Here is a 72,089-nt window from a genome sequence, read left to right as displayed (position 1 = left end):
ATAATAAACATTGGTGGCGCAGTGCGCCCCCCTCAATATAATAAACATTGGTGGCGCAGTGTGCCCCCCAACATAATAAACATTGGTGGCGCAGTGTGCCCCCCAACATAATAAACATTGGTGGCGCAGTGTGCCCCCCAACATAATAAACATTGGTGGCGCAGTGTGCCCCCCAACATAATAAACATTGGTGGCGCAGTGTGCCCCCCAATATAATAAACATTGGTGGCGCAGTGTGCCCCCCAATATAATAAACATTGGTGGCGCAGTGCGCCCCCCTCAATATAATAAACATTGGTGGCGCAGTGTGCCCCCCCAACATAATAAACATTGGTGGCGCAGTGTGCCCCCCAACATAATAAACATTGGTGGCGCAGTGTGCCCCCCAATATAATAAACATTGGTGGCGCAGTGTGCCCCCCAATATAATAAACATTGGTGGCGCAGTGCGCCCCCCAACATAATAAACATTGGTGGCGCAGTGCGCCCCCCTCAATATAATAAACATTGGTGGCGCAGTGTGCCCCCCCAACATAATAAACATTGGTGGCGCAGTGTGCCCCCCAACATAATAAACATTGGTGGCGCAGTGTGCCCCCCAATATAATAAACATTGGTGGCGCAGTGTGCCCCCCAATATAATAAACATTGGTGGCGCAGTGCGCCCCCCAACATAATAAACATTGGTGGCGCAGTGTGCCCCCCAATATAATAAACATTGGTGGCGCAGTGCGCCCCCCCAATATAATAAACATTGGTGGCGCAGTGGGCAGTGCCAATGAGGGTTAAAAAATAATTTACTCACCTCCTCCAGTTGATCGATTAGCTGCCGGTCTCCAGTTCTTACTTCTTTCTTCAGGACCTGTGGTGACATCACTGAGCTCATCACATGATCCATCACCATGGTAATGGGCCATGTGATGAGCTCAGTGACGTCACCACAGGTCCTGAAGAAAGAAGTAAGAACAGGAGTCCGGCAGTTAAGCGATCAACTGGAGGAGGTGAGTTAATTTTCTTTTATTATTTTTAACCCTCATTGGCACTTCCCACTGAGCCACCAATGTTTATTATAATGGGGAAGGGGGGGGGGCACTGCGCACCAATGTTTCTTATACTAGGGGGGGGGGGGGCGCACTGCGCCACCAATGTTTCTTATACTGGGGTGTTAGGGCGGGGGGGGGCGCACTGTGCCACCAACGTTTCTTATACAAATACAGGAGGAGGGTGCCGGAATCAAATAGCCGGCACCCGACCTTTGTGACAGGGGGCTGCGATCAGCTACAATAAACCCCTCAGGTACCGCACCTGAAGGGTTAACTCAACTGCAGCTGATCGCAGCTCCCTGTCACAGAGGTCGGGTGCCGGCTATTTGATTCCGGCACCCGCCTCCTGTATTTGTAATACAGGTCAGTTTTCTTCATTGGTGGCGCAGTGGCCACAGCCCCTCCCCTCCTCCTCCTGCCTCTTCTTATTGGCAGCGGCGGGGGCAGCAGCACAGGGGGGAGGGAGAGACTCCTCCTGCGCTGCTGAGAACGATCATCTCCTGTGCCCCCCGCTGTATTGAGCAGAGCTGCCAGAGTGTGCAGGAGGAGGAGCGCTACATGTGGAGGAAGCCCTGTCTCACTGCGCTGTGGGACAGGTGGAAGTGCGCCGGTAAGCTCCTCCTCCTGCACGGCACAGTGTGCAGGAGAGGAGCAGCGCTCTGAACGATGGCCGGGGTCCGGACAACTGGCGGCCGTGGTCCGTATTTGGACCGCGGTCCGCCAGTTGAGTACCCCTGCTCTAGGGGGACTTTAAAAAAAAATATAAAACAAAACAAAATGGCTGATTCATAATTTTTTTTGTCGAAGCGACCTAGCCAAAAAAATTTAATAAAAAGTGATCAGTCATACACCCCCCAAATGGCATAAATATCAACTAATGAGGCCTCACACTGCTCCACAGATGTAACTAAAAAAAAGTTGGGGGTCAGAATATGATGATGCCAAGGAAAAAAAATTTACAAACTTTCTTGTGTTTTAATACTTAAAAAATACTTTAAAAAAAAAAAAAAACACACTACAGGTGAAACTCGAAAAATTAGAATATCAAAGTAAAAGTTCATTTATTTCCGTAATGCAACTTAAAATTAGAATATTGTGAAAAGGTTCAATATTCTAGGCTCAAAGTGTCACACTGTAGTCAGCTGATTAATCCATACCCCCTGAGCAAAGGGGACCTGAGATTGTGACTTTGGGTTTTCATAAGCTGTAAGCCATAATCATCCAAATTATAACAAATAAAGGCTTGAAATAGACTCATTACATGCAAAGCGAGATATCTCATATGTTACCGTTTCACCTTTTAAGTTGCATTACTGAAATAAATGAACTTTGCACAATATTCTAATGTTTCGAGTTTCACCTGTATATAAATGTGGTTTCATTGTACCGTATTTATACTCACCCGAAGAATGAAGTAACAGGTCAGTTCTACCGTACAGGGAACATCTTAAAAAGAAGCCCATAAAACTGGCAGAATTACGTTTTTTTTTTTCTAATTTCTCGCGATTGGAATTTTTTCCCTCCGGCTTCCCACTAAATCATATGCAATATTAAATGGTGCCATTAGAAAGTAAAACTGGTCATAAAAAAAACAGCCCTCATACGGGTATGTGTGCCGAAAAATAAAAAAAAGTTATGGCTCCCGAAAGGCAGGGAGTAAAAAACGAGAATGCAAACACTGAAAATCAATTAGTCAGGAAGGAGTTAATGACATTAAGATCAGGAGCCTGGAAAACCTCTTTAAATAAAACTGCAACACAGTGTACAAATAACATTGCCATATCGTGTGCAAGTAACGCTGCTATACAGTGTCTAAATACCACCATAATGTTCCCAAAGAACATGGCGGAGTCTGAAGACGGACACGGTTCCTGTTGCATGATATATACTTAGTTTGGGTTGGATCTGGAGGGGGTCTTGTCCCATTGGCTTCAGCACCTCTAAATTGTGATGTCATGTGTGGTGTCTCTAGGCCCAAAAATGAAATGATGGTAGATCCGGGCTGTTTGTCCCACTTATAACCCGGCCCTGGATTCACATTAATGCTAGTCTTATTTCAGGTGACAGCTCGCATACAGAAGGGACTTTTTCATACGATGCCGACTTCAGCTGCTGCAGCTCCTTGTGAGTAAATGAAGCTGGGGCCCTGGGACGATAGACAGGATGGAAATATTTTTTTTAAAGGGAAATTCCACCCAAACCTCATATTCCTCTCTGTTTCCAGCAATGGGTCCCATGATACATTTGAAGTGCATTACAGTGGAGAATCGTCTCCTTCGTTCGCAGTGTCTGAGCAGAGTCTGGCGTCTGGAGTCAGTGATTGCGATCAAAATGGCGTAGCTCTGGAGCAGCTGCAGGACTACATGATAACTGTGAGTACTTACGTGACCCTCCCGTTGCTGAGAATTACAAATATCAGCATGCCTTGATCGGTACGGTGTGACTTATGTACACTGCAGATGTAAACCCAGGAGTCACCCAAGGGTATGTTCACATATGCGTTTACAAATCCGCAGACTGCTACAGCCTCAGAATTGACCAGATCCGACCTAGCCGGATAATGCTGTGCATGGCCACATCCACATTGACTATGATGGGATCTGGATGCTTTCTGGCAAAATGCCAGCTTTCAGCCTGACAAAAAGTTGTGCGGCGGACAGAACCCCGGCCCGATTCACTATAATGGGGGCCAGCTGAGATCTGGCCGCAACCCACCAAAAATGCGCTATTTGCGGTATTTGTCCGGCCGCTCCTTGGCATATTTGCCGAGATGCGGTTGGATCTCCACTGGCCCCCATTATAGTGAATGGGGCCGGATGGAATTCCAGCAGTGCGCGGTTGAGCCTGGCCAGGGACAGATCCGACAGGCTGTTCGCAGCCGGGACAGCCTGCCAGATCTGTTTCATGCATATTTAAAACCAGCCTTACCGGAGCGTTTACCCCCCTTCCTTACCAGGCCTATCTAACTGCAAATAACGGATTCATTTCTCAGCCAGCCTACATGTATTTGATATTTTTCAAAAGACACTTTAGACCTTTCTTATGTGCCATTAGATGACATATATTGAAAAAAAAAATTTTAAGGCAAAAATGTGAAAATTATGATAAAAAAAAATTTATAATTTTTTTTTCCTGTTACAAAAGATTTCAAGACAAAACATTTCTAAAACCATTACTGAATGTTTGTACCGTGAAAATGGACGCTGTGTGTGTAATTTATCTACTGGCTGGACCCGCCGCAAGACCTCAAAGGACTAAAGCGTAGTTTGGAGGCTGTTTTTTTTCTATTGCTGGTTCTATGGCACCATGCTGCCAAAACACTAGAAGCTCCTGCAAAGTGACTTTTATGTTGACCCACTAAGGTATATAAGGGGAAATTTGGACTGTTTAAGCTTTTGGCTTTTTTTACATAAAATTTTTTAAATGAAAAAAATATGAAAAAGTTTGTATATTTTATACTAAATAGAACAAAATATTTTTATGAAAGCAAGAAAAAAAAAGTCTGTACGTTTATATACATGTACGTATATTTTAAAACACAAAGGGGGAGATTTATCAAACTGGTGTAAAGTAGAACTGGCTTAGTTGCCCATAGCAACCAATCAGATTCAACCTTTCATTTTCTAAAGGAGCTGTGAAAAAAACGATAGGTGGAATCTGATTGGTTGCTATGGGCAACTAAGCCAGTTCTACTTTACACCAGTTTGATAAATCTCCCCCAAAGTCCGCTATACTATTGCTAAAACTAAATTTTTCATGAATGAAAAAGAGGGAAAATTGTGTGTGTACATAGTCTGATACTATTGCTAAAACCAGTAACTATAGCTATCTTTATTATTTTCTTTATTCCACTTTTTAATTTTTACTTTTTATTTTATCTTTTTGTAGCGGAAAAAAGTGAATTAACCCCTTCATGACTGCCAGGGGTTAAAGGGTTTGTCTGACTTCAGCAAGTGGCATTTATAATGTAGAGAAAGTTAATACAAGGCACTTACTAATGTATTGTGATTCTCCAATTTGCTTCCTTTTCTGACATGATACATTTTTCCATCGCATTACACATGTCTCGTTTCCATGGTTACGACCCTGGATTGCAGGGCGGTCGTAACCATAGAAACAAGCAGTGTATAATGCGATGGAAACATGAATCCAGCCAGCAAAGGAGGCAATTTGGACAATCACAATACATTAGTAACTGCGTTGTATTCACTTTCTCTACATAATTAATGCCATTTGCGGACGTGAAACAACCCCTTCAATACACAAACTGCAGGCTCATAATTTTACTGCCAGCAGGGGGCGCTCTCACATCAAGATGGATAACTGTACACAGTGATGCCATGCAAGGAGGCCACTTTCAAGGATACTTACTGTGACCGCAGCTGTCTAATGCCAGCACAGTCACAGAGAACTGCAGCGCCATGGGAAGCCGGCAGGTCGCAGTGTAACTAGACTAGGGCTGCACGATTAATCAAAGTTATCGATAATATTCGATAACTGGATTCGTTGTCGACAAATCCCATTTTCGAATAATCGGCCGATTTGTTGTTATGCGGGCGGGAGCTGGCGGTTTACTTTAACTTTAAATCAGGTTCAGCGCATCTTTATTACCTTACAACGAAGCTCCAGTAACAGGCAGAGCGGGCGGCGGCATAACGTCACTCATATGACGCGCCTGCTCCGCCGGCTTCATTCATAAAGTGGGCGGAGCAGGTGCATCACGTGAGTGAATGACGTTACGCTCCCATAACAGCGCCACAGATTCCTCCCCCATAACAGCGCCATCCACAGATCCCTCCCATAACAGCGCCATCCACAGATCCCCCCCCCCCAAATAACAGCGCCATCCAGATTCCCCCCCAATAACAGCGCCATCCACAGATCCCTCCCATAACAGCGCCAGCCACAGATTCCCCCCCCCCATAACAGCGCCATCCACAGATCCCCCCCCCAATAACAGCGCCATCCACAGATCCCTCCCATAACAGCGCCAGCCACAGATTCCCCCCCATAACAGCGCCAGCCACAGATTCCCCCCCCATAACAGCGCCATCCAGATCCCCCCCCCCCAATAACAGCGCCAGCCACAGATTCCCCCCCCCTAACAGCGCCATCCAGATCCCCCCCCCCCAATAACAGCGCCAGCCACAGATTCCCCCCCCATAACAGCGCCATCCACAGATCCCCCAATAACAGCGCCATCCACAGATCCCCCAATAACAGCGCCATCCACAGATCCCTCCCATAACAGCGCCATCCACAGATTCCCCCCCCATAACAGCGCCATCCACAGATCCCTCCCATAACAGCGCCATCCACAGATCCCTCCCATAACAGCGCCATCCACAGATCCCTCCCATAACAGCGCCATCCACAGATCCCTCCCATAACAGCGCCATCCACAGATCCCTCCCATAACAGCGCCATCCACAGATTTCTCCCCCCAATAACAGCGCCATCCACAGATCCCTCCCATAACAGCGCCATCCACAGATCCCCCCCCCAATAACAGCGCCATCCAGATTCCCCCCCCCAATAACAGCGCCATCCACAGATCCCTCCCATAACAGCGCCAGCCACAGATTCCCCCCCCAATAACAGCGCCATCCACAGATTCCCCCATAACAGCGCCATCCACAGATCCCCCATAACAGTATCATCCACAGATCCCCATAACAGTATCATCCACAGATCCCCCATAATAGTGTGTCATCCACAGATCCCCCATAAGTGTCATCCACAATTTGTTTTAATATGGCCTTTGAACATAATTTTTAAAGTAAAAATCATATAAACCCCTTTTTTTGTCATTTTGGTGTTTTTTCCTAATTAATCTATGAAATTATCGACAACTGATCGATTATTCAAATAATAGCTGCAGCCATAAACTAGAATTTTTTTTACAGTATGTTACAAATAAGAGCTTAACACCAAAACGTATATAGCTGTGCATTGGTAAGCAAAAGGTTAAAGATCAGAGTGTAAGAAGTCTACATAATAGTTGTCTTTGTCTAGTTGAGGAACAAGCTGGCCCCTATGGAGATTTATCGGTTCGCCTGCCTCTTACGTGAATATCGTCTTGGGATGGATGTGAAGGACTACTGTCGAGAGCTACTCCAACTGTACGGAGAGAATAGAAAATTTCTCCTTCTGGGTGAGAACTGTCAGAAATTGCCATAAAACGTCAGAATCCTGTGTTGACATAGCCAAAATGTATCATCCAGTTATCTACAGTGGCCACTAGTGGGAGCTTACTGCATACTGTTTTATCAAGTTCAATGTATACATTGTATGCAGAGAGCTCCCTCTATTGGTGGTTATAGACGACCTGAATATTATCATGTAACTATAAATTGGAGCCCTGTATCATAAAAATGTAGTGCCTATATATTTTATGACATTCCTAGGTTTATTCTTGTTTTCCTTGGCAGGACTGAGGCCGTTCATCCCTGACATGGACATTGGCTACTTTGAAGGATTCCTAGAGAGTATAGGAATTCGTGATGGAGGAATTCTGACTGACAGTTTTGGAAGGATCAAGCGCAGCATGAGTAACACATCTGCCTCAGCCGTGCGCAGTTATGACAGCTGCTCGCCAGGGTCCAACCGCTTCAACCGCATGATCACAGACATCACTCATAACATAGAGGCTTTAGCTAGGGATGACGATGATTCTGAAGACGATGATTTCCTGTGACAAACCAGCATACTTGGGGCAGGGGTATGCTAAATTATATTGTAAAGAGCGATTTCTGGCACTGTTCTGGAGGGGTACTGCGCTGAGGTTTTCCAATGTCTCATGCTTTCAGATGAGATGTGAAGGGGTTGACAGGACTAGAAGACCATGGGCTGCCGTCTTCTAGTAACCACACCTCCATTGGTTTTGTCTGGTGTTCAGCTCTGCTCTACTAAAGTGAATAGGGCTACGCTGCAGTACCAAACCCAACCTGTGTCCAGGCCTGGCGCCGTTTCAAAAAACTATCCGTTATAGCTTTCCTTAAATGAGAAAACTGTATCTAGTGATACAAGCATCAAATATGCTTTATGATGACCTCATATAGAAGGTCAACTATAACAAGGCAGAAAGGTGTGCACATTAGTTATTTCCAAAAATAAATGAAAACTGAGCCTCTGCTGCAACCAGAATAGCTACCTTACATCTATGTGGCATCAGAGGGTCAGCTGTTTCTTTTTGGAAAGCGCTAATTTGCATATCTTTTCCCCAAAATCCAAAGGAGCATTGTATGGCCTATAAAAGAAGTCTTAGGCGCTCTCCATGAGGAGAAATAGTACTCCCCTCCAAATTATAACAAGGCAGGTGTTAATTGTGGTTGTCACATATTTGTTAGTAACAACCAATGTGGGGGTGACCACAGGCCCCTGTAAATGCAGCAATAATCAACAATGGTTATATTACTAAATGAGTAGCAATGTGCCATGCAGGGTTCTGGGAAAGTTGGGTGACAAACTTTGGTGGCACTGTAATGGACTCCAACAACATCTACTGCTGCGACGTGGCAGAATATTATCATTCCCAACTTGACAAGTGATGTATTTAGTAGATTTTTGCATTTAGGTTATGTTTCTCCTATTAAAGGCATCTGCGGGTGCAGTGCTGGGTTGTCTACGTACTGCTTTGATTAACAAAGGATGCATGGGATCATAGCAGTGCAGGGATTTGAAATGTTCGCCAGTCAACATGCTTTAGCAAGAAACCCAGTGAAAACCAGGCTTCACTACTGGTTTGGGCTCACAATAACTGATGGAAATAACTGACCAAATAACTGAAGTGTGAACTTGGCCTAACATGGTTTTGGTGGGGAAAGTGAAAGAACAGGAGGTAATTCATACATCTGAAGGATGGGGTTGAGCGATATACCAGTGTCCATGGTATTAAGAAACAGCGATATCACCATTTCCTAATAACCGCAGTGTTTAATGACATCATAGGAGCGGTCGCATGAGTGCCGACCACTCCTGAAAGGTTCACATCCTGCCGCCTGCTTACATGTCAGTCCCCGCAGCGGCCGCATCTTCCTAGTTCCCTTACGTCCTAACCTTAGACCTCAAGGATGCTTATCTCCATATTCCCATCCATCCTGGGTCCAGAAGATTCTTAAGGATCGCGGTAAACATCGGGGGGGGGGGGGGGGGGGTCCTAAGACATTTTCAGTTTGTAGCCCTCCCGTTTGGGATTTCTTCAGCCCCACACGCTTTCACCAAGGTGGTGGTCTCTGTGGTGGCCGCTCTAAGGCTTCAGGGCCTGAGTATAGTTCCATACCTGGAGGACTGGCTCCTCAGAGCTCCTTCCCAAGCGATCCTGTCCCAACACATCCAACAGGCTGTTAACATTCCTGCATCAGTTGGGATGGATAATCAATTGGGACAAATCCCAACTTCAGCCGGCCACCTTGGTAAGGTTCCTGGGATTCATGGTGGATTCAGTCAGGATGACTATTCATCTCACTCCCGAAAGAAGGCAATCCATGCAACGAACAGCCCGTTTTCTCTCTGTACCAAAACAGGTAACGATTCGAACATGGATGAAGATGTTGGGACTAATGTCTTCAACCGCAGAAGCGGTACCTTGGGCATTATGGCATCTACGTCCACTCCAGTCAGAAGTACTAGCCAAGTGGAATCACAGTCCAGTGGGACTCAATTCCGTGCTCTCCCTGCCTTACAAAGTCTGATCCTCTCTAAGGTGGTGGTCCCACCTCGAGGACGGCAAGTCCCTGATCCAGCCCTCTTGGATCATACTTACTTCAGACGCATCCCTAGTAGGCTGGGGTGCGCATCTTCAGGACAAGACAGTCCAGGGAACTTGGACACCTCAGGAGAGGTTATTGTCATCGAATCTCCTGGAGATCAGAGCGATCAGACTAGCTCTTTTTTATTTTGCTCCCTCCATTCGAGGGAAGGCCGTGAAGATACAATCAGACAGCATGACCGCTGTACTATATATCAACAAGCAGGGAGGCACGAGGTCACAAAGTCTCCTGAGAGAGATAGGGGTGATACTGGATTGGGCAGAAATGAACCTCACCCACTTGTCAGTCGTTCACATCCGCGGAGTTCACAATGTGATCGCGGACCGCCTGAGCCGAGGTCTTCCAACCGGAGAATGGTCACTTCATCCAGAGGTCTTCAAGGAGATAACGCTCAGGTGGGGCATGCCAGAGATCGATCTCATGGCAACGAGGTTCAACACCAAGGTGGAGAGGTATTGCTCCCTTTACAGGGAGGACAACCCGGTGGCTATAGATGCTCTGTCAATCCCATGGAGGTTCAGGCTGGCCTACATCTTCCCTCCAATTTCCTTGATACCAAGGGTCTTGATGAAAATCAGGCAGGACCAAGCGTCAGTCATCGCCATTATCCCATACTGGCCGAAAAGAGCTTGGTTTACCCAACTCTTACAGATGAGTCGGGGTCAATTTCTGAGGCTTCCCCCCAGAGAGAGTACTGGTGTCGGGGGACACCCAGATCTCCTCAAATCTTCAACCTGACGGCCTGGAGGTTAATCAGTCCCTTCCAAGGATAGAAGGGCTATCAGGGTCTGTCTTGAGAACCTTAGAGCACTCCAGATCAGAAGCTACCAATAAGGCCTACTCCAGAATCTGGAAGATTTTTTCATCCTGGTGTACTAGGCATCAGCAAACATCCGCTGAAGCTTCCATCCCGATAATTCTCCAATTTCTACAAGACGGTCTGGACAAGGGGCTATCACCCGCTACCCTTAAAGTGCAGATTTCAGCAATCTCTGCTTGTCTCAACAGAGCTGTTTCTCAAGACCCCCTTATCAAGAGATTCCTGAAGGGAGCCTCAAGATTAAAGCCTACAGTAATCAGACCTATCCCTGTTTGGGATTTATCGGTCGTGCTCAGGGGGTTATCATCTCCCCCCTTTGAGCCCCTAGAGGAGGCGGGATTCAAGTTCCTGACCTGGAAGATCGCCTTCTTGGTGGCTGTTACCTCTGCAAAGCGAGTTGGGGAACTCCAGGCTTTTTCTGCCTTTGAGCCTTATACAAAGTTCCTGCAGGATCGGGTACTTCTCCAATTTTTGCCCACATTCATTCCAAAGGTTCCTTCCTTTGACAATATCAACCAGGTGATCTCCCTGCCAACTTTGGCTCCACCCCCCTCCTCTGAGGAAAGAGGGCTCCAAGGTATTTAGGAAGGGTGAAAACCTCCTTATCATTTTTTCCGGTACCCATAAGGGGAGGAAAGCCTCTAAGCCCTCCATCAGTCGTTGAAATAAAGAGGCAATTCGGGAGACTTATATGTCTCAGGGCTCGGAGCCCCCTGAATTTGTAGGGGCCCACTCTACTCGAGCAGTGGCCACTTCTTTTGCAGAGAGAAGCTCGATCCCATTGGACGTGATCTGTAAGTCAGCTTCTTGGAGTTCTCACTCCACTTTTATCTCACACTATAGAGTGGATGCTAGAATACATAGTTATTCCTCATTTGGCCAGACAGTGTTATCTTCCGCCAGGCATGAGGACCCTCCCATGGGGGTTTCTACTTGCTAAATCCCCATCTGTGCCACTGGTTAGGACGTAAGGGAATCGTTAATTTCTAACAATAATTTGTTTTCCCTTAGTCCTAACAGTGGCACACAAATTTCCCCCCCTTTTTAGTTCTATCGTAATTGTGGTTATTTTTGTCTACTTGTAATTACACGATGTCCTGAGGGTCACACCCCTCTTTATTGGGGGGCAGGGAGGGCATGTATATGTTCAGTTCTTTTATTTCATTAAAACTTCCACCTGTCCTAACCAGTCCACAGGGGCAGAATACCCCATCTGTGCCACTGTTAGGACTAAGGGAAAACAGAATCGTTAATTTCTAACGATAATTTGAGACCTCCAGGTGCAGGTTGGCTATGTATAGGGCAGTCATGGTGGGTTTGTGGTGCTCAGGGTCCATTTTCTGCTGCGTAGAACGGCTGGTGCAGGCGCCTCCTGCATTACTACTAGTGCGTGGAGGGCTGGACGCGGCTGCAAGTGCACTGAAGGGGGCGAGCAGCCTTTTATATACTTCTATAAACTTTATATATACTTTTACAAACAAGCTGCATGCTAATGGAGGCTCCACAACCCACAGACACAGTTCTAACAAACTGCCACGCAAGTCACTTTGGTTTTATGTGAGGCATGCTATTTATTTTTTCCCTTTTTTTTTAGAGAGCGTTTTTCACACAAAGCCCATCAACAGCTATTGGTCATATCTAGGGATGAGCGAATTTCATATTTTGAAATTCGTTTTTGGTTCGGGTTGTGGTATAATGTAAATTGAGTTAGGCTCCATTCACACGTCCGCAAAATGGGTCTGCATCCATTCCTCAATTTTGCAGAACGGGTGCAGACCCATTCATTTTCTATGGGGACAGAATGGATGCAGACAGCACACAGTGTGCCGTCAGCATTTGCAGAGCGCGGCCCCGATCTTCATGTCCGCAGCACCGCAAAAGATAGAACATGTCCTATTCTTGTCCACAGCTTGCAGACAAGAATAGGCATTTCTATAGGGGTGCCGGCAGGTGTGTTGCGGATCCGCAATTTGCAGGTCCACAACACACCACGGACGTGTGAATGGAGCCTTATAGATTCCGTTACCACAGACCATAACACAATTCCATAACGGAATGCCTTTAGAGGCATTCCATCATAATAGAAGTCTATGGCCTGCATAACAGATCCGTCCGGTTTCCGTTATGCTGGAGTCCTCTCCTACAGTATGTCTCCTTATGGCCCCCAAATAGTATAATATCTCCCTGTAGCACACCACCCCATACAGTATGTCTCCTTGTTGCCCCCAATATAGTATAATGTCTTTGTGGCCCACCTCACCATAGAGTATAACATCTCCTTGTGGCCCCAAGTGTTTTTTCCTTCTAAATGGGTATTTATGGCGATAAATTTCTTAATATAGTTATCATCTGAATATTTTTGATATCGCCCAACCATAGATGGGGAGCAGATGGCATCAATCCATACTGCAAAGACATGGTTATTCCATGGTAAAGGACACATGCTCGCTATGAAAACAGTGCAGATTTTTTTTGGGCATACTGCACCAAACTAAGGGCTCCTGCACACGAACATGCCGTGTTTTGCAGTCCGCAAAACACAGATGCCACCCGTGTGCCTTCCGCAATTTGCGGAAAGGAAGGCCCATTCTAGAAATGCCTATCCTTGTCCGCAAAACGGACAAGAATAGGACATTATCTATAATTTTTGCGGGGCCACAGATGCATTAAACACACAGAGTGCTGTCCACATCTTTTGCAGCCCCATTGAAGTGAATGGGTTCGCATCCGAGCTGCAAAAAAAAAAAAACCTCCTCAAGGCGCCCCCCTAAAGGACACTACATATCCTGCCCAACGACAGGTAAAACTAATGTATTCTGCACAATGCAGGGTCTACTATTGCAATTTGCATTTTAGGTACTTAGTATGGAAATACGGCTGAGAAACTGAATTAGGCCTCTTGCACACACACTTTTTTTCCCCCGTTTACGTTCAGTATACGGAACCATTCATTTCAATGGATCCTCAAAACAAACGGAAGGTACTCCACATGCCTTCAATATTTCCGTTCAAAGAAAGAACATGTCCTATTATTGTCCGCATAACGGACAAGGATAGTACTGTTCTATCAGGGGCCAGCTGTTCCGTTCCACAAAATACAGAATGCACACGGACGTCATCCGTATTTTTTGCAGACCGCAAAATACTTAAAAGACCATACGGTCGTGTGCAAGAGGCCTTTACGCTTGGATTCTTACTACAGAACACAAGTGTCCTAAAACAACAGCTATGTGTGCGAGTTGCCATGACTATGTAAGATCTGTTCTGTGCTTCCTCTGGATTAGATACCAGCAGGGGGAACCTTCCTCAAAGGGCAGGTTTACCTACATCCATCCATTATAGGATGTGGACATATTTAATATAAGTGCCCCCATAGAAGACCACCAACTTATGGATTTTTCCAGCATGTGGAACCAAAATTTATAGGACCAAGCTCTAGAGACCACTTGGGATGCTGTTAGGCAAGTAGGTTTTAATACTTTAATTTTCTTAAAAAGCACCAGAACGGCATTAAATGAATTTTTTTTTTTAATTGCCGACCCTTTAACATGCAAAATTAATTGCAGCCAAGATCATCCACTGGATAAGTGATAAATTTTAGGTAAGGGGATTTACTGAGAGACCACACCAACTGTTGAGAACAAGCTTGAATTGTTCTCCTCGAGTCTGTGGGGTCTCCAGTTGATGGAAACGGGACTATCCCCAAAACCGCATATACACTGCTGCATTTCCAGCCAGGAGCTGGTGATTTTACATTTAGCACAGGGGGTACACAGAAGTTTTACATTGCACAAAAGCCACAAGTTCCTCAAATGAGATCCTTTACAATACAGAATCTCTGAACATGTGAGAAGATCTCAGCACTTAGCCTCATAAGCATACAACCATCTGCATCTTGTACCCCCCCTCCCACAAAGGGAGGTTACACAGCCAACCAGAGACTTAAATCACTCAGCAAATTCAAAACACAGCCGAGTGTGCATGTGTATCTGGTAGGGTGGGAGAGGGGAGGTTGGCTGAAGATCCTTCAGCTGACCGCCATCAGAAGTCTATAACCAGCATTACAGGTTATTACAAGATGTGTAATGCTGATCAAAATTATTGTGCGATTCCCAATATGCTCCGTCCTAGAAGGAGTGATCTTTTGCTTTGTCCAGTCTGAGGGTCCATTCACACGTCCACAATTTCGTTCCGCATTTTGCAGAACGGAATTGCAGACGCATTCATTTCTATGGGGTCGCACGATGTGCTGCCCGGATACGGAATTGCACACCCACACTTCCGGGTCCGCAATTCCGTTCCCGAAAAAACTAGAACATGTCCTATTCTTGTTCGCAATTGCAGACAAGAATAGGCATATTCTATTAGTGCCGGCGATGTGCGGTCCGCAAAATGCGGAACGCACATTGCCGTGTCCATGTTTTGCGGATCCGCAAAACACGTTACAGACGTGTGAAAGGACTCTTAGGTTGATGCCTTAGGCTTCGTTCACAGTTGTATTGGCAATCCGGTAGACTGATCCGAGGAGGATCAGGCTACTGAAAGCTCACTGTATCCAGCGTTGCTGGATATGACTCTGTACTTCTGGATCCCCATTGACGATAATAGGAATCGGGTGGTGTCCCGGGCACTTTTCCGGCATAGCTGGCAGGTTTTGGCTGGACAAATACAGCTGCATGCTTCGTTGTTTTTTTGTCCAGCCGACAGCGGGCATTTATGCCGAAACAGGCTAAATGAATAGCCTGCTGAAATTCCAATGCAACTGTGAACGTAGCCTTATATGTTTTATCCACAAAGAGCACAAAATGTGAACATACCAGGGCTCACTACCGGCAAAAGTCTGGGTCAGGCAGCCATGATACAGACACTGAAATTCAACCAAATAAGGGCACATTCACATTGGTGGCTCCACTGGGGGTTCCATCACAGATTCTGCATGCAATTCTTTCCGCTAAAAGACTTGAACTTTCCGTTGGCATCAGTCAATTGCCGAATCACAAGGACCAAATATAAGTACATGCCAAAAATAGATGCACACCAACAAAATAAAAGCATATATAGTTTTATTGGATTAAGTTTAAAAAACGAAAAAGGACTGGAGGCCTCCAATCTGCGGGAGTGCCTCCCCCCCCCCCCCACAGCACGGTCCATATGACCCAGAAAGAGGTACTTAACCGCCTCACGTCCGCCCATAGGATATAAACGTCCTATGGGTGGACGTCTATTTCTGACAGCACGTTTTAAAACGTCCTGTCAGAAATAGCAGCTGCACGCTAATCGTGCAGCTGCTGATCGGGTTGCCCGCTGTCAGTGACAGCAGGGCAACCCTAAGACAAGGCAGGGACAGTTCCCAGGTGTCCCTGCCTTCACGATCGCTGCAGACACAGCGCTCACCGAGCGCTGTGTCTGCAGAGAAGGAAGCGCTGTGCGCTTCCTGTTCCGGCCCGGCGGTCATGTGACCGCCGTGACCGGAGAGTGCAGGGGCTGTGTGAGGTCTCTCAGAGACCTCGATCAGCCCTGCTGTGAGGCTGTACAGCGCAGGATTGCTGCTGTACAGCCTCTATAGGGGTGCATTTGTTCTGTAACTGGGGCTACTATGTCAGCCCCAGTTACAGGAGAAATCAACTGTGAAAAAAAAAAGAAAAAGTGAAGCAAATGTCCCCCAGAGGTCTTGTATGACCTTATGGGGGACGAAAAGTGTAAAAAAAAATAAAGGGTTGAAAAAATAAAATAAAATAAAGTTTCACATGTAAAAAAAAAAAAAAGTTCCCAAGTTAGGAATAAAAAAAAAAAATTAAAATAGAAAAAATAAAGTAAAATAGACATATTTAGTATTGCCGCGTCCGTAAAAACCAGCTCTATAAAAATATCACATGACCTAACCCCTCGGGTGAACACCGTAAAAAAAAAAAAAAAAAAAAGGGTGTCAAAACAAGCAATTTTTGTCACCTTGCATCACAAAAGGTGCAACACCAAGTGATCAAAAACGCGTATGTCCCACAAAATGGTACCAATAAAACCGTCACCTCATCCCGCAAAAATGAGCGCCTACATAAGAAAATCTCTCAAAAAATAAAAAAACTATAGCTCTTAGAACATGGAGACACTAAAACATAATTTTTTTGGTTTCAAAAATGCTATTATTGTGTTAAAGTGAAACAAATAAAAAAAAGTATACATATTAGGTATTGCCGCGTCCGTAAAAACCAGCTCTATAAAAATATCACATGACCTAACCCCTCGGGTGAACACCGTAAAAAAAAAAAAAACTGTGTCAAAACAAGCAATTTTTGTCACGTTGCATCACAAAAGGTGCAACACCAAGTGATCAAAAACGCGTATGTCCCACAAAATGGTACCAATAAAACCGTCACCTCATCCCGCAAAAAATGAGCCCCTACATAAGAAAATCTCTCAAAAAATAAAAAAACTATAGCTCTCAGAACATGGACACATTAAAACATAATTTTTTGGTTTCAAAAATGCTATTATTGTGTAAAACTTTAATAAATGAGAAAAAGTATACATATTAGGTATCGCCACGTCCGTAACAATCTGCTCTATAAAAATGTCACTTGACTGAACCCCTAAGGTGAACGCTGTAAAAATAAATAAATAGAAACTGTGCTAAAACAACCAATTTTTTGGTCACCTTGCCCATAAAGTGTTATATTGAATGATCAAAAAATCATATGTACCCAAAAATAGTACTAATAAAACTGGCACCTTATCCCCTAGTTTCCAAAATGGGGTCACTTCTTGGGAGTTTCTACTGTAAGGGTGCATCAGGGGGCTTCAAATGGGACATGGCATCTAAAAACCATGTGGAGTTCCTTTCCTTCTGCGCCCTGCCGTGTGCCCATACAGCAGTTTACGACCACATGTGGGGTGTTTCTGTAAACCGCAGAATCTGGGTAATAAATATTGAGTTTTGTTTGGCTGTTAACCATCGATGTGTTAGAGAAAAAAATTGATTAAAATGGAAAATCTGCCAAAAAAGTGAAATTTAAAAATTTGATCTCCATTTTCCTTTAATTCTTGTGGAACGCCTAAAGGGTTAACAAAGTTTGTAAAATCGGTTTTGAATACCTTGAGGGGTGTAGTTTCTACAATGGGGTCATTTATGGGGGTATCCACTATGTAGGCCCCACAAAGTGACTTCATACCTGAACTGGTCCTTAAAAAGTGGGTTTTGGCAATTTTCTTAAAAATTTGAAGAATTGCTTCTAAACTTCTAAGCCTTCTAACGTCCTAAAAAAATAAAATGACATTTCCAAAATGATGCCAACATAAAGTAGACATATGGGGAATGTTAAATAATAAATATTTTATGAGGTATCACTTTCTGTTTTAAAAGCAGAGAAATTGAAATTTAGAAAATTGCGATTTTTTTTAAATTTTTGGGTAAATTTGGGATTTTTTCATAAATAAAGGTGAAATATTTTGACTCAAATTTATGACTATCATGAAGTACAATGTGTCACGAGAAAACAATCTCTGAATGACTTGGATAAATAAAGGCGTTCCAAAGTTATTACCACATAAAGTGAGATATGTCCATTTTGCAAAATTTGGCCTGGTCAGGAAGGGGGCAAAGGGCCCAGATGGGAAGTGGTTAAGTACCAACTAGAATACTAAATGACGAGATCAATGATAAAGTGCTGACCATAATAAGACCCCAGATGAAGCTGCACGTGGCTATATGTGGGGGATACAGCCTCACAGTACTTTCAAAGAGGTTCTCTTGCCTTCTGACCATTTTCAGGTTGCATGTTCTTTAGCACTTTATCTACCACTATTTGCATTGGCCCTTTATATATTTGCACATTTGAGGTCATGTTTGATTACTTTGTCAGTAGAGATTAGCGAATTTCAGGTTATGAAATTCATTCACACTTCGTTTACTGGTAAAAGGTGAATTGAGTTATGGATTCCGTTACCACAGACCATAACGCAATTCTAAGACAGAATGCATAACGGAATGCCTTTAGAGGCATTCCGTTATTCATTCCGTCATAATAGAAGTCTATGGGCTGCAAAACGGAACCGTCCCATTTCAGTTATGCAGGGGAGTCCTCTCCTGAATAACGGAACAGATCCGTTTTGCAGCCCATAGACTTTTATTATGACGGAATGAATAACGAAATGCCTCTAAAAGGCATTCCGTCATAGAATTGAGTTATGGATTCTGTTACCACGGACCATAACGCAATTCACCTTTTACCAGTAAGCGAAGCGGGAACCAATTTCACAATATGAAATCCGCTCATCTCTACCTATCATGTTTCTATTTTCATTAGCATATTGTGTATAATCATGCCTTTTTGATTTCCTCTTACGGTCAGCACTATATTATTGACCCTGGTCATGTAGGTATTCTAATTGGCACTTTAGTACCTCTTTCTGGGTCATATGTAGCATGCTGTGTGGGGAAACACTCCCAAAGATGGTTTGGAGTCCTCCATGTACTTTTGGGTTTTAAGCTTGATCCAATAAAACTATATATGGTTTTATTTTTGGTGTGCAGCCATTTTTGGCATGTACTTCTATTTAGGTTCTTGTTCATATACATGCGGACAGCACCCGTGTCTTCCTTCAACTTTGGTGTGCCCTCCAAAAGGTTTCTTGTTGACTAGTCTCATGAGCCAAATCAGGCACTTCTGTTTGTTCTGCTCCTCTAACAGAGCAGAACGGGAATAACTAGCACAGGGGTAAACGTGGCCTTAGGCAGCATTAGCATTTGGGAGATTCCTTCTCATACATTTACCAGCTTTTGGGGGGGGGGGGGGGGGGGGGTCTGGTGCTAGCAGAATAACAGCCTTAAGCAGCGGGCATATATTAAAAACATCTCTTTATATAACTGCAAGATTCACCGTGGGCAGGCACAGGCTGTCCATGCCACACCACAGATCTGTGCTCATATCAGCAGATACGTGAACAAACGTACAAGATGGAGAACAGAAATAAACGGTTAGGCCTCTTTCACACGAGCGTGGCGGATTGGCTCTGGATGCGTTCAGTAAAACTCGCACCATTTTGCAAGCAAGTTCAGTAAGTTTTGTCTGCGATTGCATTCAGTTTTTTTTCACGCAGGTGCAATGCGTTTTTCATGCGCTTGATAAAAAAAAAAACTGTTTACAAACATCTCTTAGCAAAAATCAATGTAAAACGCATTGCATCACTTCTTTGAGGCCAGGGTTGCATGATAAACGAATATAGAACATGCTGCGTTTTTCACACAACGCAGAACTGATGGGTGAAAAAAAAAAAAACTCTTATGTACACAGACCCATTGAAATGAATGTGTCAGGATTCAGTGTGGGTGCTTTGCATTCACATCACGCATCGCACCCGCATGAAAAACTCGCTTGTGTGATAGGGGCCTAACAGTACAAAAAAAATTCGGCCCCCCACACCCAAGAAAGTGGCTTACACAGCGGACAGAATCTAACCTTGATAAATAAAACCATGTTTATTTACACCAAATAGTTCCAACATTAGATCTGTCACATGTGAAGGAAAAAGCATCATCTGTGTCACTGGGACATCTCCTGCTGGACATGGGGAAAGGGGGGGGTGCAAAGGAGGGGGGACAAATTAAACTGTCAGATTCCTGCTGGGGAAAAAGAGCTGGAAAAGATGGCCGAAGAGACAGGTCCCCACAGTAGATGAAAGGTATGAGGTAAATTTTGAGGGGAGGGAGTGTCGCTCAGACATATTAGGGTGGTGGTGTGTGTGGGGAGGGCTAATGGAAAGTGGGTCACTACAGTCCTTGCTAGGAAAGTAGGCAAGGTGTGAGGTCAATGGGGTGCCGGGGAGGAGTGTTCGGACAACCTGAGGGAAAGCTCCCCTCGGGTGTTAAGAGAACACCGATATCCAGGACTATGGGAGAAATATTGGTGCCCGTGGCTCTCCAGGGAACATTCCCATTTCTGTGGAACAGCTTTTCTTTGGAAAGAATGCAGGGCGAGCCGGAAAGTGTGGGGGAGTCAGGGTGGGATCTCCTTTCCAAGCATGCATTAACAGGGTACAGTTATTGAAAATCGGAGCATATGGTATTCTGTGCCACTCAATGGCTTTATAATCCACCTGAAACCGGCCCGGCTCCTGCCTCTTTTTTTGCAGCTGTGAATGGGAAAGGGAATGGTATCTGGAAAAACTTTGAGGTCAAAATTAGATTTTTTTCTTCTTTGGGGGGGGTTCATCTCAGTCTCTTACAGGGACAATGAAGCAACATGGGATAAAGGGTTGTGGCTTTTCTTTTGCCATTATTACTAGTTTAAACAGAAGGGCCATGCGGGGCCAGTCAGGTAGTCTCATTCACCCACATAACTGGCATTTGTCTCTCATGGAGCTGCACCACAGGAAAGCCCAGGAACAGGAAAGCCCAGGAACAGGACAGGTAGAGATTCGAGGTCCCTCACCTCTCCCCTCTGCAGGTGGGGGACACAAAAGGGTCATGAAGGGGGAATTGAACAAAATAGATATATATATATAAAAAAAAAAAAAAAAAATCTATCCAGGAAACAGCCGAGGAAGTAAGAGGGTGGGCCAAGTCCAGGAGCCACATCCCAGAGACATAAGGGCAACCTGTGGACCAGGAGCCATAACAAAAGTAAAAAAAAAAAAAATAAAAAAAAATAAAAAAAAATTATTCAGCCTATAATAATTTTTTTTATATATATATATAATGACAGAACTACTATAAATCCACAAGCAACTGCTCAGACACGGCGCGTCCAGGGGGCTCTCTTGCTCTTTTGGGCAGCCCTACCCTCCACATCTGGAGGGTGTTGAAGTCAGGACCAAAGGTCAAGGATCAGGGTCTCCTTCCCAGATCTGCTGCCCTCTCCTGACCAGGCGCCAGGACAAAGGCTTCCCTACTGTGGGGCTCCGGCAGTGGCTGCTACGGGCGTCCCAAGGGTATTCGTTGCAGAGATGACGGGTGATCCAGCTAGAGAACCCAAAGCTGAGGGAGTTGGCACCGTGGAAATCCCTGAAAGGAAAGCAATAAAGATGTCATGAATTGACAATACTACAACGTCCCAAATTTACATGTCCCTGCCTAATCCCGTCTCATTAAAAGGGCTTGTCTCCTTTGTACATACATTTCAAGAACACCATACACTAGTGGGTAATTGCATAGGACCCCGTTAAATCGATTCCATGCTTGCCTTAACCTACAAGGAGATTGCACACAGATTCGAATAGTTCACACTCATGTATTAATCACATTTATATATAATGTAGGTAAAACACTATAAATATAGTGTAAACCATAAGTTGAGTACACGCAATCTCTGTATGAGCGTGTAAGGGTACATGCACACGTTCAGGATTCATGTGCGGAGAATCCGCACTGAAATCCGCAGGTGTTCGCAGGCAAATCTGTGCGGTCAATCCGCATTAATTGGTGCGGATTTGCATACGGATTTGCGTGCGGATTTGGTGCGGATTCGGTGCGGATTTTCCGCATGCGGATTTCACTAAGTGAATGAAGAAAATCCGGTCAGGAAAAAAAAAATTAATTGACATGTCGCGGATTTTAAAATCCGCACCGCAGGTCAAAATCCGCGCGGAAAAAATCTGCATCGTGTGCATTGAGAATTTCAAATTCTCATAGAATACAATGGACATGACCTACGGTGCGGATTTTCCGCGCGGAAAATCCGCACGCAATCCTGATAGTGTGCAGGGGGCCTAAGCGTCAACGAGGTAGAGCACCATCCAGAAAATGTCTTCTGTAAAGCTCATCTTTGGAGCCAGAGACCACAACAACGCCTGTACAATCATCAGATGCCTGTTCAGGCCATTTTACTAAACAGAATAAAGAAATAAATAAAGTCTGAAGCGTATCAATACGCGTGTTGAACTTTTCCATGCCATTTATAAGCTCAGGGGCGTGCTGAGAACGGCACAGGCAGCGCAGTGATGCTGCGGGTGCATGAAGTATTCAATGACAAAGCGCCATACAGCAAAGAGCTTTGTTATTGGTCGGTTTGGGTAGGCGGCTGGGCCATTCGTCACACAGCTCAAGCTGCGGGAGGCAGGCTCGTGCAGCGGCACGAGATCTTCAGAGGGTGGCACCCGGTGGGGTAAGCAGCCTCTTGGTGGGCTTTTGTTTTTGAAACTTTTGATATGTCATAGGGACACAATAAAAGTGTACTTACTCCCCCTGGGAGGGATCCAGAGTGAATGCACAGCAGGCTATTATAGCCAAGTGATTAAGTACAGGAAAGATGACCTATACTGGACTGTACTGTACTTTATCACTAGCTTGGTGTACCTTCACTCCAGACCCCTCCCAGGGGCTTATTAAACTTGTCCTGAAAGGAGGGGAGCGATGCTATTTACATGGGACTGTATGTTGGGAGAAGCTGACGGGAGTGGAGATATGTTATTTAGGGCACATTCACACCACCGCAATTTCTGTTGCTCTGTTAGATGAGCAGAACGACGAAAACAGCAGAAGTACCAGACTGAACATAACTGACAGGAGCGGAGCTGAAAAGACTCCATTGACTATAATGGAGTCCGTTCAGTTTCCATTCGGGATCCTGTCTTTTTACCAGACAAAAAGTCCTGCATGCAAGGCTTTTTTAGTCCAGTCTTTTTGACAGAATCTGCGACAGAGGCCCTGAATGGAGCCTCCAACGCAGATGTGAACAAGCCCTTACTATTATGTAGGCTTACATATTATTTATTTTAATTACTGCAACTTTCGTATTCCTCATTGTCTTAAAAGTATTGCTCAAAAATGGTAAGATGAGTATTTTTACTCTTCCAGAAAAATAAATCTAAAAAAAAGTAGTGCGACCTCTGTTTGGAGCTATGCTTTAGGGCTGATTCACACAACCGTGCTCAGTCCAGTAAACACAGCTCATGTGTCATCCAGATATTCCGTACTGACATCATAGTGATACATATTTCCTCTCTGATGGCAGCTCTGTGGTACTGTACTCACGTGGTGGAGCACAGTACGACAGACCTGCAGCCAGAAAGGAACCATCATAAATCGCTATGATGAAGTCAGTCGAGAAACGGTTGGTCAGTCCGGAGATGCAGCAAACCGATGGGCCATGTTTTCTGGACCAAATGCAGTCGTGTGAATCAGCCCTTAATATAAAAAGTCTAGTCTTAGGGTACTTTCTCACTAGCGTTTTTGTTTTCTGGTATTGAGTTCCGTCACAGGGGCTCAATACTAGAAAAAAACCGGATCAGCTTTGTCCTAATGCATTTTGAATGGAAAGCAATCCGTTCAGGATGCATCAGTTCAGTCCCTCTTACGTTTTTTGGACAGAGAAAATACCACAGCATGCTGCAGTTCTCTCTCCGGCCAAAAATACTGAACACTTGCCGGAATGCCGGAACCGGCATTAATTTACATTGAAGTGTATTAGCATGAGGTGTATTAGCATGAAGTGTATTAGCATTAAGTGTTCCGGAAAAAAGGATCCGACTTTCCGGTCTGCGCAGACCTTTAAAAATGCAAGACAAAATTAATACCGGATCCGTTTTTTCTGATGACACCGGAGACACAGATCCGGTATTTCAATGCATTTGTCAGATGGATCTTCATCTGTGACAAATGCCATCCGTTTGCCGGATCCGGCAGCCAGTTCAGGCGACGGAACTGCTTGCCGGAATCCTCTGCCGCAAGTGTGAAAGTACCCTTAAACAGTTTAAAATAAATTTAAAAAAAATCTCGTGATTTCAGGATGAGGGTCAAATTAAGTGGATTAAATCAGCATCCAGTGAGAACAAAGTGGTGCATAAATGATTTTAGATTTAAAGGAAAATTTCCAATTAAAAATACTGCAAAGTAAAGGGCCAAAAACCTTAAGACGTATTATAAAATATGTATGCGTTTGGATGTCTGTACAGTTTACACAGACTCTTAATATTACAGGTCCCAAGGATAGCAGCAGACTCACAAGGGTCCCAGGTGCAATCTCATGCAAGTTGTGCAACTGTTCATTTTGAATACCAGCAAACTATTACACAGCACAGATTCTGGCTCTAGTGAATGCAATGATGGCGACTACCTTATACAAGCAAACTTGCTCTATTTAGTGTTTGGCATGAATCTTAAAAGGAAACAGATACGAACAGGTTCCTACATTAAAAAACTATGGTATTCTAAATCAATTTTAAGCTAAGCATGGGGGTTTGCATAAAGGGAGAGGTCTGTCAATCAAGCCAAAGCCAGCTACGATTTTTGGAGAGTCTTGCAGGTTTGTGGCCATTTAAAGCAGTGTAGGATGCACCGTTGATGTGTGGGGCATTCGATTAACATAAGTAACACCCAAGAAATAAATCATGATGTTTTACCAAGCCCAAATTTACACACAAATCCTGCACAAAAAGCCACCACCAGAGGGAGTCCTAGAACATTATCCAATGACTGACCTGACTTATCACGGTTACTGGACTTGGGCTGGGACTGACCTGACATCATACTGGCGCTACTGACTGGGGTGCTGCCGCTGGGCATGTTTGAGGAGCCCAATCGAGACTGGTCCTTCACAATAGGGTCTGCGAAACAAAGACATATGAAAAAAACGGGCAACAAGAAGAGAAAATGCAAAAGATGGCAGAACATTCAAAACTCACAGAAGTAAGGGTGGTCCATGGCTTCACGAGCGGTCAGTCGTGTCTGGTGGTCATACCGCAGCAGCTTATCCAGGAAATCCAAAGCTTCTGGACTGACCAAGTGCTGATTCTCACTGTGCACAAAGCGTTCCCATCGCTTACGGGAATGTCTAATTGAGTACACAAGAGATATAAGGACACCTGTACAGGTCTTTATGAAAACTTACATTTATTGCAGTGATATATGGCTTGATGAAGAGCAGAAGCAGCTAAGAGGTCTAACAGAAAAACTTCTCACCTGCCCAGGATATCATTGAAGCGTGGATCCAGTTCAATATTGTATTTATCAATGTAGTCGTACAGATCTTCTGTTCCCAGTACTTTGGCTATCCTCACCAACTGAGAGGGAGAAGGACAACTTTTACACTTGACGTTCAAGCCAGGAGTTAAGAAAACGGTCAAATAGCTTCTATATGAAGCTTGCTGCAGCAAGGTTAACCCCTCAAATATGTAAAGCAAAAAACCTGCACAAGACATTTCACTTGTGCACAGAGGTCCTTTACAGTAATGCCACACAAATGTACAGTGGACGCGTTATTAATCCTTAATACGGTAATGTGCATGGATCTGGTACAATATGTAACTAGAATAGTGATTACACCATTAACACTGCACAACATAAGAAATACATTTAACAGATTGAGAGCATGCTCTACCTAGGTGCAAAATCTACTTTTCATGAAACATGGAGTTGTTTTTTTTTAACCAAGTAGTTTTTATTTAAACATTTTTTAATGTTTCCCTCCTCCCCGGGATGTTCTAAAGTTAAATCCACAAAACGAAGATACGTCCAGTAACTCACCTGATCATAGTTATCATGGCATGGAAAAAAGGGCTCCTTTCTAAAGATCATGCTGGCCAGCATACAGCCCAAGCTCCACATGTCTAGACTGTAGTCATACATCTGCGAAACACAAAAAAGCAAACTAAATATTGGAACGGTGCTCTACTGCAACCACACATCCCTTAAAGGGAACCTGCCACCATGAGAGTGCCAAGTTAACTGCCGCAGTGTGTTACAGAGCAGGAGGAGCTGAGCAGATTAATATATTGTTTAAGATTCTGTACTTCTGTCATTCACTATAATTCCTGCCCATTCTGGGCTCTGATTTCAAGGCGACAGTCCTAACAGCGATTCATAGCTATCCCTATATACACAGGCATACAGAGAAGGCTGTCATTGATAGGAGCGCCTGCTGGACTTCAAAGCCCAGAATGGGCAGGAATTAAATGAATGAACAGATTATATTGAATCCGTTCCCAAATAAATAAATAAATAAAAATAAATGATCAAACCGCTCATCTCTTCCTGTTCTACAATCTGCCGTCTGCAGCTCAGATGCACACGTGCAACGTTACAGGTTCCCTTTAAGAAATTACAAAAGCAGCAGCTTAGCTGACAGCCTGGGAGGTGTTGGAAGACCGATACCAGCTGACAGCTACCACAATATAATAAGCGGCAAGTATACCTGATAATCAACAAGCAGCTCAGGCCCCCTTGAAATATCTGGAGGCGACTCTCACATTGTATTCCTGGCCCGGATGATAGAACTCTGCGAGGCCCCAATCTATTAGTCGTAGCTGAGAAGAGATGAAATTTAATTATGCTGCCAAGAACTTCTCCAATGCAAGGTTAGATTTGATGGCAATACACCGATCTCCGCGCACCTACCTTTCTGTGCTCATGGTCAATCATAACATTATGCGGCTTGACGTCTCTGTGCATTATACCCATACTATGGCAATAGTCCAGCGCCTACAGAAAGAATAATGCACCTATAGTTTTTTGTTTTTTTTTACCACACCCAACAGTAATATACAGGAGCAAGATTGGGCAGCAGAAGAGTGAGCCACGGCATACCTTTAATATTTCATACATGTAGAACCTAATGTCATAATCTGTTAAAGTCTGATATAACTGCTGTGGAGAGCAAGGAGAAAAACATTGATTACTATAAGAACATGGAAAAACCGAAGATGTGGCCGGCAGCAAAAGCTCTCTTGGTGCTCACCTTAAAATCTGTATTATTGACATGTTCAAATACCAGTGCCGGCGTTCTGGACTGTAAGAGAAAAGAAATCCGATTATAGGGGAGCAGGCCCAGCATTGGATAATTTGTGACATAAGACTGGATCTAACGGAAGGCAGCTCACCACGGGATCTTTCACTATGTCAGCCAGTGTGATGATGTTGGGGCCGCCTCTCAAGTTCTCCAGAATCTTGATTTCACGCTTAATTTTCTTCTTCTTCACAGGCTATAAATAAGAGGTGAAGATGGGAGGTGTAAGGGGAAAGCAGCACACTTTTCATTACAGGAACAGTTATAGCTCATCAGTGTAAACAAGCCAATTGCATTATGCGGCCTACTCTGTCCTCATGGCCTGGAGATGGGAGCATTCCCTACTTTTCTAAGGGTACTTTCACACTTGCGTTTTTCTTTTCCGGCATAGAGTTCAGTCCTAGGGGCTCTATATCGGAAAAGAACTGATCAGTTTTATCCCCATGCATTCTGAATGGAGAGCAATCCGTTCAGGATGTCTTCAGTTCAGTCTTTTTGACTGATAAGGCAAAAGATAAAACCGCAGCATGCTACGCTTTTATCTCCGGCCCAAAAAACTGAAGACTTGCCTGAATGCCGGATCAGTGAAAAAAAATAAAATGCCTGATCCGTTTTTCCAGATGACACCGGAAGACGGATCCGGCTTTTCAATGCATTTTTCAGACTGATCAGGATCCTGATCAGTCTGAAAAATGCCATCAGTTGGCATGTTTTGCTGGATCCGGCAGGCAGTTCCAGCGGCGGAACTGCCCGCCGGATCACTCTGCCGCAAGTGTGAACGTAGTCTAACAATAAATGGACTCCAGGTAGACAGACAATGCTGTATGTTGCAGCTCTGCAAAAACTGGGAATCACAGACCACTCTGCCAGGTGAAAGGCATGTTGAAATTTAAAAGGGAATGAGTCATCAAGAAATTACCTGTAAAACATAAAAACATGATTTAAACATTTGTAAAGAATATTTGATGTTTCTTTTAATTTCCATGTCAATATCTACATTTAAACAAACCATAAATCCTGCAGTTTTCGCACTTGTCACTAAGCCTAATAGGCGCCACTTCTTAGGGCTCTTTTACACCTGCGTTCTATGTCTTCCGGCATAGAGTTCCGTCGTCGGGGCTCTATGCCGGAAGAATCCTGATCAGTTTTATCCTAATGCATTCTGAATGGAGAGAAATCCGTCAGGATGCATCAGGATGTCTTCAGTTCCGGAACGGAACGTTTTTTGGCCGGAGAAAATACCGCAGCATGCTGCGCTTTTTGCTCCGGCCAAAATCCTGAAGACTTGCCGCAAGGCCAGATCCGGAATAATGGCCCATTGAAAGGCATTGATCCGGACTTAAGCTAACGTCGTTTCGGTGCATTGCCCGCATCCGACGTTTAGCTTTTTCTGAATGGTTACCATGGCTGCCGGACGCTAAAGTCCTGGCAGCCATGGAAAAGTGTAGTGGGGAGCGGGGGAGCAGCATACTTACCGTCCGTGCGGCTCCCGGGGCGCTCCAGAGTTGACGTCAGGGCGCCGCAAGCACATGGATCACGTGATCACATGGCACGTCATCCATGCGCATTGGGGCGCTCTGACGTCATTCTGGAGCGGCCCCGGGAGCCGCACGGACGGTAAGTATACTGCTCCCCCGCTCCTACTATGCAACCAGGACTTTAATAGCCGTCCTGGCTTGCCATAGTAACACTGAAAGCATTTTGAAGACGGATCCGTCTTCAAATGCTTTCAGTTCGCTTGCGTTTTTCCGGATCCGGGGTGTAATTCCAGCAAGTGGAGTACACGCCGGATCCGGACAACGCAAGTGTGAAAGAGGCCTTAGTCTGTACAGATCACCTTACCGCAGTCCCCTGCTCATCTATACACAGAGGTGATATCATTACAAGCCAAGACAGGATCCACCATTTACAATAGATGATTGTCAAATCTTAATCTATTCTTTCCTTGTGCAATGATCTCTGCACAGAGCATGCTGAGAAAAACTCTCCCATAGAAGACAATGAGGGCTGCCATAAAGCTATTTTTTTGAAGGGCTTCTGTCAGCAGAAACAGGGGCATTGACTGGCTGACAGTGATGTGCAAATGTCAGTTGAACATTATCTTGGTCCCATCTCACTACCTTGCCCCCGTTTATAGAGAAAAAAGAATGCTTTATTTTATGCAAATAGCTTCTAAGAGCAGACAGGGCCAGGGAGTGTTCACGTCATCCTGCCTGAAATCTTCAGATGTTTAGTATGCGGCGCAGGCTAGTGAAGAAAGGATGATCAACCAGCTGCGGACGTCCTTACTGCGCTGCATACGCCACAGTACACCCGGGAGAAGAGCGATACCGGTATCACTGAAGAGGAGAAGGTGTACTGTGACGTATGCAGCGCAGGGGCAGTAAGGAAGTTCACAGCTGGTGAGCATCCTTTCTTCACTACGCCTGCGCCGCATACTAAACGCCTGAAGATTTCATCCAAACTCAGGGCCAGGCAGGATGACGTGAACACTGTCTGGCCCTGTCAATCAAGTCCAGCAGGGTGTAGCTAGAGAAGGGAGCCTCTAGAACAGACCTGGGCAAACTACGGCCCGCGGGCCGTATACGGCCCGGCGGACCTTTTAATCCGGCCCCCGGCATTGGTGGAGGGGGGGTTTTGGGGGTAATCAGGGCCGTCTTTACCGCAGGGCAAAAGGGGCAGCTGCCCCGGGCCCAGTTGCTCCTGGGGGGCCCAAGCAGCCTTTTACTTGGATTTTACGTGGGCCCCCTATATTTTGTTGCCGCCGCCGGCCCTGTAACAGCACGGAGTCACTGTCCGGAGTGAGGAGGGGGCGGGGCCCGCGGCCGCTCTGCGCTCCGCTCTGCTGCCTGGCCTGCCTGTCTCTTTAACAGAGCAGACCAGTGGCTGCTGGAGCTGTGCTGCAGCTGCCGCACAGGCAGAAAGAGGAAGGAGGCGGAGCCCCAGCCAGCAGCCACAAGCCAAAGCCAAGCAACTAACAGAACTTACAGGTATTTGGTGGGGGTGGGGGGGGGCTCATATAGGACAGGGGGACAGTGTGTGCTTTCCTGCCTGCTACTACATCACCCCCCCCCCCCCCCCCCGGGGTTGTGGGGGTCATTAAGGGTTGGACTTGCTGCTGATGTTGAGTGTGCCAGTGGTGTGTGTCCGTCCCTGTGTGTGTGTGTCTGTCCCTTTGTGTGTGTGTGTGTGTGTGTCCGTCCCAGTGTGTGTGTGTCTGTCCCTTTGTGTGTGTGTGTGTGTGTGTCCGTCCCTGTGTGTGTGTGTCTATCCCTGTGTGTGTGTGTGTTTGTCCCTTTGTGTGTGTGTGTGTGTGTGTGTCCATCCCTGTGTGTGTGTGTTTGTCCCTTTGTGTGTGTGTCCCCGTCCCTGTGTGTGTCCGTCCGTGTGTGTCTGTCCCTTTGTGTGTGTCCGTCCCTTTGTGTGTGTGTGAGTGTGTCTGTCCCTTTGTGTGTGTCCCCGTCCCTGTGTGTATGTCTCTCCCTGTGTGTATCACCTTGCCCACAGTGTTCCTATGTCTTGACGCAGCTGCTTCAGAACGTTCTGTGCGGGGAAGAAGATGGAAGAGGAGGCAGCGCCAGCATGGAGTCTGTGCGATAGACACAGGGAGGCACACTAAGGACGAAGGTAACACTTCCACATGATCTACACTAGTGTTATCTGTGGTTTTACATAGGACTGCAGGTAACACTACCACAAGGTTAGCTCACACAGGGCGCCTGAACACCTAAGGCCGGCCCTGGCTGCGCACCCCAGCGCCAAGGGATGACGTCACTGATGTAATATGCCTCTTATATGTGGAGAGCGGTGATGTCACAGATGTAATATATTACTTATAAGTGATATATTACATCAGTGACATCACCACTCTCCACACATAAGTAATATATTACATCAGTGACATCACTGCTGTCCACATATACCGGTAAGTAATACATTACATCAGTGACATCACCGCTCATCACATATATGTGGAGAGCGGTGATGTCACTGATGTAATATATCGCCTATATGTGGACAGCGGTGATGTCACTGATGTAATATAACATTATATGTGGAGAGCGGTGATGTCACTGATGTAAAATATCACTTATATGTGGAGAGCGGTGATGTCACTGATGTAATATAACATTCTATGTGGAGAGTGTTCATGTCACTGATGCAATACAGCGCTCCAGATGGCGACCAAAATGGTCGCCAATGCGCCTTAAAATTTGCAGATGGCGACAAGACTTGTCATAGGCTACAGGCCTGAGGTCTATTTGGTAGTGAAATCCCAGCGCAGGCAGGCATGATGATGTCATCACGCCCGCCTGTGCCAGGACGCGGTGATTTTATGCAGTATTGAGTTTAGCCTTTTGGCCCGGCCCTCCAAAATATTTTCAGTTTCTCATGTGGCCCCATCGAAAAAATAATTGCCCGCCCCTGCTCTAGAAGTAATGCCACCCCTGCTCCTAGAGGCTCATTTACATATAATAAATTATTTTTTCTCAATAACAGGGGCACGTAGTGAGAGGAGTTTAAGGTAGTTATGTTCAGCTGCCATTAGCACATCGCTAATGTCAGCCAGTTTAACGCCCATGTTTCTGCTGACAGAAGTCCTTCATTGCTTTCTAAATGCTGCTATGAACAGCTCAAGCAAGATGGCTGCCCCCGTAATGTTTGGGAAATGGAACAAAAAAAAAAAAAAAAAAAAAACGCATTTAGAGGCTACAAGCAGGAACAACCCACCTTCAGAATTTTCACAACGACTTTTTCATTATTGGTGATATTAATGGCTTCGAAGACTTCACTGTACTTGCCCCGACCAAGTTTCCTCACCAACTGGTAGTCATCCTGGTTCCTGTAGCAGGGAAGCATTTCACATTTAGAAGCTTGCTGACATAAATCACACATTTAGGCTACATGCACACAACTGTATACGTTTTGCGGTCCACAAAAAAAAGAAAAAAAAAAGAAAAAAGGTAATTTTTGTGTGAATCCATTGTAACAAAACGGACAAGAATAGGACATGTTCTATATTTTTTTTGCGGGGCTACGGAACGGACATACTGATGCGGACAGCACACAGTGTGCTGTCCACATTTTTTGCGGACCCAATGAAATGAATGGGTACGCATCCTAGCCGCCAAAAAAACGGAACGGAAACAAACAAAATACGTTCGTGTGCATGTAGCCTTATCAATGAGCCAGACATGGACCTTTACCGCAGGCAGGGAAACCTGCTTCAGGGAGGGACACAGCCTCAGCATTATCAGAAAGAGGACTCTGAACTCTGCTTAAGATCAGGACAGATTTTACCACCTGTGCTTGACCCTCGTCCCTTGGGAGGAGGCAGGAACAAGGGGAAAAAAATATTGTAAGCGCAGGAGAAAAAAATAAAAAATAAAAGCCAATTCACTGGCACAGAGCAGCTTCCTCATTAGGTATCGCAAGAAACAGCTAGAAGACACTTCAGCAGTGGTATTTTACTTTAGGTTGGATTTCTTATAAATTCACTACCCATAATAGCCATCATTCCCTCTTCTATAATCATGAAAAAAAACATGCATGCTCTTGTAAACCTATAGTTTTAAGTATTAGGACATAAAAACAAAAAAAAAAAAAACACCTGGTCCTTAGAAGGTCTTCAAATTATGTAAGGCTAGTGAAATTCCAATATGGCTGTTCCAGCAGCATGCAGCGGCTTGTGTCCGGTCAGCTGTCCGCTTGTCTGCTGGACGGCGTCCATTCCATTATACTTAATGGGGCCGGCGGACATTCCACCCATATCCGGCAGTGCTGCATCCAGTAAATTCCGGCAGAATTCACAAGGGAGGTGTAAAAAGTAGCCTTAGATTATCAACAGCAGATTAATCCATAAGATTAAAGGGGTTTTCTGAGGATAGTTCATCAGTGTCTGATCAGTGGGGGTCCCACAACCTGGACACCCGTCGATCAACTGTTTGAGAAGGCAGCAGTGCTTGCAGTGGCTCTCAGCTTTTCTAGGCCAGTGACAACACGTTCATCAGTCACGTGGCCTAGGCACAGTGTACGCTGCTGTGTTTGGCAAGCACTGAGAAAGCCGCGGTACTTCCTCAAACACCAGATTGGCAGGGCTCCCACCGATTAGATTGGGATAGGTCATCAGCATTAAAGCCTTGGAAAAAAAAAAAAAAAAAGACAACAAAAGTGGAAAAACCATGTGAATCAATTGCTTTTAGAACCACATTCAGCAGCAATAACTTGAATTAATCGTTTTCTGTATGACCTTATCACATCATTCTGGAGGAATTTTCAACCAATCTTCTTTAACATGGCTTCAGTTCATTGGGGTTTGAGAGCATTTATTTACGCACAGCTCTCAAGGTTCTTCCACAGCATTTCAATTGGGTTGAGGTCTGGACTTTGACTGGACCATTGCAACACCTTGATTCTTTTTCAGCCTTCTGTTGTAAATGTGCTCGGGGTCATTGTCCTGTTGCATGACCCAGTTTCAGCCAAGCTTTAGCTTCTGGATAGATTACCTCACATTTGCCTATACTTTCGAATACAGAGGATTTCATGTAGGGTTGCACCGGGTATCAAATTATAGATACCCAATCGATACTTTTGTACCTGGATCGATTAGATACCGGGATTTGCCATTTACCGATACTAGGCTGACCTGTTGCACAGCCTAGTATCACTAAAAGAAAATGGCCCACGCCGCTCTTGGCGCGCACCATGTTATCCTGAGCCGGCACAGTGGAGAAGGAGGGAGTCCCTCCCCCCTACTGTGTGCGGCTACCGCTGACCACCAATGAATATAGTTTATGCCTAAATACAATCATAGGCTGCGGGTGACGGCCATATCACATACCCAGCCTCTATGACTGCACGCTGTTATCCGCCGCAATTAACCCCTCAGGTGCCGGTTACCATGGCAGCCAGGACGCTACTGAAGCCCTAGAAAGCACAGGGCAGCAGGGAGAGTGTGAAGTCCTATTAACCCTACAAGAGCTCTATTAGGGTAAATAGGACAAGCGTTCTAGCCCCTAAGGGGGCTAATAGTTAGTAAATAAAGTAAAATAAAGCTTTAACCCTGACGAAGAGTACCGCTTGTACTCGAAACGCGTTGAAAGTTAGATCCGCTCTGCCATCCGTAGCTCACTAACGGTGACGTCACCTGCTCATACGTGAGCTCAAGTGAAAGGTAACGGGAGTATAACGCCACCGGCCGGGGCGTACTCCCAAAACTTTAATATTGTTTAATAGTTCATGCTACAGCCCCCTTCCCTGGGACCCGCTCTCCCTATTTGCTTCATCCAGCAATTACCAAGCGGAGACCAGCACGAGATACGTAACAGCAGCTGGGACACCTATGTCAAGGTAGGCACTGAGACATATATAGGTGTCTATGCTGTTTTACACATCGGCGTGATAGATAGGAGGGTGGAGATAAGCTGCGTTAAATATTTACCGCTAGAGTGACGCACAGTGTTACATTGTTATAAAAATATATTACATATCACCACGTCCAAAAAAGTCAGAATGATTAAAATATAAAAAAAATAAAAAGAAAATCTATGCGGTGAACGCTGTAACAAAAATTTAAAATAAAAAAATATAAAAAAATAAAAAACACGCAATTTACCATTTTTGGCCACCTTTTGTCTCCCCAAAAAAAATAAGGTAGGAATGTTCTATTATGGGCTGTATGTTCTAAAAAAAAATAAAAAAAAAATGCGTAATGCACTAAGCTTTTTTTTGTGTTTTTATTTTTTTCGCATGGTATCGAAAGGTATTGAGTATTGCAATACTTTTTTATGGTATCGAACTCTAATCAAAATTTTGGTATCTTGACAACCCTAATTTCATGATAGACGCAAAGGCTGCAAGGTTCCCAGGTCCTGTGGCTGCAAAACAAGCCCAAATCACCAACCCTTCTCTACCATGCTTTTCAGCAGTTTTGGGTTCTTACCAAACGTTGCACTGTGCATTATGGCCAAACATCTCCACTTTGGTCTTGTTTGTCCAAAGAACATTGTTCGAGAAGTCTTGTGGTTTGTTCACATGCAACTTTACAAACTTAACCCATGCTTCTTAGGAAGGGAGGGGGGGGGGGGGGAAGGCTTTCTCCTGGTAACCTTTCCAGACAAGCCAGACCCGTTCCATCTTTTTCTAATTGTACTGACATGAAAATTTAGCATGCCAACCGAGGCCTGTAGAATCTTATGTCGCTCTTGGGTTTTTCGCAATTTCCCATTTTTCTGACCTTGGGGTGAATTTGTTGGGACGTCCACTACTGGGAAAATCGCCAAGTGTCTTCAGTGTTTTCCATTCCATTTATGAATAATCTTTCTCACTTTAGAATGACGGACTTCAGATTGTATGGCAAAGGGCCTCATCACCCTTCCCAGATGCTTCTCTAAGATAATTCCGGATGTCTTTCCTTCTTGGCATTATGTTAACACTGGCCTGAATGCTCCAGACCAGAAAACTGCCAAACCTTCTGCTTTTATAGAAGTGGTCATGACAGCATTTGATTAGCAGCAACTGGCTGCTACTTACCCTCTTAACTCCTATGGAAGCATTTCGACCTAATTTTTGTGAAAATAATGACTTATTTGTCATATGTTGTTGCTCATCGGTGGCTGTTGTTACCATTATTTTTTTTTTAAATTAAGTCCTAATACGTAAAACCACATAATTAAGAGGGTGTACTTTGTTTCTCTCATGACCATATGTCATTTAGATGCTAGATAAAGCGCCATCCAGCACATCTTTGTGATGGAAGATTTCAGAAGTTAACAGTAATGCATAACATATGGAAGGAAGAGGTTAAACAGGTATTCCCATCTTCACTTTTTATACTTACCCTTGTTGAGCACGACGTTCACTTCCTGGATTCTTCTCCCAGCCGCGCTTGCGCAAAAGACTGAAGAATTTCTCCGGGCCGGGCAATGTCCTGAACGCGCACGCGCCATGGTGACTTATTCCTGGCCTGTATAGTACAGAGCCGGGGTGCGCGTTCGCGGCTCTGTACTATACTGGCCAGGAAGAAGTCATCATGGCGCATGCGCGGCAACGTGTTCAGGACATTGCGCGGCCCGTCTTCTGCGCAAGGGCGGCCCGGCGGGATTTGACAGGAGAGATGGCCGTAACCATTGGAGACGAAAGACAACGATCAGGTGAGAGGGGACTTATTTTCTCAAAAAGGGTGGGAATTGGGTAATTAAATGTATTTACAAAAATGATCACTGTCAAATCATTAACAGATTTAACAGTGATCATTGTGATGGGATAACCCCTTTAACCAACGCTTGATTAAAATCTCTGAACAGTTCTGAAAAAAAAATAATTGTATATAAAAGCTCCAACTCCCATCTGTATTAAGGTAGGGTCTACTTCAGCCTGCACATCTGTAGGCTATATTCACAGAACATTATGCCCAACCATATGGAAGGAATAAAGTTTATAGATCACTGTTCATGCATCTTCCATCATTAGCCAAACCGAAAACCAGTAACTTTACATTATTTGAAAGGGACCAGAGCGAAAATACAATACTCACCCCCATTCTACAACGTGAGACTCGTAATCCCAATACTCCCGGGGTCTGTGTGTGTTCACATCCGTGTAGACACGGGCCCGGCTTGGCACAGGACCCGACATAGCGGTCTTATTGGCGGCCAGATGGACAGCGACTTTACAGGCCCAATGCAAGTAGATGACAACGGAGGAGTCTCACTGCAAAGAGAAGAGAAAATGGTTGAGAAAAAAATAAAAAATAAATAATTATCTATATACATACACAAAAAAACACCCCAATTATCTCACTTCCAGTAACGAGTAGTCTCACCCCAGAAGCGCCATATCCCTGTAAAATCTTCTCTTAGGTACAATGTTCACATCTGACATCAATATGCTAACATGCCAAGCCACTTCGTTATGTCCTGAAAGTGCAATGCCATACTGCAGGAATTTGCTGCTCCCTCCCTCCTGTTCATGGAGATACCATGCCGCAGATCACCACATCACTATTCTCCAATTAAACAGTAACTAGACACAGCTGAAGGGCATGCAGTGCCAAACAGATCGATGCCCTGCTCGGACGACACCGGCATGACGGTACAGATAGAAGGACGGCACTGTGGATGGGCCCCAAAGAGATCCTCCAGGGCAGTACACAAGACGAGCAATACTGGAGCTGGATATTGGTAGTCATGTCACTGAGTGTTAGGGTCACCAAGGCACATGGCTTTGTCTACTCCATCAGCAGCTATAGGAAAACTATAACAGATTTGGATATTAAATGCTAAGACAGGAATTATGTCAGAAAACTTCTTCACTTAAATAACAGGAACGTGGAACTACATGAAGACTTGCTGCGGAAAAACAATCTGCTCCCAGAACGCAACTAGAGGCCCAATGGAAAACGCCAGTAAAGAAATAAAATCGGGTCTTCACAGCGTAGAGGAGAGGTCGTTTGTAGACCCTAAAAGCTCATGACCACTATCCTCAACGCTTATATACTGGCAAATATGTCAGGCTCCATCCCAAGGGTAGGAAAAATTTAGAGGGCAGCAGTGAACTCTGGATCAAGAGGGGAGGAAAAAAAAAAAAAAACAAAAAAAAAAAAAAAAAAAAAAAAACACGGGCTACTTTCACACAGTCATGGATCAGCAAAAACGCTTCCTCCATGATAATACAACCGTCTTCATCTGTTATGAATGGATCCGGTTGTATTATCTTTAAAATAGAGGACCCATCAAGACGGACCCATCATGAACTCCACTGAAAGTCAATGGGGGAAGGATCTGTTTTCTATTGTGTCAGAAAACTGATCCCCATAGACTTACGAAAAACGTTGCTTGCAGAGTTATTCTGTCCACGATGGGGACGCAACCAAACGGAATGGAATGCACTCTGGTGCATGCCGTTTCGTGCAGTCCAGTTTTGACAATGAATGAGGACAAAACTGAAGCGTTTCCCCCCGCTATTGAGATCCTATGACGGATCTAAATAGCAGAAAGGGAAAGCGCAAGTGTGAAAGTGTGCAGATTCACAAATTCGCAGGCTCTTCTGCCATCCAAGATGGACGCACTGCTTCTTAGACTATGCGGTGCACACTGTGTGAATCGGTAGCCCAAGACACTTCCTGCTTGTCCAGTCCCGCTCTTGGACTGGCCAGCACTGTTCACGTGAGCATTGCTGGCCAATCCAAGAGCAGGAGGAAGCGTCTTGGGCTTCTTAATGCACAGTCTGCATCAGGCAGTCCGAGAAGTGGTGCAAGAGGAGCCCAAGAATCGGCAAAACTGCAGCTAACCAAGATGTAAAAGTTCTGTTTGTTCCCCAGTTAATATGATTTTTTCTGGAACCGGTGGGTTGCTTTAAGGCTTGCAGTGGTTTTACAGGTTCTCACTGGTCTCTTATGGGGGGGGGGGGGGGGGTCACGAAAATCTGAGCCTTTCCTCCTAAACAGTAGTGGAGACGGAAGAACTGCCGTGAAAAAGTAACAAGCCAAATAAAATTTCCAATGTAAGAACTGCAGCCTGCGTAATGATAGTGTACAGGCGTATGCCCTAAAATCTGTAATCACAGCCTACCTCTTACATCCTGTACAGACAACCCAACCCACTGATCAGGAACAGCCCAAGAGTTATATAAAGATCTAGTGCAAAGTATTGTGAAAAAAAGCAAACAGATTCTCAGTCTGACCAATGCCAGTTTATTGGCATGCTTTGTCAACAATTAGATGCCATGTGTGGTCAGCCATCAATGACACGTCTTCATTGGCTACTATATATGCACCTCCCAGTCTACCTGTGGCACTAAAAAGCTCAAACAGCCCCATATGTGCAAACGGACGGTCGGCAGCGCATGTAACCACTTGTAGGCAGACGACAACTCTAGACTGGAGGACACTGCGCCAACAGTAAAAGTGGCACTGGACTCATGAAGCACGAGACATGGCAAAAACATTACCAGTGGTGGCACACAAAGGGGATGGACAATCTTTCAGCCCCCGTTCCAAATTTTACATAAAATGTTAAATATACACAGGTTTAAAATCCCCACCCCTTCCCTTCATCGCCAGTGTTTTTTCCTGTCCTGTTAAGGCCAGGAGGGCTTAATGCAGAGTGTTAAGGCAGCTGGAGCGACGCTAGGACGCGCTTCCCTCCAGCCGCCGAGGGGGTGTGTCTTAGCGTCATGGTGCCGGCGCATGCCTAGTGTTTGAAGAGGGCAATGCCGGTCCTAACATGGCGCCCAGCGTTCTCACACGGCCTGCAGTCTCTGGCGCTTCTGTGGACAGGAACTGGAAACATGAGTGGCCCTACCACCACTGGCCCTGGATCTGAGCCCCCCCCCACTACCCTGTGTCAGGCACCCTCCTTATGTTATACTTACCCTGTAGTGGTTAACCCTTCTCTCCCTTGTATGTTGCAGGGAGAAAAGGAGTCTTCCTCTTCTGCCAAGGTTAAACTCAGGAAGTGTGGTCTCTGTTCTAAACGTCTACCTTCCTCAGGGTCTAAATCTTTATGCAAAGAGTGTACCGCGTCTGTTAAGTCTGAATCATCTTGTCTGCTGGAGGATATTAAAGGGGTATTATCTTAATGATCACTGTTAATGATTTAACAGTGATCATTTTTCTAAATATATTTAATTAACAAATTCCCACCCCTTAGAAGAAAATAAACCTATACTTACCTGACTGTTGTCTTCCGTCTCCCCTGGTTACGGCCACTGCTCTTCTTAGGAATCGCGGTGGCCGCGCGTGCGCAGACGACTTCTTATCTTCTCCCGGCCGGCCGCGCGCTGTACTGAATGCGCACGCCGAGACCGCGCATGCTCTATGGTGATTTCTTCCTGGCCAGTATAGTATACTTGCCAGGAAGAAGTCACCAGGGTGCATGCGCGGTCTCGGCGTGCGCGTTCAGTACAGCGCGCGGCGCGGCCGGGAGAAGACATCAATCAAGATGGAGCCCGCCCCCTGCCGAAACCAGGAAGTGGACAGCGCGCCGGGAGCAGGTAAGTATTAAACGGCGTCATGAGAATACCCCTTTAAGTCCATAGTTAGAGTAGAGTTGCTGCGATACCAAAATTTTGATTTGGTTTCGATACCATAAAAAAGTATTGCGATACTCGATACCATGCATAAAAAAAGGAAAAAGCCACGTGCATTCCGCATTTAAAAAAATCCTGAATCGCGCAGTTTTTAAATATTTTAATAGTTTGGACTTTTCGGACGTGGCGATGTTAATTTATTGTTTATATATTTTATATGTAAAATTGGGAAAGGGGATGATTTATACTTAATATTTTGTTGTGTTTTTTTTTTTTTACAGTTTATTTAATAACTATCCTGGGATCTTCTAATCCCTTGTCCTATTCACCCAAATAGAGCTCTATTAGGGTAATTAGGACTTCACACTGTCCCTGCTGCCCTGTGCACAGTACACAGCAGCAGAGAGATTACCATGGCAGCCAGGGCTTCAGTAGCTTCCTGGCTGCCATGGTAACCGATCGGAGCCCCAGGATTACACTGCTGGGGCTCCGATCAGAAGCTGCCACTGCCACAAATGAAGAGGAGGGGGGGGGGGGACCCTGTGGCTACTGCCACCAATGATTATAATACTGGGGGGGTTGAGGGGGCACTGCACCACCAATGATAATTAACCCTTAATACAGTAGGCGCACCTGAGGGGTTAACTGCCGCTGATCGCAGCTCCCGGTCAGAGGCAGGATGTCAGCTATGCGATTCTGCTGCCAGCACCTGCCTCCGGTATTAAAAAGTTAAAGACGACCTTATATGGGTTCGGACTTTGTTAAGCAGCAGGCTACACAAAGCGGCGCCAAGGGATGTCCCAGCACTTACTATTATTTCTGGGCGCCGCTCCGTTCGCCCGCTGTGCGCCTGTGTTCCATTAACGTCTCCTGCAGTCCTGCTCCATATGCTAACTACTATCGGAGCAATGGGGAGGAGACAACAGCTGGTCTCGTGTGCGTTCCTTCTCGCTGCAACTGGACAGCGCTACAGCCAGGGGAGAAGGAACGCCCACTAGAGAAGCTGCCCATTGCTCCGATAGTAATTAGCATATGGAGCAGGACTGCAGGTGACTGTAATGGGGCACAGGCGCATAGCAGGCAAACAGAGCTGCGCCCAGTAATAGTAAGTGCTGGGACATCCCTGGGCGCCGCGCTGTGTAGCCTGCTGCTTAAAGTGCGGACCCTTGAAAAGTACTTTCATTGGTGGCGCAGTGCACCCTCCCCTCCTCTGCCCCTCTCTCCCCATTGGTGGCAGCAGCAGCAGCACAGGGGTGAGGGAGAGACTGCTTCCTTCTCCCCTGTGCTGCCGAGAGAACATGAGCACGCTGAGAGCAGCGTGCTCATGTTCTGTGATGCTAGACTGCGCAGGGCAGTATCGAAAAAATGGAAATCCCGGTATCGATAAAAGTATCGAAATTTTGATTCCCGCAACAACCCTAAGTTAGAGTGGAAGTTCAATCTGCCCTGGCCGCCCGGGACCCTCCTGCCTCCACCCGCAGGCGACCCCCTCCCCATAGATCTCTAGAGATCTTATGCATGTGGGAAGTGATTCAGATTCTGTGAATCCTGAACTGTCGGATCCTGAGATCTTGGAAAAATCTCAATAATTCAATGAAGATAACGAATATAAAAGATTCCTTTTTAATCCTGAGGATATTGAGGAGCTAATCAAAGCCACAATCAGAATGGAGATTCCCAGGAAGCCCAGATCTGCTGAGGAGGAAATATTTGGGGGAGAGAGATCATAAAAGCGGAATGGGATGAACCTGAAAAAGGCTCCTTTATTCCCTGTGGCATAAAAAGAGGGTACCCCTTTGATGAGGCAGATTGCACAGACTGGGAGTCCATTCCCAGAGTCGATGCTCCAGTGGCCAAGGTCGCAAAGCGCACGGTCCTTCCCTTTGAGGAAACTGCGCAGCTAAAGGACTCTGGACAGAAAGCCTCCTTAAACCTTTAGTGCTATTTGACATGTATACTCGTCATGGAGCACTGCTACTTGGCGTTCCATGACTAGTATAAACGTCATAGCATTAAACTGTCACCATGTCTGCAGATACGGTGACAGCGCTGAGACCCCGGGTGTTACACACAGCCAGGGATCTCAGCTAACCATCCCGGGACGGCCATCGCTGTGGTTGGCTAGTCTGTACAGACTAGCCAATCACACGATCCTAACGCCGGCTGAAAGTTTCTGATCCACAGGCCGTGACCGTGGGGATCAGAACCTTGTTAAATATGTTCCCCCATTTTCAGTATGGCAGAGCTATTAGCAGTGTCAGCATACAGTTGACACTCTGCTTGAAACGACCGACATTGGTGCCGGCACAGATGTCAGCCGTTAAACCCCTTCCATGCCTTGGTCCATAGGGACCGCTGTATGGAAGGGGTTAAGAGATGGAGGGAGCTCCCTCCCTTTCCCATCAGACTGTGCTGTGGCAGCGGCCGATGCTTGATGGGTTAACAGAGGGAGGGAGCTCCCTCCCACATCCGGCTGTTGCACTGTTGTGGCAGGGCCGGATGGTTACCATGACAACCAGACGCCTTCACATGCTTCCGGCTTGCCATGGTATAGCTGATCAGGCTCCTGCTAAAAGCAGGTGCTTGATCAGGCTTACTGTGAGTGACAATGAACTGCAGTACACTATAGAATGTACTGCAGTGCATTATAAACCATCAGACCCACTGGGTCGTTAAGAACCAAGTGGGTCTGGGTTAAAAAAAAAAAAAAAAAACAGTACAAATCAAATTTTCTTGTAGCCACATATTTATAATTGATTTTAAAAAAAAAAACACGTTTGGTATCATGGCGTCCGTAACGACCTGATCTAAAGGATTACGTTACTTTCCCCGCACGGTGTACACAAAAAAAAAATATAAAAAAATAAAAATTATAAAAAAAATATATATTAAGTGTTCAAAAAAGTTGTATGTACCCCAATCACCAAATTGTCACCTCATCCCGAAAAAAAAAGAGCCCCTACATGAGACAATCGCCAAAAATTAAAAAAAAAAAATATGGCCTTCAGAAAATGGAGACAAACTTTTTTTTTCTAAAATGCCATTGTGTAAAACTTAAGAAAAAGTAGACATTAGGTATTGCCGCGTCCGGAACAACCTGCTCTACAAAAATACACATGACCTAACCCCTCAGGTGAATACCGTAAAAAAAAAATAATAAAAGCGCCAAAAAAGCCATATTTTGTCACCTTACATCACAAAAATTGCAACACCAAGCGATCAAAAAAGCTACCAATGAAACAGTCACCGTATCCCGTACAAAATTAGACCCTAAGATAATCGATCCAAAAAATAAGAATTTTTTTTACAAAAATGCTATTGTGTAAAACTTTAAGAAAAAGTATACATCTTAGGTATTGCAACGTCTAACAATCTGCTCTATAAAAATGTCACATGACCTAACCCCTCAGGTGAACGCTGTAAAAATAAAACTGTTAAAACAACCAATTTTTTGGTCACCTTGCTCCATAAGGTGTAATAATGAATGACCAAAAAAAAATCATATGTACTCAAAAATGGTACCAATAAAAACAACTCTTCCTGCAAAAACGAGCCCCTGCACAAGACGATTGGCAAAAAAAAAAAAGCGTTCAGAAAATGGACAAAAACATTTTTTTTTCAAAAATACTTTATTATGTAAAACTGAAACAAACAAAGTAGACACATTTGATATCATTGCGCCGGTAACAACCTGCTCTATAAAAATAGCACATGATCTTCCCTGTCAGATTAAGGTTGTAAAAAAAATTTTTGTTACCTTGCCTCACAAAAAACCAAATAGATCAATTCAAAATCATATGTACCCCAAAATAGTACCAATAAAACTGGCACCTTATCCCCTAGTTCCTAAAATGGGGTAACTTTTGGGGAGTTTACTGTAAGGTGCATTTGGGGACTTCAAATGGGACATGGCATCTAAAAACCAGTTCAGCAAAATCTGCCTTCCAAAAACCATGTGGTGCTCCATTTCTTCAGCGCCCTGCCGTGTGCCCTTACATCAGTTTACGACCACATGTGGGGTGTTTTTGTAAACCGCAGAATCAGGGTAATAAATGTTCAGTTTTGCTTGGCTGTTAACCCTCGATGTGTTAAAGAAAAAAAATTGATTAAAAATGGAAAATCTGCCAAAAAGAAATTTAGAAATTTCATCTCCATTTTCTTTTAAATCTTGTGGAACACCTAAAGGGTAAAGAAAGTTTGTAAAATCAGTTTTGAGTAACTTAAGGTGTGTAGTTTCTACAATGGGGGTTTCCACTATGTAAGCCCCACAAAGTGACTTTAGAACTGAACTGGTCCTTAAAAAGTGGGTTTTGGAAATTCTTAAAAATTTTAAGAATTGCTTCTAAAATTCTAAGCCTTTTAAAGGTCCTAAAAAAATAAAATGACATTTACAAAATGATGCCAACATAAAGTAGACAAAAAGCAGAGAAATAGACATTTTGAAAATTGCGAATTTTTCAAAATCTTTGGCAAAGTTGGGATTTTTTTCATAAATAAAGGTGAAATATGACTAAAATGTATGACTATCATGAAGTACAATGTGTCACGAGAATCTCAGAATGGCCTGGATAAGTTAAAGTTTTCACCACATAAACTGAAATGGCAGACTTCCAAAATTCTGTGAAAAATGTCCTGAAGGGGTTAAAAAAAACGTGGGAAGCTACAGCTGCTCTTTTTAAACCCAGAGTGGCGGCGACATGTGTAGCTCATACCTTATTCGGTGTGGCTGGAGCAATTAGAGCTTCACTTAATTAACAAGACCCCAAAAGAGAAGATCTTGGACAGCCTTCCCCTGCTTAGAAAGCAGGGCTGTGGAGTCTGAGTCAAGGAGTCGGGAGGCAATTTTGGGTACCTGGAGTCGGCAAAATATGAACCGACTCCTACTAGATTTAAAAATTGGAATAAAAAAAAAGCAAGTTTAAATGTCCCAATTCACAAAAAGTTATAATTAATTACCGTATTTTTCGCCCTATAAGACGCACCTGTCCATAAGACGCACCTAGGTTTTTGAGGAGGAAAATAAGAAAAAAAAATATTTTGAACCAAAAGGTGTGCTTTTGGTGGGGTTTCAACTAATGGGGGCATCTGTGGGTGGCACTGTTACGGGGGCATCTGTGGGTGGCACTGTTACAGGGGCATCATTGTTGGGGCATCTGTGGATGACATATATCATCTTATCTTGGGTCATCCACAGATCCCCCCATAACAGTGTCCCTGTGTAGTGAATGGGGGCCAGCATCTGTTTCTGTAATGGCAGCAGGGCCCAGTGCCTGCTTCATTCATAAAGTGGGCGGAGCAGGCACGTGACGTAGTGAGCTACGCAACGAGCGCCCACCCGGCCTCCTGACTGCCAAGAAGTTAGTAAGTAGTACAGCACTAGATTTAAGATTGGAATACTTTAACAATACCCACAAGTTAGATATGATTACCGTAAACTACAGTGAGCGGGGCCCGGTGTAGTAGAATACAGTGACTTTACCGGGCCACGCTGCCATTACAGAAACAAATGCCGGCCCCCAGCCCCTCCTCCTTCTCAGCCTATTCACCGGACGGTCGCAGCATTCGCCCCCATAAGATGCACTTCTATTTTTCCCCCACTTTTGCGAAAAATACGGTACTTCTCTACTGTAAGAATAAAGGCCAATGCATGCAGTGCGTCACGTTACCACAAAACGAACACGTTAAGTGACCGTGAAGAAGCATGCTTTTCATATGCTTCACTATATGGCACGCAACGCACAGTTAAGGAGCGGCAATATTTATACTTTCCATTGTGTTGTGTTCCGCTGTTACAGGGAACGTAACGCCCATGGTTAACCTAGCCTCTCACTGATAACTGATCAAGTAAATATGTTTTTTGCAGGACTAGAGACACTTGTATAAGTGATGGGAAAGAGAAGATTCATCACTTTTAATTCAAGTGTCTCCCTTCCGGAATATCTTCTGCTCCTCGCATCTTCTCCAAGATTATGGCAGAAGTAGTGGCCTCCCTAAGCCAAAAGGGAATATTAATTATTCCATATCTGGACGATCTGTTAGTTATAGCAGAAAAGTCAGATCTCCTACAAGCTCATCTTCAGGTGGTCCTCTCTCTCTCCTTCAGAACCTGGGCTGGATAGTCAACTGGAAGAAATCCAATCTCATCCCTAACCAAAGAATATTTTTAGGCATCCTCCTGGATTCTGTCCTCCAAAAATCGTTTTGGTGTCCGCCTCCAGAGCGGAATGGTGACGGAACGGAGGCAAACTGATGCATTCTGAGCGGATCCTTTTCCATTCAGAATGCATTAGGGCAAAACTGATCCGTTTTGGACCGCTTGTGAGAGCGCATGATGGATTTCACAAACGGAAAGCCAAAACGCAAGTGTGAAAGTAGCCTTAGGGTAAATGCACACGGTCAGGATTGCGTGCAGATTTCCTGCGCGGAAAATCCACACCGTAGGACATGAAAACTTGAAATTCTCATGCACACAATGCAGATTTTAAAGGGATTCAGACACCTCTTTTTACCCTATAGAGATGCGGACATGCACGGCTAGATCGCTGCTAGCATGTCCCCAATATACTTGTCCCATATCGCTGTGGTTTTATGGAGTGTAAAACATGATTTTAGATATATATGTAAATGAGCCTTGAGAGGAGCCCGAGGGGCTGCACTAACCGTTCTGGAGCCCAGCACCGTCTGTAAGCAGCAATCTCCTCCTTGCTCACGAAGTCAGATCGCCGTAATCTCGCGATGCTTCGGCATAGTGTTCCTTAACTTCCTTCCCTGTGCTGGGAAGGAACTGCGCATGCGCGAGCTCGCGAATGGCGGGATTACGGCGATCTGACTTCGTGAGAAAGGAGGAGATTGCTGGTTACAGACGGTGCTGGGCTCCAGAACGGTTAGTGCAGCCCCTCGGGCTCATTTACATATATATATATATATATATATATATATATATATATATATATATATATATATATATATATATATATATATATATATATCTCTAAAATCATGTTTTACACTCCATAAAACCACAGCGATATGGGACAAGTATATTGCGGACATGCTAGCAGCGATCTAGCCGTGCATGTCCACATCTCTATAGGGTAAAGAGAGGTGACAGAATCCCTTTAAAATCTGCAGCGTCAATTTATTTTATTTTTCCTGACTGGATTTTCTCCATCCACTTCAATAGGGAAAGTAAAATCCGCCTGTGGAAAACCCACACCAAATTCGCACCAATAGATGTAGATTGACTGCACAGATTTCCATGCAAACACCTGTGGATTTCAGTGCGGATTGTCGGCACATAAATCCTGAATGTGTGCATTTACCCTTAAAGGGGTTGTCCTGGATTTTGATACTAATGGACTATTCTTTCGATAAGCCATCAATACCTGACACCTTGCTCTCCTGCCGATCATCTGTTTCGGGACAGCGCCGTCCGAGGTGTAGTGGACAGAGCTGCTCCCATTCACTGTAATTATGGCTAACTTATATAAGTGCCAGACTCATTTGCATAGGGGCAAAAGAGGCAGTTTCTAAATTGATAATCAAAGGGCTTTGTTGAGATTTTAAGGCTACACACACACGACCGTTCCGTTTTTTAGTGGTCCGCAAAAAAACGGAAGCCGCCCGTGTCCCTTCCGCAATTTGCGGAACGGAAGGCCTATTGTAGAAATGCCTACTCTTGTCCGCAAAACGGACAAGAATAGGACATGCTATATCTTTTTGGCGGGGCCACGGAACGGAGCAATGGATGCGGACAGCATGACGGAGTGCTGTCCGCATCTTTTGCGGCCCCATTGAAGTGAAAGCAAAGACTGCGGCTCGGATGCAGACCAGAACTACGGTCGTGTGCATGAGGCCTCATACGGATGACCTATCCTCAGGATGTAAGACCGCACGCTCATATTCTGCCACTGTTCGGTTGGTATGATCAGAATGTTCCTACTCACTGACATCAAGCAGAGATCCTGAAAACTGTGCAGCACTCAAGCAATGCATATTGGAAAGCTGCAAAACTGGGAATTTTACAACTCTTAAAAGCTTTAGTTACATAAATTCAGGAAGCTGAACTCTTGTAGGCGGGAAGTGAAGTAGAGCAGTCACCGGATGGTCAGGCTCCATTAACGCGTTCACATCTCAGCGCTCAATTCCTGTGCATTTAATGCATCAAACAGACCAAATAATCCAAAACTCCCTACTTCTAAAGCATTTCATCCGCAGTGGGGAACAGGTCACACAGCAGCGAGTCTACCAGCTACAAGACTCAGACCATTATACCCAGTGCTGCTTCATGGCTGTAGGACTTTGCAGACGGGCAGCACTTTCAGGCAAGCTGCCAATGTCCTTGTGTACCGGCTCTTTCATGCGGGGCTTCTAGAGACACAGCAGCATTCTGCAGAGCGCTACTGTTTGCACAGCGATGAGTTCTTCAGGGGTAACATACATACGTTGGCTGGGTGTGGCAGCGTTAGCGCAAAAGCAGAACTTTGCTGCATATTTGTTTCTATGTACAGAAACATTAACAGCTATGCCTCAAGATACATCCAAAACTATGCAGACAGGAAGGGGTCAAGCAGAAGAGGGGTCAGGAAACCCCCATAAAAATTTGCCACCTTTGCTCCTGACTATACACATCAATATAAGAGTCACATCATGGGATGTGTAAACAGCTAAACATACCCTCTATGTACCTACATTATATGGCAGGAGACTGACCAGCCTGAAAGCACCAGCAAGATTTTTGCCATGTGCTATATTTAATATAGAACGACCTGAGTATCGGGCGACTACAGAAAACTGGACTAAAATGTCAATCGGTAAATAGGAGGGTGGGGGCGAGAATACTGCACTGATCTGCAATACACTACCTGCACATGGTGCGGATTAAATGTGGTTTTTACATGTAGATTTTAGAGTGGAAAAAAACTGCAGCATAATACATTACCAGCAATTTGAACGAGATCAGAAAAATCTCAGGTACATCACTAAAAGTGCAACACCAAGCGATCAAAAAGAAGTATGCCTCCCAAAATAGTACCAATCTGTCACCCCATCCCGCAAAAAATGAGCCCCAAAGAATAAAAAATTAAAAATTTGGGCTCAGACTATGGAGACACTAAAACATGATTTTTCTTTTCTTCAAAAGTGATAGTGTAAAACTTAAAGGGGTTATCCCATCTCAGACAATGGGGGCATATTGCTAGGATATGCCCCCATTGTCTGATAGGTGCGGGTTCCACCTCTGGGACTAGGGTTGTTGCGGGTATCGAAATTTCGATACCCAATCGATACTTTTGTCCCGGTATCGATACGATACCGGGATTTCCGTTTTTTCGATACTGGGCTGCGCTTCTGCGCAGTCTAGTATCTCTGAACATGAGCGCGCTGCTATCGGCGCGCTCATGTTCTCTCTCAGCAGCACGGGGAGAAGGAAGCTGTCCTCCCTCCCCCTGTGCTGCTGCCGCTGCCACCAATGAGAAGAGAGGGGCGGAGGAGGGGCGGCAATGAGAAGAGAGGGGCGGAGGAGGGGCGGCAATGAGAAGAGAGGGGGTGGAGGAGGGGCGGCAATGAGAAGAGAGGGGCGGAGGAGGGGCGGGCGCACTGCGCCACCAATGATAGGATTACTATCGGAGCGATGGGAGGAGACATCAGCTTCACTAGTGGGCGTTCCTTTTCCCTGCGCTGCGATTGGACAGCGCTACAGCCAGGGAGAAGGAACGCCCACTAGTGAAGCTGATGTCTCCTCCCATCGCTCCGATAGTAATCAGCAGCATGTGGAGCAGGAGAGGAGACAGTAATGGGGCACTGCGGGCGAACGGAGCGGCGCCCAGGACTAAATGGTGAGTGCTGAGACATCGCTGGGCGCCGCTCTGTGTGGCCTAATAGTGAAAGTCTGGACTCATATAACAGTAGTCAGTCTTTAACACATACAGGAGCGGGTAGCCGGCAAGCAGAATCGCATTGCCGGCACCCTGCCCCTGACAGGGAGCTGCGATCAGCGGCAGTGTAACTGCCGCTGACTCCTGCTAGTACCCGCCTCCTGTATAAAGGGTAAAATCATTGGTGTGCAGTGTGCCCCCCCCCCCCCTCAATCCCCCCCTCCCATTTAAAATCATTGGTGGCACAGTGCGCCGGCCCCTCTCAACCCCTCCAGTATTAAAATCATTGGTGGCAGAGTGGCCACAGGTGACCTCTCCACTCCCCCTCATTGGTGGTGCAGTGGCAGCTTCTGATCGGAGCCCCAGCTGTGTAAGCCTGGGGCTCCGATCGGTTACCATGGCAGCCAGGACGCTACAGAAGCCCTGGTTGCCATGGTAACATCCCTGATGCTGTGTGCACAAAGCACAGAGCAGCAGGGACAGTGTGGAGTCCTATTCACCCTGATAGAGATCAATCAGGGTGAATAGGAAAAGGGATGAAAGATCCCAGGTTCTAGCCCCTAAGGGGGGAAATAGTTATTAAATAAAAAGTGAAAAAAAAAAAACACTAAAATATGAAGTATAAATCACCCCCCTTTTCCCAATTTCACATATAAAATATATAAATAAACATATTACATCGCCACGTGAGAAAAGTCCAAACTATTAAAATATAAAAAAAAAATCTAGGTGGTGAATGCCGGAACAGAAAAAATAAAATAAAAACTGCGCGATTCGCCATTTTTAAAAATGAGGAATGCACGTGGCTTTTTTTGTTTATTTTTTTCGCGTGGTATCGAATGGTATCGAGTATCGCAATACTTTTTCATGGTATCGAAACCGAATCAAAAATTTGGTATCGCAACAACTCTATCTGGGACACACACCTACAAGGAGAACGGAGCCAGGGAGAGTTGTGGCTGGAGGACCCCGGGTTTCCTGGGGTCCGTCCACCACCAGGTGCCGCTCCCCACCTCTCCCATTGAAGTGAATAGGAACGCACCGCGCATGCGCGGCCACCGCTCCCATTTATTTCTATGGGGCCGACGGAAATAGCCGAGCCAGCGCTCTGCTATTTACGGCGGCTCCATAGAAATAGAATGGAGGGCCGCTGCACATGCACAGTGCACCCTCCTCAAGTTCTCCTCACGCTCTCCATGTAGGTGCGGGTCCCCAGAACCTACCAGACAATGGGGGCATATACTAGCGATATGCCCCTATTGTCTAAGATGGGATAACCTCTTTAAATAAAATCAATCATATTATGCATCGCCGCGTCCGTAACAACCTGCTCTATAAAAATATCACATTACCTAACCCCTCAGATGAACACCATAAAAAAAAATAACGGTGTAAAAAAAAAAAGGCAATTTTTTGTCACCTTACATTAACCTCCTCAGGACCGCCGTACGCAGGATTGCGTCTTTGCGGCGGTCCTGTTGTTCTGGGTGGACGCGCCGGTGCGTCCTCTCGCGAGACGCGAGATTTCCTGTGAACGCGCGCACACAGGCGACGCGGCGTTCACAGGATCGGAAGGTAAGCGAGTGGATCTCCAGCCTGCCAGCGGCGATCGTTCGCTGGCAGGCTGAGATGTGATTTTTTTAACCCCTAACAGGTATATTAGACGCTGTTTTGATAACAGCGTCTAATATACCTGCTACCTGGTCCTCTGGTGGTCCCCCCTTTGTTTGGATCGACCACCAGAGGACACAGGCAGCTCAGTAATATGTTGCACCAAGCACCACTACACTACACCCCCCCCCCCCCCCGTCACTTATTAACCCCTTATTAGCCCTTGATCACCCCTGATCACCCCATATAGACTCCCTGATCACCCCCCTGTCATTGATCACCCCCCTGTCATTGATCACCCCCCCTGTCATTGATCACCCCCCCTGTCATTGATCCACCCCCCTTGTCATTGATCACCCCCCCTGTCATTGATCACCCCCCCTTTCATTGATCACCCCCCTGTAAGGCTGCATTCAGTCTTTTTTTTGGCCCAAGTTAGCGGAATTTTTTTTTTTTTTCTTACAAAGTCACATATTTCCACTAACTTGTGACAAAAAATAAATCTCACATGAACTCCCCATACCCCTCACGGAATCCAAATGCGTAAAATTTTTTAGACATTTATAATTCCAGACTTCTTCTCACGCTTTAGGGCCCCTAAATGCCAGGGCAGTATAATACCCACATGTGACCCCATTTCGGAAAGAAGACACCCCCAGGTATTCCGTGAGGGGGCATATTGAGTCCATGAAAGATTGAATTTTTGTCCAAGTTAGCGGAACGGGAAGACTGTGTGAGAAAAAAATAAAAAATATCAATTTCCCGCTAACTTGTGCCAAAAAAAAAAAAATTTTCTATGACTCGCCATGCCCCTCATTGAATACCTTGGGGTGTCTTCTTTCCAAAATGGGGGTCACATGTGGGGTATTTATACTGCCCTGGCATTCTAGGGGCCCCAAAGCGTGAGAAGAAGTCTGGTATCCAAATGTCTAAAAATGCCCTCCTAAAAGGAATTTGGGCCCCTTTGCGCATCTAGGCTGCAAAAAAGTGTCACACATCTGTATCGCCGTATCTCAGGAGGAAGTTGGGCAATGTGTTTTGGGGTGTCATTTTACATATACCCATGCTGGGTGAGATAAATATCTTGGTCAAAGTGCCAACTTTGTATAAAAAAATGGAAAAAGTTGTCTTTGCCAAGATATTTCTCTCACCCAGCATGGGTATATGTAAAAAGACACCCCAAAACACATTCCCCAACGTCCTCCTGAATACGGCGATACCAGATGTGACACTTTTTTGCAGCCTAGGTGGGCAAAGGGGCCCACATTCCAAAGAGCACCTTTCGGATTTCACTGGTCCACTTTACCTACTTACCACACATTAGGGCCCCTGGAAAATGACAGGGCAGTATAACTACCCCACAAGTGACCCCATTTTGGAAAGAAGACACCCCAAGGTATTCCGTGAGGGGCATGGCAAGTTCCTAGAATTTTTTATTTTTTGTCACAAGTTAGTGGAAAATGATGAAATTCTTTTTTTTTTTTTTTTTCATACAAAGTCTCATATTCCACTAACTTGTGACAAAAAATAAAAACTTCCATGAACTCACTATGCCCATCAGCGAATACCCTGGGGTCTCTCTTTCCAAAATGGGGTCACTTGTGGGGTAGTTATACTGCCCTGGCATTCTAGGGGCCCAAATGTGTGGTAAGGAGTTTGAAATCAAATTCTGTAAAAAATGACGAGTGAAATCCGAAAGGTGCTCTTTGGAATATGGGGCCCCTTTGCCCACCTAGGCTGCAAAAAAGTGTCACACATGTGGTATCTCCGTACTCAGGAGAAGGTGGGGAATGTGTTTTGGGGTGTCATTTTACATATACCCATGCTGGGTGAGAGAAATATCTTGGCAAAAGACAACTTTTCCCATTTTTTATACAAAGTTGGCATTTGACCAAGATATTTATCTCACCCAGCATGGGTATATGTAAAAAGACACCCCAAAACACATTCCCCAACTTCTACTGAATACGGAGATACCAGATGTGTGACACTTTTTTTGCAGCCTAGGTGGGCAAAGGGGCCCACATTCCAAAGAGCACCTTTCGGATTTCACTCGTCATTTTTTACAGAATTTGATTTCAAACTCCTTACCACACATTTGGGCCCCTAGAATGCCAGGGCAGTATAACTACCCCACAAGTGACCCCATTTTGGAAAGAAGAGACCCCAGGGTATTCTCTGATGGGCATAGTGAGTTCATGGAAGTTTTTATTTTTTGTCACAAGGTTAGTGGAATATGAGACTTTGTAAAAAAAAAAAAAAAAAAAGAAAAAAAATCATCATTTTCCGCTAACTTGTGACAAAAAATAAAAAGTTCTATGAACTCACTATGCCCATCAGCGAATACCTTAGGGTGTGTACTTTCCGAAATGGGGTCATTTGTGGGTATTTGTACTGTCTGGGCATTGTAGAACCTCAGGAAACATGACAGGTGCTCAGAAAGTCAGAGCTGCTTCAAAAAGCGGAAATTCACATTTTTGTACCATAGTTTGTAACGCTATAACTTTTACCCAAACCATTTTTTTTTTACCCAAACATTTTTTTTTAATCAAAGACATGTAGAACAATAAATTTAGAGCAAAATTTATATATGGATGTCGTTTTTTTTGCAAAATTTTACAACTGAAAGTGAAAAATGTCATTTTTTTTGCAAAAAAATCGTTAAATTTCGATTAATAACAAAAAAAGTAAAAATGTCAGCAGCAATGAAATACCACCAAATGAAAAGCTCTATTAGTGAGAAGAAAGGAGGTAAAATTCATTTGGGTGGTAAGTTGCATGACCGAGCAATAAACGGTGAAAGTAGTGTAGGTCAGAAGTGTAAAAAGTGGCCTGGTCTTTCAGGGTGTTTAAGCACTGGGGGCTGAGGTGGTTAAAGTGTAATACCAAGCGATCAAAACCCAAAATAGTACCAATCAAGCAGTCATCTCATACAGCAAAAAATTAGACCCTACTTAAGACAACTGCCCCCCCCCAAAAAAAATATTAAAAAAATAAAATAAAAATAGGGCTCTCAGAATATTGAAACACCGAAACATGATTTTTTGACTCCGTTTTCCTACTGTCATGAAGTACAATATGTGACGATAAAACAATCTAAGAATGGCCTGGATAAGTAAAAAAGAGTTTTAAAGTTATCACCACATAAAGTGACACCTGTCGGAGTTGCTAAAAAAGGACCTTCCATCTGTTTAACCCTAGTCTAATTAGGGTCTTACCTTATAGGACGGCCCCCAATCTACATCTCCTATCAGTGAAACACATTACCCCCGAACTCCGTCCGTTTTTTCACACAAGCCCTATTCACTTCTATGAAGCAAAATTAATAAATGCACAATATAGAACATGCTGCGATTTTTCCTGAACGCAGAGATGATCCGTGATAAACTATGCTCATGAGCACACAGCCATTGAAATGAATGGGTCAGGACGCTGTACGTTCACTACACGCATCGCACCAGGGTGGAAAACTCACTCGTGTGAAAGAGACCTTAATGGAGAAAGGTCTGTGCCCGAAAGCGGACAATATACTTAATACTGAAATCCGTATGAGGACTTGTGCGCTCGTCCAGGCAGCAGGCTATACAGATGAGGGGTGCGGAGAGAGATCACGTATAAAGCAAGACTAAAATACAAGATAAATTAGCGTAATAAGATCAGTGCTACAATTAGCAACGCGGGGCTTTACAGAAGGAGCGCCTGAGTACATGCTATACCTCTTCTAGTTACAGTCTGACACCTAAAAAGAGAACGGAGGCTGACCTCTAGACCAAAGGTCCCAACAGCGCTCCCTGGGTATCAGCTGTAACGAAGGGAAGTGCTCAAAGAGGTCTGGCCCTTCACAAGCTGCAGCAGTTTTAAGAAGAGGAACTCCCCTCCCCCAGCCTACGAGGATCATCCTAACGAAGGCATCAAGTTAGGTCACAGCGACCATATGGTGGTGCAATGCCATGCTCCCTACTAGCGGGCCTGCTCCAAACCAAATGTGAACACACCCTTAGGTCAGACGGGCGATTAGAAACTCCTCCGTGTCGTGGACGGTTATATCTGCCCGCGCACGGATGGAACCGAAAAAAAGAAAATCTATAACCAGCGGCAATTTTCTTGACACAGACCGAGTCCACGCGGATATTTGTTCACTTGCAGATACCCATTCAATTGAATGAGTCAGGGGTTCATTACGTGGGCTGTCCAATGTAAACTCAGATAAACGTCGCCCTTCCTAAACCAGCCTAAGGGAAGTCTAAGTAATGCACAGCACAATATAGAATTTCCCTGGGGGAGGCTTCAGACTCCCAGAAGAAGGTATCATTTCTTTTGCATACCTGGTAATGAACAGGTGGACTACCCTAGCTCTCCGTGCTCCTCTGGAAACACGTGGTCTCCCAATCTTATGCTAGTTCTCCTGGATTACGAGGTGGTTCTCAGGGGGGACAAGGATAGGCACCCGCCAGTCAGTTGTCGCAGCAGCCTTCTGCACCAGAACTTCCCAGCTGTCTGTTGTGCGCTGGACGGAGCCGGTTACGGCAGCGCTGCTCCACGGAAGTGAACGGTCTGCTGCACAAGCCAATGGCAGGCGGTGATGGGGACGATCCTCCCCAGCATCACAGGTGACTCTAGGGAGGCTCGTCCCTGTCCTGCCATACCCAGTGGCAGTAGACTCATGATCAAGACCCCCACCGATCTAAAAGTTAGCCCCTTATTCTGTGAATAGGGGATAACATCATATAACCAGAATACCCCTACAAGAACAGGGGTGACACCTGGCACGTCAGGATTTAACAAGAGTAACTTTTTTGAAGTCTCAGAGAAACCCTTTAAACCGGCAGAGGAACCTGACCATCGCTGGAACAAAATAACTGCTCTTCTCCAGTCTGAAAAAGTTACCGGTAAATCTGCCACCACAATCCCGCCCCACACTGCCACCTACCTCACTAGGCCTCAGTGACTTAGCGTCCATGGTGATACCACATGACCATGCGCCCGATGGTTTCCGCAGGACATAACGCCGCTATAACTGATCTGCAGCCAGAATCTCAGGGTGATATTTGTTTCTGCTGTATGAGGTCTGCACAGAAGTAAAGACTGCAGGAGGGTGCAACCTCCGGGGGCACGGACAGACGAACCACAACGGCACCATCAGAAGTCGCCACGCTGCCCCCACAATTATAGCGCTTATCTATCTCCACAACGAGCCCAAGATATAATCTCATTAACAAATCATTCTTATGGGATCGGACGGTCGGAGACGCTTTATATTTATCACCCCACACGAACTGTATCGGCGCACGGACCAATCATAATGCACTCACAGAATATTAGTCATCGGTTACATTTTTGGCGCTATTGAGGGGGTCGTCTCACTTCAGCGAATGGCAGTTATGTAGAGAACTTTAATACAAGGCACTTACCAATGTATTGTGATTGTCCATATTGTCTCCTTCACTGTCTGGATTCATTTTTCTATCACATTATACACGGCTCGTTTCCATGGTTACGACCACCCTGCAATCCAGCACCAGTGGTCGTGCATGAACACTACTGTATAGGATATAGCTCCAGCCTACAGGCACTGCCACAGTCCCAACCACCAGGGAGGCCTTTTCCTACAATATGCAAGCAAGACCGCCGTTGCTTGATTGCAAGGGTGGTCGTAACCACGGAAACGAGCAGTGTATATAACGTGATGGAAAAATGAATCCAGCCAGAGGCGGCAATATGGACACTCACAATACATTAATAACTGCCTAGAAACAACTTTCTCTACATGATAAATACCATTTCCGGAAGTGAGACAAACCCTTTAAGGCTGCGTTCACATCTGTGGTAGCAATTCCGTTGCGCAGAGAATCGGGATCGTTGGCATGATAGACGGACTAATGGACCCCATTGACTTCTAAGGGGGTGCGACAGATTCAATCATTTTAGGCCTTGCTGCAGCGACTTACGTTCGGCCGAAAACAAGTATTACAACCGCAAATCGGATCCCTATCCCCGTGAGGTCAGGCCGGATCCACAAAAGGAGATGTGAACGAGGACTTACTGGGTGAAACGCATGCGGCAATAGTTTTTCTGGGAAGTCTCAAAGATTCTGCAACAGAGGTCCCGCACAGGTGTGAACAGAGCCTTATTTAGGGCTTCTATTATAAATGTGGCAAACTAACATAATCCCCCCAATAATAACCATACATCCACATTACATGACACAATAACCAGACCGGGGTAAATCAAGACGTTAAAGAAGCTGAAATCCCATAAACCCCTCCAACATCCTTTAAGGCCTTTCATACCCCATTTCCAGGTCACCACACCCGTAGTCACCCAGAAATACACCCCCGCCAATAATTACCCCCCTCCAATGAAACTACAAGGCCTCAAAAAGGCCCCGGCACCGCCATTAGTTAGGCCCGGGCAACCTCACGTTACCCTGGATCTCCCCGGAAAGGATACCCCGCCCCCTCCTCCTCCTTCTTCTCTTCACACCCGGCGATGGCGGGCGTCCAGGAAACGCCAGGCTCCACCCCGCGGCGGGCTCCTTTCTAAGAACGTAGCACTTCGCCCCGTCCCTTCCCACAGTGTAGGCCCCGTTCGCGCTCCGCACCTGCTATTCTAGCTCCCCGCGGCCGCCGCTCCCGCCGGGATCACACAGACAATATGGCGGAGACACACGGCCGCCAGCCGCAGGGACCAGAGCGAGGCTGACCGGAAGCGGAAATACATACTCATGGCGGCCCAGAGGGCGGGTAATTCCGGCTGCCATCTTGTGAGTGGAAAGTCAACCGCGGTCGGTAGACTAGAAACAAGAGGTAGAACGGAGGAAAGGGGCGTATTAGGGTTTAAAGCGAGAGAAATAACGGGTAAGCGATGAGTACGAAAGTCTGCAGCTTCGCGCTCGCCGAGTCTAGCTCACCTGACTAAGCAAAAGAAAAAAAAAAGCCTGCCAGTCGCAAGATGGCGTTGGCAGAGTCTGTAGGCGGGTTTGCGCATGCGCAGTCATCTGAGCGGTAATCATGGCATTGTGGGAATTGTAGTTCGGAAATATATCGGGGATTTTTTTTTTCTGACAAGATGATAAAATAAAATCGTCCCCTTAAATGTAAATCTTTGAATTCAGCGCCATGTGTCTTTATTAGAAGGATAAGAGGTTGTGTAGGGTTTGGGACTGGACTTGAGGGAATCATGGTTTGGGGGGGGGGGGGATGCAGGGTTCACATAGTAAAACTGATTTTGATCTATGAATATGGGACAAGGTTCACATACTTTGTGTAATCCTATCTAAATACTCGTCTACGGCGGCCATGGTTTGCTTTCTAGTAACGCGGGCGTACAAGGTTTGCACAGACATCTGGGAGGATCAACGTTTAAGAAAGATTGACTAAAAATGGTGCCAATAAGAGGGAAAGTGATAGCGTCATCAGAGATTTATAGCGCTATAACTATCCCCTGTCATGACAAAAACCCTAAATGTGCCAGTAAAAGAGGCACAAAAATGTGCTTGTGACGAACATGGAAGGCGAGTGCGCTTCATTGGTGTTTATAAGGGCATATGTGAGGGGGAAGGAATATGGCCACCGGTCTAGGTTTCGCAAATTTGTAGCCAGAACCTTCTCCGCATTGCTAAATGGCATCTTGTGTGGCTGTCACCTGTCCGCCATCTTCTGAAGGAGTTGTAATGAAATCTCACTAGTCCCAGTCCGGAGTGACCACGCTGGACATCTGCAAGAGCATGGGCGTTTATGTGGTCACCCGTCCGAAACGTCTCCAATTACTAAAGAATTTAATTCCGACATTCCCTTTTGTATCACTTTTCTGTTCCTTTTTTCTTTTTAGAGCTGCAGTTTGTTCCCCAGAGCTGCTCTTCATACAGTATGCAGAGGTAGGAAGTTGCACCCACTGTCAGCCTGTCTTTGGTCTGTCACCTCCTCTCCCTATATGTCTTTAAAGCTTGGATATGTTACTCATAGTCATGCCGTTGACTGAAGACGGAAAGTTCACATAAGACCTCTTTCACACGTCAGTGAATCTCAGACGTTTGCTCTCCATGTTCTCCATGGACAATTCACATATCCATGGACTTTAAAGGGGTACTCCCATCTGAGACAATGGGGGAATATCGCTATAGGGTGATAGGGGCGGGTCCCACCTCTGGCACCCGTACCTACAATGAGAACGGAGTTGGGAAGTTGGTGGCCAGAGGACCCCGGGTTTCACCAGGTCCGGCCACCACCAAGCGCTTTTCCCATAGTACTGAATAGGTACGCACCGCGTTTGCACGGCCACTGCTCCCATTAATTTCTATGGGGCCGACAGAAATAGAAGAGCCAGCGCTCGGCTATTTCCAGCGGCTGCATAGAAATTAATGGAGGGGGGTTGCACATGCGCAGTGCGCCCTCCACAACTTTTGGGCCTCCGTTCTCAGTGTAGGTGCGGGTCCCACCGGTGGGACTTGCACCTATCAGACAGTGGGGGCATATCCTAGCGGTATGCCCCCATTGTCTGAGATGGAAAAACACCTGACCATGGTTTTCCACTGACCATGGGTCCACAGTGACAACATGAAACCATGCCTTATTTTTGTCTGTGATTACGGATCCGTCTCGCACATTATACTCTATGACTCAGTGAAAACTACTGACATAACATGGATGCCTCCATGTTTGGTCATTTATTTTCATGGACCATTGGTGGGCGAAGCTCTGGAAACTACTTTTCTGCCTAGCAGTGTCTGTGGAATATGGGTAACAGAGAGGGCAAACAAATGGACACATGGACCAAACATGGATCCTTCACGGACATTTTTACGGATTAACCACTGACCATCTTGTCATGGATGTCATCACGGACATGGGACCTAGCAATTAAAACTCTCTATCTTAAGCCTTATTCCCATGGCAGATTTTGTCAGTAGATGTTCACGCCAAAAACTCAGTGGACTCGCCGCATTCAAAATACAAAACCAGGTCAGAAACCCAAGGATCAGCCTTGGGTTTCTGCCGCGGAATCCATGGCAGATAAATTCAATGTATGAACTTAACATTAGGCCTCTTTCACACAAACGATACGGATGCGTTCAGGGTGCGTTCAGTGAAACTCGAACCATTTTGCAATTAAATTCAGTCAGTTTTGTCTGCGCTTGCGTTTTTTCCGCGTGGGTGCAATGCGTTTTCATGCGTTTTTCACGCGCGTGATAAAAAAATTGAAGGTTTACAAACAACATCTATCAACCATCAGTGAAAAACGCATTGTATCCGCACTTGCTTCCGGATGCAATGTGTTTTTTACCGAAGCCCCATTCACCTCTATGGGGCCAGGGCTGCATGAAAAATGCTGAATATAGAACATGCTGCGTTTTTCACGCAACGCAGAACTGATGCGTGAAAAAAAAAAACGCTCATGTACACAGACCCATTGAAATGAATGGGTCAGGATTCAGTGCGGGTGCTATGCGTTCATGTCACGCATTGCGCCTGTGCGGAAAACTCGTTCGTGTGAAAGGGGCCTTAGGCCTCTTGCACACAAACGTTTTTTTTTTCCATTTATGTTCCGTTTTTTGCTTGCCGTATACGGAACCATTCATTTCAATGGATCCACAAAGAAAAAGGAAGGTACTCCGTATGCCTTCCGTTTCCGTTTTTCCGTTCAAAGATAGAACATGTCCTATTATTGTCCGCATAATGGACAAGGATAGTACTGTTCTATCAGGGGCCAGCAGTTCCGTTCCGCAAAAAAACAGAATGCACAAGGACGTCATCCGTATTTTTTGCGGATCCGTTTTTTGCAGACCGCAAAATACTGAAAAAGACATACAGTGGTGTGCAAGAGGCCTTACAGTTTCCGTTACTTTCATTGGAGGACTTATCCTTAGAAAATGCAGCTTTAAAAAGGCTAATAAAATATTACGTTTTAAGAGTGTATCCCGAGGTACAAGTCAGCTTAAAGGGGATGTCTCACTTCAGCAAATGGCATTTATTATGTAGAGAAAGTTAATTCAAGCCACTTATTAATGTACTGTATTGTGATTGTCCATATTGTCTTCTCTGCTGGCTTGATTCATTTTTCCATCATATTATACACAGCTCATATCCAGGGGTTACGACCACCCTGCAATCCAGCAGCGGTGGTCGTGCTTGCACACTATAAGAATAAGAGCCGTCCTCTCTGGTGGCCGGTAGTGTGAAAGTGCGCATAGGGTGCCTTTGCTTATAGTGTGCAAGCACGGCCACTGCTGCTGGATTGCAGGGTGGTCGTAACCCCTGGATATGAGCTGTGTATAATATGATGGAAAAATGAATCAAGCCAGCAAAGGAGACAATATGGACAATCACAATACATTAGTAAGTTTCTTGTATTAACTTTCTCTACGTGATAAATGCCATTTGCTATAGTGACACAACCCCTTTAAGCTGACTTGTGCCTCAGGATACACTCTTGAAACGTTATACACTGCTCAAAAAAATAAAGGGAACACAAAAATAACACATCCTAGATCTGAATTAATTAAATATTCTTCTGAAATACTTTGTTCTTTACATAGTTGAATGTGCTGACAACAAAATCACACAAAAATAAAAAAATGGAAATCAAATTTTGTAAAGTAACGGAAACCCTAAGGTCTCTTTCACACGGGCGTTGCGGGAAAAGGTGCGGGTGCGTTGCTGGAACATGGGCGATTTTTCCACGCGAGTGCAAAACATTGTAATGCGTTTTGCACTCGCGTGAGAAAAATCGCGCATGTTTGGTACCCAAACCCGAAAGTTCGGGCTTGGGATCGGTGTTCTGTAGATTGTATTATTTTGCGGGAATACAGAATGCATAGTAAAATAGCGCTGGAGGATTACATTTTTTACATTTAACTCACCTTAATCCACTTGCTCGCGCAGCCCGGCATCTTTTCTGTCTTCATCTTAGCTGTGTGCATGAAAAGGACCTGTGGTGACGTCACTCCGGTCATCACATGGTCCGTCACATGATCTTTTACCATGGTGATGGATCATGTGATGACCGGAGTGACATCACCACAGGTCCTTTTCCTTGCACACAGCTAAGATGAAGACAGAAGAGATGCCGGCTGCGCGAGCAAGTGGATTAAGGTGAGTTAAATTATTATTATTATTTTTTTAACCCCTCCAGCGCTATTTTACTATGCATTCTGTATTCAGAATGCTATTATTTTCCCTTATAACCATGTTATAAGGGAAAATAATAATGATCGGGTCGCCATACCGATCGTCTCCTAGCAACTGTGTGTGAAAATCGCACCGCATCCGCACTTGCTTGCGGATGCTTGCGATTTTCACGCAACCCCATTCATTTCTATGGGGCCTGTGTTACGTGAAAAACGCACAAAGAGGAGCATGCTGCGATTTTCACGCAACGCACAAGTGATGCGTGAAAATCACCGCTCGTGTGCACAGCCCCATAGAAATGAATGGGTCATGATTCAGTGCGGGTGCAATGTGTTCACCTCACGCATCGCATTCGCACGGAATACTCGCCCGTGTGAAAGCGGCCTAAGGTAAGTTCATACGTTGGATTTATCCGCCGCAGAAATGACCTGAAAGAGAGTTCATACAAGTAGAGAATGCCATACTTGCCTGTGGGAGATGGTATAGTACAGGGATGGCCAACCCGAGGCTCTCCAGCTGTTGCAAAACTACAACTCCCAGCATGCCCACACAGCCTACGGCTATCAGCCTACAGAAGGGCATGGTGGGAGTTGTAGTTTTACAACAGCTGTAGACCTGCAGGTTGTGCCATCCCTGGTCATGTTGCTCAATTTCTTCAGCTGTGGACACAACTGTTTTCCCACATATTCCACACTCCTTTTGTGGCGCATCACATCATCACAACCTTTTCCTTGACGTGTCACACCCCTTCAGAGCACAAATGGGTGCAGGGGCCGAGTCTGATGATCCAGCATCCCGGAGCCACATACAGTTAGGCTGCGTTCACACGGGCGAGATTTCCGCGCGGGTGCAATGCGGTAGGTGAACGCATTGCACCCGCACTGAATCCCGACCCATTCATTTCAATGGGGCTGTTCAGTTGAGCGGTGATTCTCACGCATCACTTGTGCGTTGCGTGAAAATTGCAGCATGCTCTATATTCTGCGTTTTTCACGCAACGCAGGCCCCATAGAAGTGAATGGGGTTGCGTGAAAATCGCAAGCATCCGCAAGCAAGTGCGGATGCGGTGCGATTTTCACGCACGGTTGCTAGGAGACGATCGGGATGGAGACCCGATCATTATTATTTTCTGAATACAGAATGCATAGTAAAACAGCACTGGAGGGGCTAAAAAAAATAATAATATTTTAACTCACCTTGATCGCGCAGACCGGCATCTCCTTCTGTCTCCTTTGCTGAACAGGACCTGTGGTGAGCATTCATTACATGAACAGGACCTTTGGTGATGTCACTCTGGTCATCACATGATCCATCACATGATCTTTTACCATGGTGATGGATCATGTGATGACCGGAGTGATGTCACCAAAGGTCCTGTTCATGTAATGAATGCTCACCACAGGTCCTGTTCAGCAAAGGAGACAGAAGGAGATGCCGGTCTGCGCGATCAAGTGGACTAAGGCGAGTTAAATATATATATTTTTTTAATTAACCCCTCCAGCACTGTTTTACTATGCATTCTGTATTCAGAATGCTATTATTTTCCCTTATAACCATGTTATAAGGAAAAATAATACAATCTACAGAACACCGATCCCAAGCCCGAACTTCTGTGAAGAAGTTCAGGTTTGGGTAGCAAACATGCGCGATTTTTCTCACGCGAGTGCAAAACGCATTACAATGTTTTGCACTCGCGCGGAAAAATCGCGGGTGTTCCCGCAATGCACCCGCACATTTTCCCGCAACGCCCGTGTGAACCCAGCCTTAAAGGGGTTGTCTGCTTTTTACTATTGATGACTTATTCTCAGGATAGAAAAAAAGAGGAATGCAGCAGCACCCTGCAAATCAGATAAAGTACAATAATGCCATAGTCACAAAAATTATTAAAGTGCTAATGCTACGCTTATTTATAAAGTGAGATGCTTGGCAAATGCATTTTGTACAAAACCATCTGAGCCCGTCTGCCAAACGTCAAGGCGATCTCTGTAAGACGGGTCCTAACACTAAATACTACCTGTTATGCGCCACAATGGCCGCCATAAAGTTCAGGAAGTGTTGGATCCACATGCATGCTGGGTCCACTCTGCCCCTTACCATTTTTGGTGCCAAAATGGCCTCCATTACTTACAAGGGATGCAGGTACCAACATGCATGCCAAGCCCACTCCATACCTTTCCTTGTGCCAGACAGCTTTTAATGAATGTAGTGAGAGCAGGCCACAGCTTTAGGCTACATGCACACGACCGTTCTGTTTTTTGCGGTCCGCAAACCGCGGATCCGCAGAAAAAGGAAGCCGCCGTGTGCTTTCCGCAATTTGCGGAACGGGCGGCCCATTGTAGAAATGCCTATTCTTGTCTGCAAAACGGACAAGAATAGGACATGTTATATTTTTTTTGCGGGGCAACGGAACGGAGCAACAGATGCGGACAGTATACGGAGTGCTGTCCGCATCTTTTGCGGCCCCATTGAAGTGAATGGGGCCTTATACTGAATCTAAAATCAGCCTATGGGGCAGACAGGCTAGTCAGGAGTGCACGACTATCTTGAGTGCCACACCTCCAGCGCTGTAAATGTACAGTCGTGGCCAAAAGTTTTGAGAATTAGATAAATATTGGAAATTGGAAAAGTTGCTGCTTAAGTTTTTATAATAGCAATTTGCATATACTCTAGAACAGTGGTTCTCAACCTTTCTAAAGCCGTGACCCCTTAATACAGTTCCTCATGTTGTGGTGACCCCCAACCATTACATTTTTTTCCTTGCTACGTCATAACTAATTTTGCTACTGTTATGAATTGTAATGAAAATATCTGATATGCAGGATGTATTTTTATTGCTACAAATTGAACATAATTAAAGCAGAGTAATTAATCACAAAGACATCCACAGATCCCCCCCTAAACAGTGCCATCCACAGATCCCCCCTAAACAGTGCCATCCACAGATCCCCCCTAAACAGTGCCATCCACAGATCCCCCTCCCCTAAACAGTGCCATCCACAGATCTCCCCCCTAAACAGTGCCATCCACAGATCCCTCCTCCCCTAAACAGTGCCATCCACAGATCCCCCTCCCCTAAACAGTGCCATCCACAGATCTCCCCCCTAAACAGTGCCATCCACAGATCCCCCCTAAACAGTGCCATCCACAGATCCCCCTAAACAGTGCCATCCACAGATCCCCCCTCCCCTAAACAGTGCCATCCAAAGATCTCCCCCCTAAACAGTGCCATCCACAGATCCCCCCTAAACAGTGCCATCCACAGATCCCCCCTAAACAGTGTCATCCACAGATCCCCCCTAAACAGTGCCATCCACAGATCCCCCCTCCCCTAAACAGTGCCATCCACAGATCTCCCCCCTAAACAGTGGCATCCACAGATCCCCCCTAAACAGTGCGAACCACAGATCCCCCCTAAACAGTGCCATCCACAGATCCCCCTAAACAGTGCCATCCACAGATCCCCCCTCCCCTAAACAGTGCCATGATGACACTGTTTAGGGGAGGGGGATCTGTGGATGGCACTGTTTAGGGGGGGATCTGTGGATGGCACTGTTTAGGGGGGATCTGTGGATGGCACTGTTTAGGGGGGAGATCTGTGGATGGCACTGTTTAGGGGAGGGGGATCTGTAGATGGCACTGTAGGCGGATCTGTGGATGGCACTGCCATCCACAGATCCCCCTACAGTGCCATCCACAGATCTCCCTCCCCGACGCTCACAGCAGTATATTTATAAACTAATCAGTAACTACTTTAACTTTAATCATTGCCATTGCTGAGCTCTTTACTTGGATTATAATTTATTTGGATATTGGATATCTTACTTTGTCTTAGCTCCGGTAATAGCAGGCAGTGCGGGGGGGCGGCGCTCACTCACTGACGTCACGCGCCTGCGCCGCCTAGTGGGAGGAGCAGGCGCGTGACGTCAGTGAGTGAGCGCCGCCCCCCGCACTGCCTGCTATTACCGGAGCTAAGACAAAGTAAGATATCCCATATCCAAATAAATTATAATCCAAGTAAAGAGCTCAGCAATGAGAAATGATTAAAGTTAAAGTAGTTACTGATTAGTTTATAAATATACTGCTGTGAGCGGCGTGGCCCTGTATATTCTAACCCCCAGGCAAGCGTCCCTGTCACCATGGGAACGCCTGGGGGTTAGAATATACCATCGGATTTGAGTTTTTACGATCTCACTGAGCTCGTAAAACTCAGATCCGATGGTATATTCTAACCCCCAGGCAAGCGTCCCCGTCACCATGGGAACGCCTGGGGGTTAGAATATACCATCGGATCTTCTGAGTTACTCAGCCGCAAAACAAGCACCGGTGACCCCCCGGAAGGGGCCGATCGACCCCCAAAGGGGTCGCGACCCCTAGGTTGAGAACCGCTGCTCTTCTAGAATGTTATGAAGAGTGATCAGATGAATTGCATAGTCCTTCTTTGCCATGAAAATTAACTTAATCCCAAAAAAATCTTTCCACTGCATTTCATTGCTGTCATTAAAGGACCTGCTGAGATCATTTCAGTAATCGTTTTGTTAACTTAGGTGAGAATATTGACGAGCACAAGGCTGGAGATCATTATGTCAGGCTGATTGGGTTAAAATGGCAGACTTGACATGTTAAAAGGAGGGTGATGCTTGAAATCATTGTTCTTCCATTGTTAACCATGGTGACCTGCAAAGAAACGCGTGCAGCCATCATTGCATTGCATAAAAATGGCTTCACAGGCAAGGATATTGTGGCTACTAAGATTGCACCTCAATCAACAATTTATAGGATCATAAAGAACTTCAAGGAAAGAGGTTAAATTCTTGTTAAGAAGGCTTCAGGGCGTCCAAGAAAGTCCAGCAAGCGCCAGGATCGTCTCCTAAAGAGGATTCAGCTGCGGGATCGGAGTGCCACCAGTGCAGAGCTTGCTCAGGAATGGCAGCAGGCAGGTGTGAGCGCATCTGCACGCACAGTGAGGCGAAGACTTTTGGAAGATGGCCTGGTGTCAAGAAGGCCAGCAAAGAAGCCACTTCTCTCCAAAAAAAACATCAGGGACAGATTGATCTTCTGCAGAAAGTATGGTGAATGGACTGCTGAGGACTGGGGCATCTGGAAAAAGCCTCTTTCCGATTGTTTGGGGCATCTGGAAAAAGGCTTGTCCGGAGAAGAAAAGGTGAGCGCTACCATCAGTCCTGTGTCATGCCAACAGTAAAGCATCCTGAGACCATTCATGTGTGGGGTTGCTTCTCATCCAAGGGAGTGGGCTCACTCACAATTTTGCCCAAAAACACAGCCATGAATAAAGAATGGTACCAAAACACGCTCCAACAGCAACTTCTTCCAACAATCCAACAACAGTTTGGTGAAGAACAATGCATTTTCCAGCACGATGGAGCACCGTGCCATAAGGCAAAAGGGATAACTAAGTGGCTCGGGGACCAAAACGTTGACATTTTGGGTCCATGGCCTGGAAACTCCTCAGATCTTAATCCCATTGAGAACTTGTGGTCAATCCTCAAGAGGCGGGTGGACAAACAAAAACCCACTAATTCTGACAAACTCCAAGAAGTGATTATGAAAGAATGGGTTGCTATCAGTCGGGAATTGGCCCAGAAGTTGATTGAGAGCATGCCCAGTTGAATTGCAGAGGTCCTGAAAAAGAAGGGCCAACACTGCAAATACTGACCCTTTGCATAAATGTCATGTAATTGTCGATAAAAGCCTTTGAAACGTATGAAGTGCGTGTAATTATATTTCACTACATCACAGAAACAGCTGAAACAAAGATCTAAAAGCAGTTTAGCAGCAAACTTTGTGAAAACGAATATTTGTGTCATTCTCAAAACTTTTGGCCACGACTATACAAAGAAAAAGGGGGTATTTCTCAGGATAGGTCATAAATATCAGATCGGCGGGGGTCCAACGCCCGATCAGCTGTTTGAAAAGAAGGCAGCGCTCGTACAAGCGCTGCCTTCTATTTTTTGTTTACCTGCTCGTTATTGCAATTGCAGCGGTGAGCAGGTGTAATCACAAGTATGGCGTCCCCATTCACATTTATGGCTTATCACTTGAACAGATGGAGCAGTCCCATAGAAGTGAATGGAGACGCCATACTTGTAATTACACTGCTCGCCGCAGGTAAACAGAGAAGCTTGTACGAGCGCTGCCTTCTCGTCACCTGTCTTATCAGAGGCTCAGGCTACTGTTTTGTTGCTCCCATCTGCTTTAGGGTTCATGCACACAAACGTATTTTGTTTCCTCCATTTGTTCAATTATTTTATTAATTTTTTGGGCGGATAGGATGCGGACCGATTCATTTCAATATCCGTTTCGTGGCCCGCAAAGGAAGATAGAACATGTCCTATTCTGGTCCGTTTTGCGGACAAGGATAGGCATTGTTACAATGGATCCGCAAAAAAAAAAAAATGGACACAACATGGAAACATGGATGCGATCCGTATTTTTTGTGGATCTGCGTTTTGCAGACCACAAAATACATACGGCCGCGTGCATGAGCCCTTACACTACAGCTCTGTTTTATTTTGGCACAGCTATGGTCAGTGACTTCAGTTTAGGAGCATTGTCTGTTGCAGTCTGAAAGCAACTCCTGGTCTCAGAGTGACAGGCTGCTGTTCTGACCCCTATGCTTTACACTGCAGCAACTGGAGGCTGTGTATAAGCACAAGCTCAACAGGAAGTCAGTAGAGAGCTGATTTTACTTCCCAGAACTATCCTTCCCCAGGGCTCACAGCCTGGAGTGTCAGTACACACTGCAACAGATGAGGCTTGTTTATGTAGTTTATGGCATAAGTCACGCAAGCTCCATTTGCATGGGATCACAAGTTCCCTCCCGGCTGGCAGCGCTGCTGGATGAAGGGTGCGACGTTTAGTCCAGTTAGATTAGGAACGCAGGGGTTTTATGTGATCAGTCTGCAAATCCTAACAAGATGCAAATGAAATGCCTGCGGCCATTTTTACCCTTTTTCCTGAGTGGCTGGGGTGGAGTACATTTCCCTACACAGATCTTCTATTTAGTCCTTCCTATTATACAATCTATGCCACACTTTGCTGAGCTCTAGTGATACTCCTTTAATCAGGCATCTAATAATCCAGAAAGTCTGATACTTCATCATTTGTTTCCATCATAGATGTTTCCTCCGGAAAGGCCTTCAATATCAGATCGGGAGGGGTCCGACTTGGACCATGACACTTGTTCAATCACTGCGGCCTCCATTGTTTTCCTCCCTCCATCCTCTTGGTGGTGCAGGGTATTGCTCCGCTGAGTGGACCCCTACAGACAGAAAATGGGCAGGATCATACCAGGGTCATACCCCCACCGATCTGATAAAATTAGAGAATTGATTAGAATTTTTTAACTACTCCTCTGGATAGTTCATTAGTGGAGTTGAGCGAAGCGAGCTTCGGATGCTTCATCTGAAGTTGCTTCGTTCAAAACTTCGGAATAAGGCCTCTTGCACCCAACCGTATGGCTTTTTCAGTATTTTGCGGTCCGCAAAAAACGGATCCACAAAAAATATGGATGACGTCCGTGTGCATTCCATTTTTTGTGGAACGGAACAGCTGGCCCCTGATAGAACAGTCCTATCCTTGTCTGTTATACGGACAATAATAGGACATGTTCTATCTTTAAAAGGAACGGAATTACGGAAACGGAGGGCATACAGAGTACCTTGCGGTTTTTTTGCGGATCCATTGAAATGAATAACGTAACGCAAAAAACGGACCTTAAACGGAAAATAAAAACGTTCGTGTGCAAGAGGCCTTAGGGTCCATTCACAAGTGCGTAAGTGTTCTGCGGATCCGCAAAACACGGACACTGGCAATGTGCATTCCGCAATTTGCGGACCACACATTGCCGGCACTATAATAGAAAATGCCTAATCTTGTCCGCAATTGCGGACAATAATAGGACATGTTCTATTTTTTTGGGCGGAAACCGAAGCACGGATGCGGAAGTGCGGATCCGCAAATGTGGATGCGGACAGCACATTCCGAACAATAGTTTAAGTTGCTGCAGCTCTCACCTCTACCTTTAATCCAAGAAGCACAGAAAAGAGACCAGAACTGGGCCTTATAAAATATCCAATGGAAAAAGGGATGACTTACTAGGATAGAAGAATTTTCCTCCGGCTAGCCTTACCAAACCCATTCCCTTTTCCAATAACCACACCGACACCTTCTTGCTTTGGTAAAAAATGACCATTACGGCCAACTTTATTATACACACAAAATAATAATAATAACAGGCACTTTAACACATCCTTCAACATTATGAGCCACTGTACTGTAACAAGGATCCTGGAGGGCAACCCAAACAAGCAGTATCTTCCTTAACCATCTCTCCTTATACTTCAAAATTACCCTCGGCCGCAGTCACCGACCCAAGGGCACCAAATCCTTGAAGTATCCAAGTATCTCCTGTAGGCCTTTTAGCCCAAACAGGAGCCCCATCCTCGGCATTCACCAACCACATGAGATACAGGCTCCAACATGTCCTGAATCTCTTAAACCATTGTATTGCTCCCCCAGGATCCCATATCAATCAGCCACCAGAAGACCACCGGTGACACCTCACCTGTGGGCGTCCCGCCACACCCTAAGGGCCGTTTCCGGACCCTCCTGAATACCTAACGCCCACATATCAATCCCCACATCGTTAAGATGTACGCCATCGGATCTCAAGAATTGAGGCGATGCCGCCTCCAATTCCCGATGGCAAACCACCAAACCACCCTGTCTGCGAACAAAACGTCCCACCTCCCTGTTCAACTTCGCCCTAGCTTTATTGATCCTCTCCACCAATCTGGCAAACCGCCAACTACTCCTCGCAACCACCTCTGACCACACCACCAGCAAATCCGGAAAATCTGACATCAAACGCAACACGTCCAACTTAATATCCCGAATCACGTCACGGGACCGACGCACCCCCAAATCATTGCCACCCACATGTAGAACTAAGATATCAGGCGGGCGATCTAACACGACGTTGGTATGAATCTCGGGCAAAACCCGCCCCCAGAGAAGCCCCCTCAAACCAATCCACCTGATTAGCAACTCCTCCATCGGAAAACCCAATAGACGGCCGTTCCG

General features: G+C 45.5%; 2 protein-coding genes across 3 annotated transcripts in view; one reads left to right on the top strand and one right to left on the bottom strand.

Moving 5' to 3' along the window:
- The window catches only part of CCM2L (CCM2 like scaffold protein), a 22,565-nt gene extending 13,497 nt beyond the window's left edge, over nucleotides 1–9,068 (top strand). Inside the window, exons 8-11 of one of the 2 annotated variants that reach the window (XM_040438843.1) lie at nucleotides 3,104–3,167; nucleotides 3,268–3,415; nucleotides 7,059–7,197; nucleotides 7,475–9,068. In XM_040438843.1, the coding sequence (XP_040294777.1) occupies nucleotides 3,104–3,167; nucleotides 3,268–3,415; nucleotides 7,059–7,197; nucleotides 7,475–7,740 (617 nt within the window). In that variant the 3' untranslated portion in view covers nucleotides 7,741–9,068. The remainder of the gene's footprint in view (nucleotides 1–3,103; nucleotides 3,168–3,267; nucleotides 3,416–7,058; nucleotides 7,198–7,474) is intronic. The other variant, XM_040438842.1, reaches the window with a different exon arrangement.
- An 11,831-nt stretch (nucleotides 9,069–20,899) lies between these two features.
- CSNK2A1 (casein kinase 2 alpha 1) lies at nucleotides 20,900–58,559 on the bottom strand. The gene is given in 14 exon segments (XM_040435333.1): nucleotides 20,900–21,630; nucleotides 25,044–25,169; nucleotides 25,248–25,396; nucleotides 25,525–25,625; nucleotides 26,089–26,190; nucleotides 26,756–26,782; nucleotides 26,784–26,867; nucleotides 26,959–27,042; nucleotides 27,148–27,207; nucleotides 27,299–27,349; nucleotides 27,441–27,542; nucleotides 32,078–32,189; nucleotides 36,882–37,057; nucleotides 58,463–58,559. Coding segments are annotated over 13 exon segments (1,215 nt in total). The 5' UTR covers nucleotides 36,983–37,057; nucleotides 58,463–58,559; the 3' UTR covers nucleotides 20,900–21,514.
- Nucleotides 58,560–72,089: the final 13,530 nt, after the last annotated feature.

Source organism: Bufo bufo, chromosome 6, assembly GCF_905171765.1.
Source record: "Bufo bufo chromosome 6, aBufBuf1.1, whole genome shotgun sequence".
Taxonomy (NCBI): Eukaryota; Metazoa; Chordata; class Amphibia; order Anura; family Bufonidae; genus Bufo; species Bufo bufo.
This window is presented reverse-complemented; position numbering and strand designations above follow the sequence as displayed.